Genomic DNA, 70,857 nt, shown 5'->3' on the forward strand with positions numbered 1-70,857 from the left:
TTTAGATAATCATCAATGGACTCTGCTGGCTTTCTTTTGACACTAGCCAGATCTTTCAGACTCACCTTGCACTCTCCCCTAAAGAACTGTTCATGGAAATTTTTTTCCAATTGGGCCCACGTATGGACTGACCTCGGGGCGAGGGTGGTGAACTAGGTGAACGCATTCTTAGTTAAAGAACTCGGGAAGTACTTCATTTTTAAATTTTCATTGATGGCTAGATCCCCTGCCTCGATTTGGTACCTGGCTATGTGTTCTACAGTGGACTCTCCTGAATCCCCAGAAAACTTAGTGAATTTGGGGACCTTCCAGCCTCGAGGAAGTTCTGATTCGAGAACTTCTTCTGTAAAGGCCGACACAAAATGGGGCCTATTCGCGAAACCTACGTTGAAGCCATGCTGGTTCAACAATTGTTCCACTACAGCAGCAACATTTTGTTGCCCCCCAACATTCTGGTGTCGAATTCTTTCCAGTACGCCATCAGCGTGCTCTTCCCTGTTTACCATATACACATTTTGCAATGGTGGCTGCACTGCCTCGTTTCCCCTAAACCAAGGGTTTGCCCCCATCTCTTGGTGTTGTGGCGCCTGATAGCGCACAGGGGCAGGGACATGGTTAGGCAATGGGATTTGGTTAACCCCTGGTGCTGGCTGAATTTCGACTGGTGCTCCCAGGGCTGTAGCCAGTCGATCCATCTGACGTGCCAAATGCTGATTATTGGCATTATTATTTTAGAGCACAGGGTTAATTAGTTCACCTATCTGTCGAGATAGCATGTTAACCATTTCATGGTTACTATCATCTACTTGCTGCCTAATGGCTTGAAGTGAACCAGTGTTCATACCTGTAGACAAATAAATCTGTGAACTGGACCCAGGGATAGGGCCAGGAGGGCTGACTTGACTCCCTAAGTTCAACATTGTTCCATTTGCCCCAAAGGGGGGTATGCTAAATGGAGGAACATTCTCGGGGAATGTCGAATATGTGCCCTGTATGCCTTGCATTACAGACATAGGCATACCATAAGGCATGTCTCCTCTCGTAATAGTTGGAACAATTTGTGCCTGCACTGATGTAGATACAGGCATTTCTGCAACAGCAGAGATTGCTACGTTCTGGGTTGGCATAGGGGTGCTAGGTCCCATCCCAGTAGACACTTCTTCATTATTATTACCACTACTTCCCCCGGGGCTGCCCTGATTGCCCACGTTTGACCCTTGGGGGGAAGTTCTTCCTCGATTGCTTGTCATACTTATAGTCTTACCACTTCTCAGGTGCATATAAATCACAATCAAGGCAAGTAACAACTACCAAGTAGCATGCAATAAACCAAACACACAAAACGCTTCTGTAAAACTTAGTTTTCACAAAAACGGTCCCACTGGGCGTGCCAATTTGTTTACGCTGATTTTTGGTAAACAAATATCCTCTTAGTTCGACTAAAGGAAGTTTAGATTCAGGGACCTTTTGAGAAAACGCTTTGCCAAAGTGTTGTGTGCGTGTGAGTGTTTTTCGACAACAACGAATCGGTTTAAATAGAACTGAATTTCATTAAGCACGGGTCAATTACAAAGAAGTCACATACATCAAAATAACACGAAAGCTACAAGAAATGTGGATTTCGACAGGAAAATGCATAAAGGAACTGGAAATTAACAAGCTTAAATACAAGAAAACTAAAGTGTTGGTTCTGCAACATACTCCTCCATCATCACGTTTTGCTCCTTGAGTCTCATTGATGCGGACATTTAGAGCTTTTTGGTGAATTTTCAGAGTTTGAGTTGGGAACCCCTTTTTCTGCTGCTGCTTTTCCTATTTATAGTGCTGCTTCTTCCTCCACGTTCTTGGCGGTTTTTTCTTCAATGCATGATGGCTTCGTCGGTTTGAATTTTGGCGCCTTACCCCACGTTTAGCCGGTGGATTTGTGCACGTGACTTTGATTGGTTTGCTTGCGACGTGGGTAGCCTTGAGTCGTGGGTAACCACCGCTGTTTGTGGCATCGTGGGTACGCACACGTGCTGATAATTGCCCACCTTTGGTAACTGCCTCTTTCGTCGCGTTTGCCGGTTTGTCGAATTTTCCTTTACTCCCCTGACTTTGGGGGGAGTGTTGCCTGATGGGCTTCGAGCTCCGTCGCGGTTCTTCCTGTCGAGGAAGCATCCTTCTAACACCGGTGTCGATAATTGTAGCATTAGAAATCTTGGCTCAACAGGACCACTCCCATATTCGCATGACATCTACTACATTTTATTCTCCAGTTACTATTCATAAGAAACAACCAATGAGCTTCTGCCACCTGGCTTTCTTTCATTTATCTTCTCCTTTTTTTCCCAAAACTTAAGCCTTTCACCCACTCTTGGATACGACGTCGTTCCCCACCCAACCTGTCTTCATCCCTTTCTCAAATCAACCCTAGCTGGCGATGGCGTGTTGCTCTTCCTCTCTACCCACTCTGCTCCTCTCTCAAATCAACCCTAACTGGCAATGGCGTGTTGCCTTACCCTCGCTACCCTCTCTCCCCTTGCTTGGATTTCCTTCTATTTTCCTTAGTCGGAACCCTAGATTTCTTCCCATGTTGAACTTCGTTTTTACCCACTATTGACCAATCTATCACGTCGTTTTTTCATATTGATCTGATGATTCATTTATCTTCGCCGTCGTCTACTGTTCCTTCGTCATGCTTTCTCCTCAGTTGGACAAGTCTTGGGTTTGAATGCATCTTCAAAGGTTGATCTGTGTTCAAATGGTCAGTATCAATCCAATTCTCAATTAATTTTCGTACTACTTTTACACTTTTGTATTCTGATTACCTACATGTGCTACTGGTATGGTTTTGTCAGTGTAGTTGATAATTTTTGCTATAAATACCCCTTACTGTGAACTTCCAATCACCACATTTCCCCTCTCAGTCTGTTTGAAAAAATCTTCTTTATTTGCATTGATTTCACCGATCTCTCTGTTTTCATTGCACCATGTCTGGACACATGAGTTCTATTCGAAGTTTATACCCTGGTAGAGTAGCCTGGAAGATTAAATCAAGGGTTATTAGGAAGTAAGAGATGTCCCCTACTACTGAACCTTCCAAGCCATATCCAGGGAAGGTTTACAAAATCACATATTTTGCTTTTGTCACAACACTGGAAGTTTCAGAGCTTCTTCACATGAGTTTAAGATCCTTTTCACTAGAAGAAGGCATATGTTGAGAAGTATACTAAGCAATTAAGGTTATCCATGTTGAAGATTGTGCTATAGACATCATCTCTTAAGTGTATTTTGTATTAATCTATTATTATGTCTATTTGTAAGTCGTTTTGATGTATGAATTGGTATATGTTACTGTGCTCCTAACACACACACACATATATATATATATATATATATATATATATATCATATGGCTTTCATGCTCCTTCATCATCATCTTTTGTGATTCATTACTCTTTCAGCTTTGGATTTAGGTGATAGAAATGAGCTCCTGTTATTATAAGTTGTAAGTTATGTTCTTCCTGTTGGTTTAAATAGCTGGATTTAGAAATCTGCTCTCAAATGTTGGGTGTCATATGCATGCTCAGTGTTTAAGAGGGGTGGGCTTCACTGCCTATTCTTCTTTTGAATTGTTTCTAATTTTTCACTGCATTTGATCTTTTATTGGCTACTTAGTTAAGCGATTATCTCCTTCATTTTCCCCTTTTATTAAGTTATTTCTTTTTTAGACTGTTAAATATGTTGTGAAGTATGTTTCTTATTCCATATTAAGATGTTGGGGATTTATTCACTTATCTCTTATCAGTATCTAATCTGACTTTGGTTTAAGATTTTCTGCCACTACTGTTATTAATTTTTCTTCTTTTGCAACTTAATAGGCAGTAAAAAAGGTGAATGAACACGAGAGATTAAAAGCAATGCGCTGTGATGTTATCCATGAAGCTTGTGAACGCATGTAGTATGCTTTGGCTGTTAAGGATTATGGAAATGCTCTGGATGCTTGTGCTGTTTTTTTATGCTGATAGACATACTAATGAGTTGGTATATTTATTGTCTTTTTAGGAAGCAAACAGCAATGCAGGTCATTTTTGCCAAGTTAGGGATCAAAATGATTTATCTTATTTGGGCTCTCTTTCAAGAGAGTGTTAAATTCAGATAGTATATTACTATTATGAGGGAAGGAAGCTGCACAGCTTTGATTCGCGGGTGCTGTCCTCTGGTTTTTATCATGGCTTGATATTTTGTGGTGATGTGTGCTGTAGAGTTTTTTTTCGACTAGGATCGTGGTAACACAAGGAGTATATACTGCAAACTGAACCTAGGCTTCTTAATCCGTTTTGTCTCCTTTTCTTTTTCTGCTTTTCTTTTGTTCTATTATGTTTTTGTTCAAGTACTGTATCTTTGTCATCTCTATTTTTTTTTTCAAATTTAAGTAAAATTCTATCATAAGGAAGAGTTGGCCAATGCATGTATCTTCATTTTTCAGTAAAAAGGAGCAAAAGTTTCATGGGTTTAACCTGGTTTGTGGTGGCTGTTATGTGGGAAGGGTAAAACAAAAGCTAGGGTTCCAGCTAAGAGAACTCCTCACCACGACACCTAAACCTGGTCATTTAGAAAGGTTCATGTTGGAACATTTTGTCATGCATTTTGTCAAAAACAACTGATTGTCGAAGCAGATGTCGTGGCATCTGATTTCGTGAAGCTAGGACATCAGTCCTTTGCTGAAGTTTAATTTTGTGGGCCCTTTGAAGATTTACTGAAGATATGTTTTTGAGTTACTTGAGGAGCAAGTAGCCATTCCAGAAGGGTTTTAATTGTTGGGTTGTTATTTGTTGAAACAATCTTTGATAAAAGATTTGTTTCTATCTTTACTTGGGAAAAACGCAACAAGATCTTTGGAGATTCTGTTTTGATTTGATTATTGTTGCAATCTGTTACTTCAGCCCAAGCAAACCCTAGTGCCTACCTGCTGCTGCTGAAGTCTATAAAAAGGATGAAGACCTAAAGCTTGAACACCACTGAAGCTAATAGAGAGAGATCAAGTATTTTAGGGTTGTTCATTGTTCTTTATCCTTGTTTCTTGTGAACAAACTTTGCTCCCTGATTCTATAAAGCAAAGTTGTGTTCTGTGTTCTTTAATTCTTCAAACTCTGATTGTTGATTGTCTGTTACCAATCACTGTGGCAGTGATTGAGAGAAAGGGAGAGGGGCTCTCATACTTAGGTTGAGATACTAAGTAGAAATACACTTGGGTAGATTAGGAAGTGAACTATGAACCGTGGTGTTCATGAGTGTCTGTAACTCCTGAATCTTGAGATAGTGGATTTCCTTTCTTTGGGTGCAAACCCTCCAGACGTAGGTGAAGTTTCACCGAACTGGGTTACCAATCTTCTGTGTTCTACTTTATTATTTTTCTGGTTTTGTTACTGTTAGTCAGTTGTCGAACCGGTTGTCCCAGCATCGTGTTCGACATCTGTCCTGTGCGAGAACTGTTTTTACAGTTCAGAGCACAAGAGAAACTGCAACCAGATGACAACCAGAGGTATGTCTGTATCTTTTCATCAATTTTGTGTCGATATCTTCTCTTCCTTTGGAAGAAGAAACATAGTGCTCCATAATCTTCTTGCATATTTAGTTACACATCTATCAAAATATGAACTTTTTTAATGATATAACTGATATCTCACTAATATTTTCTTATATATTGAACATGAGATCTTGAAAGTTGAAAATCATCACAAATATTTTAGTCCAATCTATCTTTTTAAACCAACATGTTCCCAAGTTATTATGTAAAACATAAAATTTCTAAACCACCGGCCTACATAAGTAAATCATAGTTTATCTATATTGTTGTTGGCTTGGTTTTTTCTATTATGTAGAACAGAACTTTATGGGTGACTTTTGCTAAGGACTAACAATATCTAAACCTTATGTTTGCTAATTACAGGTATTAGATCAGATTCATGATGCTTTCAAGGAAGGGAGTTCATTCCGCAGCAGTTCATTGGCAGAAGAAATTGCCACGTTGAACTTTGGAGTTAATAAACTTGAATCTGAATGTCAGGTGAAATGAAATTAGGCTAAGTCTTTGGAAAAGACTGAAACTGTTTTATTCGCTGTTCAGTGATAAAGATTCTCATTTTTGGGCTTTGTGTTTTAGGTGATATGTATTTTTACCCAACTTAGTGAATCATAACTATTTCATTGGGGTGGAAACAATGCTTAAAAAACTAGCTTGAATGAACATGATACAATTTTGGAAAGAGTTGTTACCAACACTTTGTTTTTGGATATAGTCTTGGTCGTTGGTGAACTATGCTAACATGGATCTTAAGTTAGGCAGTGTATCTTAAGTTTGGTGAACTATGCTTAGATGGATTTTTTCCAATGCTTTATATCCATGCTTATGCTCATTGTTTTTTAGGTTTGCAGACACGATGAATGCTTTTATTTTTTATGACATATAAGCTAAAAATATAGTATGACTTGAATCTAATGCCTGCTTTTGTTTATCTGGAATCAGTAGGGCAGTAAGCTATAATTATGGAGTTTGTAGTTGAAGGGTTGTTGATGTGAAACCAAGGTTGTGTTACTTGGACATCTCATTGTCGTTGACATTTATTCTTATAATCATACAATTTATGATTCATTCTTATAAACAAAACTTGGCAGGTAACGATTTAAGGTGAGGGTCATAGATGAGACTTACTCAACAACCTTTGTGATATTTTGAGAAGGTTTACTATTTTCGTTTCTGTTTCTTTTCTCAGGCTGTCTACTGTCCACTTCCCTTTGGTAATTGTCTTTGCTAACAGATTTTGGGGTTTTAAAATTGGGGAAAACTCCTTCAAAGTCCATGCCCAAATGTATGCTGTGTTTTGCCTAATATTGTTAGATTTTAAATTTGGAACAGTTATTTTGAAATATAGACTGACAAATTATTTTACTCTCCTCTGTGAAATTTAGTACCTTTTGGCATGAACGTTATCAGAATGATTGCTTGCTCAAGTTGCTAGACCATGTGATGTTGCATATTTAGATGGAGTTGTCTTCATAGCAAGGTGTTTTCTTCTATCAAGGGTAAGTCTCTTTTGTTAATCAATTGAAGTTTCATTTTCAATTTTGTCTTTCTATTACAGCACATCTGTTTGTACTTTACTTTCTTCTACCAAGGATAATTTGGAATAATTCTCTTATTCTCACTTTTTTCTGCTCTATGTTTGTGATTGAAGGAAGGTTGAAGAAAGATCTAGGTGCAATCAAATTTCAGTCCCAGTATTAGAAAAGAATGGTTGAAGTTAATGGAAGACTCGAGATTATTTGATTTTTTATTAGTATATTTGGTTTTTTTTTATTACTATTGGGCACCAGTTGTGGTTAAATGCCACTGCCACAGACCCCATTGTTCCTGAGAGTTATGAGGAGCAGATGATGCTATCTATGGCTGTCTCTTTAGATGATGGTTGAGCCATGTCAAGTGGACACATTGCTTCTTGGCAGTAGTTTTCGGTTGCTGGTTTTATCTTCTTAAATAGGTGAAACTTTCCTTGACTGTTTGACTAGCCAAGTTCTGAGTTGGGAGTCTAAGCAAAATTCACATGTGTGCAATTTATTCAAGGATCAAGTAGTGATTCTCTTCTCACACGAATTTATATATATTACTCATGTTTGATGTCAAAAAAGAAGTTATTATGGTGGGTAAGTTTTGATGAGTTACATGAATAGTTATGGCACACTTCTGATTTATTGTTCGAACATGTGCTGCAACTGATTCAAAATAAGATGTATGTGAAACTGGAAAGTTTGGTTTGTTTTCAGTTACTGTGATGTAAAGACACCATTTTTGGACTGTTTGAAATTTGAAATAACTAATTGCTTATTTATTGTTGTTCTTGAAGTTATGTTGCTTAATGGATGGAGGTATCTGAGTGGATGAATAAGAATGGTGTGTGCATATTTTCTCCTACTGAACATGCGGTGCACTTGGACCTCATTGGCAAGGTTCATGGGTTTTCTTCTGCAGAAAGCTATTTTAACAGCTTGAAGGAACAAGACAAAACTGAGAAGGCATATGGTGCTCTCTTGAATTGCTATGTTCGACAGTGCCTAATTGATAAGTCCCTCTCCCATTTTCAGAAAATTAAGGAGCTGGTCTACACGTGCTTTTGAACAAGACAATTAACTGGGTGTAGAAAATAATGTTGTTTCTGCTATGCTGTTTGGGGAAATGGTCAGATGTAGATAGTGGATGTATAATAGGATCAAAAGAGAGAAAAGGCAGGGGGTGGGGGTGTATTGAATTGGTCTTTAGCCATGGAGCTGTCATTTATGTTTTGCTCTATTATTTTCCTATATTCAGAAATTGTTGCTTCTGGGCTTTGAGTTAGCTAAGTAGCTTGGTTGCTTTTTCTGCTTTTCCTATTTTTATTTGGGTTTAGCACCCTTGTGCTCCTTATATGAATTGTTTGCCTTCCAAAAAAGAACTAGCTGATTATGGACAAGAGCAGCTAATGAGACCTATAGTTCCTAATCAATTAGAAGAAAGCAGAAGTTTAGTACTTGCAAAGTATTGCAACTTAATAATATATTCTTCTAGACTGAATAATTTGCATTATAGTGCAAATGCAAACATTCAAACTTATGTCTTTAAATGATAAGTTTGTTTGTTGGTCTTTTTTGTTTTTTGGCTCATTGTAAATTCTGCAATCTCTATTCAAAAACCATCTCCTATCAGCCATCCCTAATCGGCCCAATAACTTTTATTTCATATATTATATTTTTGTGTGACTTTACTTGTCATTTACATCCAATATTGTGCATAACATCAATCATATAGAGGGTGTAGCCATTACAAACTGGAAAACTATCCAATTAATCTCCACACCGAAAATGATATGCATAAACATCAATAGAAAATAATTACAATTAGTAACTACGTCATTATAGTATTCCATATATATCAATACTCATCTAAACTCAATCATAATAATTAATAGTTAATTTAAATGAAAATTCTCCGTGCGATGCACGGGTAAATGGGCTAAATACTAGTTGGATTGATTCCCAAGTCTATTTCTTTGTATTTCCCACTAGTCTCTAGGAAAACTTATCTTCTCTATTTTGTTTGTGGCAACTTTGTATTTCCCTCGTGGGCTCGGCCTTTGGGCCTTTTGTTCTTAATTCCAACTTTGATTGACCAAAAAAAAAAGCTTCTCTATCCCATCCATATTCATATGTGGGTACATGGGCGGATCCCGGGCCCGGCAAGCCTAGGCACTTGTTTGAACTCTGTGGCTAAAAAAATTGATTTGCGCCCCAGGGGCCCTTTTTGGGCAAAATAAAGGGCATCCTAAAAAAAAAAACAACCAAGAGAGTTGGCCCTAGTTTCAGAAGAAGTTTCAGTTGTCTCATATATTTCCCTAAATTTATGATTCAAAATTGAATTCTTTAATGACAAAGACCATGTGGCCAAACTCTGAAGCGTTGGCTAATTAATTTGTTGAAACTGTCAAATTCAAAATCTGTAGAAATTATTAAGTGAAATACCTTTGATAAATTTTACTCATTAAGTAAGGGTAAAATGTCATTTATAATAAATAGAAAATGTCATTAATGATAAAAAAAAAATAACTTTTAATTTATTTGATATGACATCAATGATTATATAACTCATGTGTTTATCTAATAATTAGTCTGAACAAATTGTTAAAAATATTTCTGGTGCATCACACGGGTAACGAGCTATATCCTTTTTTGAAATCAAATAACATTAAATCAAAGCAAATTCGGCACAGATGCCAATACATCATCCCTTAAAAGACTAGACAACCCCGGAGGCCCCTCCTCAATCCAAACAGAGTTTGGGTAAGAAGAGGCGTTCCTAGCAAGGTAGTCAGCACAAGAGTTTCCTTCCCTACGCACAAAGGTAAGATCAACATGATCAAAAAACACCACTAACTTATGACAATCCTTAATAATGGAAAATAAATAAGAGTTTCCAAATAAGAAAACAGAGAAATGAGAGTTGTATCTCAATTAAGCATCACGATCGAGGAAGACCAGATCCAAGTATAAAAGGAACTACAGTAGAACAAAGAAAACACACATTAGGCAATTCAAGAGTGCCTAGACTCTCCAAAATCTAAATTCAATCTCAATCAAAGCCTACCGTGCCATATATAATAAACTCTCTCACTAACAACTATCTTGCCACCCAGGCTGGTTCATCTTGTTCGTCACCATTTCAGGAGTGAACCCAGAAATTCTTTGAATAAAGCTATCATTATTCCCATTTTTAATTTCTTGCATTAATGTAACAACTTTTCATAGTAGACATCCTAGGACTATGAACCACAAAGCAGTTAAGTAGTACTCTCAAATTAGTTAAGTCACAAGTTACAAAATGAAACACAGTAAAATTCAATAAGCAAAATCGATTACGCACATAGTCAACTGAATTAGCAAACTTTGATTTCTTTTAACTAGTTTGTGCCTTCTGCTCCTCGTCTAGCTCCTCCGAGTCAGTGGCTCATCAACCGCGTCTACTGTTGTGGCTCTAAGCAGCTATCTTCCTGCACTGATTGTAACTGTGGACATGGTTTGGGCCCTACAATGTTCCACCTTGCACTACTCAATTTTTTAGTGTAAGGAGTGGGCTGGACCCATCTTTTGAAGAGTGTTTTTTAAGACATGAATATACAACCCTTAACAATGGGAAAGATCATTCAAAAGCTCCCTTGCATTTGACAAAAAAAAAAGCCTCCTTGCAAAATATGTGATAGATTAGTCTTTTTCTTATATGCATAACAACAAATAGAACCAAAGGAAAAACACAACACAAAACAAATATCTCCTACTGTCTAACCGTCATAATGTCCAGAGAGTCCGCCATAAGCAAATGCTCCATGTTAGGAAGGGGTCCTGGATTAGGAGGAAGTCAAAAAACTACAAAATTATTGGGTGTGTAAAAAGTAATTTTAAAATGTGCAAAAAGCAATATACATTTTTTATGTGTTTTTTTTTGAATAAATATCAATTTAAGTCCAAATAACTTCTCATGATGTAGCTCTCTTAAAGTGAGAGAATCATTTTACAGGGTAAAACAAGACATTGCATTTACTAATAGTGATTACTTATTTTGAAAAGTTAATAAAACAACTCGATCAACGGTTGTGATTATTTACCTTACACTATAAAATGATTCTCTTATTTTAGAAAGAGACAGACCAAACTTCACATATTTATGATGAGTTCTAGTCAAGTTTTGTATGTACTTCTATGTTGGGTTCCTAGTGCATATATGATTTAGCGTTAAAGTCAGTTCAAATGTGCTTTCACATATCCCAATCAAATTTAACGAAATGCATGTTTTGTAGGTCGCCTGGATTTGAAACAAAGATAATACATAATTAATATTTATGAATATCTTTTATAGTTGAAAATAAAATATATTTTTACATTTTGACTGACAATAAATATTTGACTCAAAGACCAACAAAAGAAATATTTAATAAAACAGTTTAATGAATATGTACTTACCCTTATAATCAATTATAATATGTTATATTGGAGGGATAATAAATTTTATTTTAAATTTTAATTAAAATAAAAATATATTTTCTAACATGCGGTATTCAATTAAATAATTAACTAAATAAAATTTACAATAACAATTCACACACACTTAATCCTTAATAAAATAAAATATCTAAGAAGATTCTGAGGATAAGATTGTAAGAATACTATTGGAGTTTGATAGTTATCCAACAAAGTATCAAACCAGGGTCCCGCCCACAACATTAAAGAGAAGCCAACTTAACAACCCTTGTTCAGTCTCGGCAAGTAGTAGGTGGTGGCCTATCTATAAGGGAGATAATTTATTTGATACACATCAACACATGGATTCTACTCATATCAAATATCTAATAGGGAGAAATAAATACAAATAGATAAAAAGAATAAAGACGACTTGCACGCCAATTCCACTCTCATCAACTGAGATGTAAATAGAAAAGAGTTAGTGTGAATATATCAAGATCTATAACTCTAGAAGTGAAATGTAGTCGATAAAAATTCATTCATCAGACTTCAATTCAACCTTCACCTAATAGAAATAAAGAAATAGAAGTAAGTGATATAAGGATTGATGTGATAGAAAAATAAAAAAAGAAAATAAGTGAAAATGAGATCAAAATTTAATAAATATGATTTTTTTTTTGCTTCATCGGAAAATAATATGAATTTACTTTAGATGTAATAAATCCAAATACATAGTTTATTGTCAATTTTCCCTATTTTATTAATAAAATTATGTCATACATGTTTTTTTAAGTGATATGTCATAATTTTATCGGTGGAACATGGAATGGAAAGGACCCAAAGACTAAAAGATTTTAATTTGAGATATGACGACCGGTGATGTGATAATAAATTAAATAATACAAGCAAAGAAGAAAATGTTGGTACGTGAGGGAAAAGAAAATGGTCTGAACTTTGAAGTTGTATATATAACCATACTTCCAATATTTAACTTCAATAGCTAGACATACATCTATAGTTATTTCCTTTTCTTGAGAAGACTGATTCAGAATCAAAATGTTGGCCATTTTCCACAAAGCTTTTGCTCATCCACCGGAAGAGCTGAACAGTCCTGCATCTCACAATAATGGCTCCAACAAGCCAAAGCCTCCACAGGAAACTCTCAACCAATTCATTTCCAATCATCTTCATAACTCTTGCACCATGAGCTTTGGCCATGCCGCTGTTCTGGCCTATGTTCGCCCTGATCACCCTTCCTCTCTTCATCAAAGGTAATTAATTTTATTTAATATTTTCCTGCTCATGATTTTATATGATCTATGAAGAAAATTCAATTTTTGTTTTTGTTTTTGCCTGCTCATCATGATTGTTTTGTAGGTTGTTTTGTGGGGTTGATGACATATACTGCATCTTCTTGGGGAGCTTGAACAATCTGTCTGTGCTCAATAAGCAATATGGTTTGACAAAGTGTACTGATGAGGCCATGTTTGTGATTGAAGCTTATAGGACTCTCCGTGACCGTGGTCCATACCCTGCAGATCAAGTTGTCAAGGATCTTGATGGAAGCTTTGCCTTTGTTGTCTATGACAGCAAAGTTGGCACTGTCTTTGCAGCACTGGTAGGCTAATAGCATGTTTAGATCAACTTATTTTTATTAATCAATTTTGCCATTTTGGCATTCAGAACTCATTTCCAAACATGTTCGGTGTTTTAAAAAAAGGTGTTTGTTGTGATACCTTAAGCCAGATTAAGGCGTGGTACCCAGAATGAAATAAATTAATAGAAAAATAAGGCAATTTGAACTGAAAAGAAAATGATGGATGAAGATTTGCAAGTTTCAACATAGGTGAGGCATGGAGAAAGAAGATCCTGGCAAGAAAGGATCTTAAATGATCTCTCAAAGTTGAAAGTTAAACTTAAAACCCTAATTTTTCAAATCGTGCATTGAACAGTATAAACAAACTTAAATACAATATGTTATTAGTTCATTGAGTCATTGAACTTAAATTCTTAAAAATTGCAACAATAAATCTTCCATTTTTTTTTAAGAAAATAACAAAATTATAACTTAAAGTACTATACGAGATACCATACCCGAAAAAAAATATGGGTACCACATAATTCACCTTTAAAAAACTATTCTTCAACACAACTTGGTTTCTTTAAAGATGTTGATCTTGTTTTGCAGGGTTCTGATGGTGGAGTGAAATTGTATTGGGGAATTGCAGCTGATGGATCTGTGGTGATCTCTGATGATCTAAAAGTCATAAAAGAGGGATGTGCCAAATCCTTTGCTCCCTTTCCAACAGGTAAAGTTTGAACCACCTTGGTCCATTATCTATAAAAGTCTTGATTCATGTACATTTTAATAATAACAACACTCAATATACACTATTTTTTTCTCATTTTCTTTCAGTCACATCACATACATACATATGACATTTGTTATTTTTCTCTCTTCTGTTCCTATATTTAAGTGTATATAAAATAAAGTGATACACGAATCTTCATTGTATATATCTTGAAAATTAACTAGTATGAGTCCGTGACATGTGGTGTTTTGATGAATGCAGGGTGTATTTTTCACAGTGAAGGAGGTCTGGTGAGCTTTGAGCATCCAATGCACAAGTTGAAGGCAATGCCAAGGATAGACAGTGAAGGGGCCATGTGTGGGGCCAACTTCAAAGTTGATAAGTATGCAAGAGTTAACAGCATTCCTCGAGTGGGAAGTCAATCCAATTGGATGGAGTGGGACCAGCATTAGCTTTAAAATGTAAATAAAAACAAAGCAAAGCATGGTCTGGTTCATGTACAATAAAAATGAATGTCATCCTTGACCCTTTCCTAGATTCCCTACCTTCTTCTAGCTGTTTTATTTTTAGCCTACTTGTGTTTTTTTCCTGTTTCCTTCTGAGTAATACAGTATGCTGAAGTGTTTTTCCACACATGGTGTCATTTTAATTGCTGGCTGGTTTATTAGTGACTGATAGACATTCTGAATTTAAGAGAAGTTAAAAGGAAGAAATATCTTAGAGAGACCAAAACCCGATATGGACTATATGGATTATTTTATAGGGGAAGACATATTTAAACTAATTTTTATCATTATTGTGTCAATTGTAAGTTATCTTAAATTTCTTAAGTTAAAATTTTATTTATATCTCATTTTAGGATGAAGAGATAGACACAGTCACACAAAGTTATAATTGACGCTGTCAATTCCCTTGAAGGTATCCTCCAGAGTAAATGATAAATTTGGTTCCTAAAAGAAGCACTTGCTGACAAGTTGATCCTTGGATGATCAAAATAGCTCTCGTAGTCCATGAAAGTAGTATATATCAATCAAATTAGTCACTAACATTTTAAAACTTAAGAACCATTATCGGAGAGAGTGAGTTGGCACCTTAAGTGTCACTTAGGCAATTTTTTAACCGTCAATTTAGTACCTTAATTTTTTAGGTAAACCAATTTAGTACCTTAGTTGAAAAGTCAATATGATCTTTTTAATTTTTCTATCGCTTTGGTTCCTGCTTCGTCTCTCCTTCTCCCACCTCCTCTCTCCTTCTCCCCCTCTTCACCGCCACTTTTCTCCCACCTCTCTCTTCCTCCCACCTCCCTCCTCCACCATTCCACCATCCACCCCACCACCATGAGCAAGCTCAAAGATATAAATTTGGAAATTTAACCAAAAAGACAAAAACATTTACGTAATTGATTCACGATAGTTATGTGCAAACTAAAATGAAAATTTAAAATCCCTAACTTACATCAAGAACCATAAGTTTCATAAATTATCAAAATCGGATGAAAAGCTAATTCACGAATCTACCGATTTTAGGGATGAAGGATCACATAAAATCAAATTCGTAGAAATCATTTTTTCCTTCCCGAAACAATGGTGGAAACAAGTGTGGTGTGAACGACGAGGTTAAGGAACGAAATGACTACGTGAGCCATTTTGATCAAGGAAGAACCATCAACAATTGTCACTTTCAGGAACCAAATCGATCATTTACCCGTATCGTCATGCATGACATTTGGCACTAGTCAACACTTATTTTGAGAGAGAAAATTAAAATGAACTCTTAAAATAAATGAATTAGGATGATGAAAGTGGCTCTAGACTCTCAAACTCGACACTGTACCTTTGGTCAGGGATGGCCGATCGCTTCTTTCCGAACGAGATGCCTCCCTTCATGGCAGAGACCACACCTCAACAAGCTCTTCCCTCCCAAACACCGCTATCAGACTCCCTCACCACCCTCCTTTCTCTTCCTCACCAAACACTCGCCGCAAAGTTCCAGTCTGCAGCATTACACTTGAAACAATCGGTACACAAAAACGCCACCCCACTTCATTTTTTTTGATTTTTTTGTTCTTAATGGGTATTTAGATTCGTGGGTTTCTTTCAGTTTGCGCTCTTTGATTATGGGTAGGATCAAGTTAGTAGCTTTAGCTTTGGTGCCATCAAGTGTTTGTTCTTTGTTTTGTAATTGTTGTTTTGTTCAGGTGGTGAGGGAGACTTGGGGGTCCAGTGGGAATCGTGTGAAGGATTATACTCTTTACACGGGGGCTCTTGGGACAGCATTCTTGGTTTTCAAGGCCTATCTAGTAACCAAGAATGAGAGTGATCTTAACTTGTGCTCAGAGATTGTTAAGGCTTGTGATTCTGCTTCAGCATGTTCTAGGTACTCTCTCTCTCTCTCATGCATCTAATGCTATCATGAGCTAGCCCCTTAAAGGGTTGGATTAAAAAATGCTCAATCTGAATGGTGGAATGGAGCTCAATAATGTTGATAATGTTACTTGGGTTATAGCTTACCTATTAGTTAAAATCTGTTGTTGTCTGGTTATGTACTTGGGATATTTCAACTTGTGTGTGTGCCTTGGGGGTTAAGTTAGCGAATTTACTTGAACCAGAGTTTAAAAATATTATTGAAATAAGTTGATTGCAATTCTATTTGCTAATGTATGAGTTGCAAATAATGTTGCTTGGATATGAGCTTAGCCTTGGGGTGGACTTTGGGAATTTACTTGAATCGGATTTTTGAAATAGTGTTTGGAAATTGGAATAACCTAAACTGAAGAGTAACGGTTTCATACCTATTGGGGAAATAAATTGATTTTGGTTCTATTTGCCAATGTATGAGTTGCAGCCGTGTGACGTTCATCTGTGGGCGTGCTGGTGTATGTGCTCTTGGTGCTGTCGTAGCTAAGCATAATGGTGATGAAAGGCTACTTAACTATTACCTAAGACAATTCAAAAAGGTATTTTGTTGTTTTAATTTTTGACCATTGTGATACTTCCAATTTATACACGAAATCCAGTTGTTGAAATGCTTTTCATATTTTGTGCTTTTGATTTGAGAACAGATTGAGCTACCTCGTGATTTGCCTTATGAGCTATTGTATGGCAGAGCAGGTTACTTATGGGCATGCTCATTCTTAAACAAGCATATTGGTGAACACACAGTGCCTACTCCTCAAATGGTAATGCATATATAATATATTCTTCATGAGTTATGGCATTTTTGAATTTTGATATAAAATATATTTTAACAAAATCATTCATGAAAATGAGTTTTTAACTGTCATAGAGATCGGTTGTGGATGAAGTTCTTGCAGCTGGTAGACAATTGGCTCACAAGGGAAGATGTCCTTTGATGTATGAATGGCATGGGAAGAAATACTGGGGTGCTGCCCATGGTCTTGCAGGAATTATGAATGTTCTGATGGACATGGAACTCAAGCCAGATGAGGTGGAAGATGTTAAGGTCACACTACGGTACATGATTAAGAATCGGTTCCCTAGTGGAAATTATCCCTCTAGTGAAGGAAATGAATCTGACCGTCTTGTGCATTGGTGTCATGGTGCTCCTGGACTCACTCTTACGCTTGTAAAAGCTGCTGAGGTATTCTTTTCCTTAGTTACCAAACATCCCGTTGAGTCTAATGATATGAGTGAAATGATAAATTGATAATAGGGATAAATATTTTGTAGTCCCTTTAATACAAAGGGTGAATCTAAATTGGTCTCTCAAAATAATTTCATACCTTTTGGTCCCTTAATTTTTTTTTTATTTGAAATAAGTGACGTCACAATGCTTACATGACTTAATTTTTACCCAGTCACCCGCACCGCTGCCTTCTCCTGGCTCATAATTTATGCAACAATTCTTGAGCATAGTTGTCAAAGACTCAATGTTCTTATCTCATGACTGGTTTTTTTACCATGATCATCAGGTTTTTGGGGATAAGGAATTTATACAAGCAGCTGCAGATGCAGGAGAAGTAGTGTGGAAGAGGGGTCTGCTTAAGAAAGTTGGAATCTGTCATGGCATTAGTGGGAACACCTATGTCTTTCTCTCCCTGTACAGATTGACCGGAAAGGTGGAGTACTTGTACATGGCTAAAGCATTTGGTTGCTTTCTACTTGATAGAGCACAGAAATTGATCTCAGAAAGAAAGATGCATGGAGGAGATCGCCCGTTTTCCTTATTTGAAGGTCTTGGAGGAATGGCATATATCTTTCTAGACATGATTGATCCTCAACTGGCAAGGTTCCCAGGCTATGAACTTTGAGTCTCTTGATGGATGATGACAATAAACCTTTGCATATAAAAAGCCACTTCCCTGATGATAGAACTAAACAAAATATTGTTGGGGTTGACAAGGATATGTTTAAGGTTCTGGAAAATTTTGTAAATATGAGAAAATCTGTAACTCTTGAATGTGCCTGAGTTGCAGTTTGAGACATTTGAGAAAACAGTGATGTATGAAATCCAGCGCTTACTGCTATATCATGTCACTTTGTAAGATGGGTAGTGTATTATAAAGTACTCATTCCTAATCCCTGTATTTTGCTTACACCATATATCAGGAGCCACTCAAATGACTATTAATGAAAAGTCCAAGAATTGTTTTAGATACTAGTCCAAGGTAAGCAATGAAAAACATCAAACACATCAATTTTAGCAACTATGCACAGTTAATTCAGAAAGTAGCACTAAGCCACATGGTTGAATGATTTTATTGTCTCTTAATTCCCAAAAGTCATCAACTCCTACATAAGACAAAAAAGAAGTTCCTAGCTAGCAAAACAACATCAACACATGATAGGATTTTTCACTCTTCTGAGACATCATTTTCCTCCATGGCAAGGCCGCTTAAGCGTCAAATGGATGTTGGAGGCTCCCACTTTAGGCCAAACCAACTAGTTTCTCACTAACCTCCCACACCTTGCGAGCCTTCTCGGGATCGCTGGCCTCCTGAGACAACTGGTTTTCAAATGAAGCAGAGGTTTTATTCCAGCTCCAGTAAACACCAGATTTTGTGAGACTTGGATCACTCACAACCTACATTGAAAACAATCATACATGAGCAACAATTCATGTTCTTTTAGTCATTATCTTCGTACATTACCTGTGCAAGTCTCTTTCCTGCTTCATCTTCTGAGACATAGCCTTTGGTAATGTACTTCTGGAATGGAGGGAACAGGGTTCTGAACAAGGGAATGTGCTCTCTAAACAAGCCTGTTGTGGCAATGCAACCTGGGTAAAGAGACGCGAATGTGATTCCGGTTTCCTCGTGGTATCGCTTGTGGAACTCTTGCATCGTGAGCATGTTACAGACTTTGCTGTCCTTGTATGCCTTGGCCCCATCAAAGTCTCCACCATCTATCATGGCTGAACTGTTTAGCCCGTTCAAGCCACCCGCAAGTCCCCTCAAGTCACCAAGGTTAGCCTTGGGAGGTACATTCCCAGCCAATGTGTTTGTGTTTCCTGTTTAATCTACACAATCAGCACAAAAATGTGCAACCAAATAATGGGTAGTGAGACATTGATTAGTTTTTGTGGCATATTACTGAGATACTCGTCGGCAGATATTGATGAAAATGTTCATAAAATTTGTGACATGTTACCACATCTGCATCAATATCTCACTAGTAACGTCACAAAATATTATCAATATTTGCATCAGTATCTCAGTAATATGTCATAAAATTGCTGAGATATTGATGCAGCTATGATCTCAGTTATACGTCACAAAATCTCATCAGTACTTGCACCAGTATCTCAGTAATATGTCATAAAATTGCTGAGATATTGATGCAGCTATGATCTCAGTTATACGTCACAAAATCTCATCAGTACTTGCACCAGTATCTCAGTAATATATCACAAAATCTCATCAATATCTAATTAACTGCGATCCGTAATAATGAAACAGACCTGTGATTGAGCCGACAATGATCATGCGCCTACCCGGGTAATCAGATTTGTTCAAGTCTTCAAGCAACAGGCGTGAGAGGAGGAAATGCCCTAGATGGTTAGTCCCAACACTGAGTTCAAAGCCATCAGCAGTGAATGTAGGTTCCTTAGCAGTTGGCAAGTAAACAGCAGCATTGCAAACAAGCACATCCAGAGGCATTTCTGATCGCCTGAAGTTATCTACAAATTGGCGAACGCTGTCGAGAGAGGAGAGGTCTAAGTGCATAATGCTGTAGTTTTCCTTAGCTATTCCAGCAGATTTTGCAGCTCTTGCAGCTTTGAGGAAATCCCTGCAGGCCATTATCACATGCCATTTTCCTGTCTCAGCCAAAGCCTTGGCAGTGGCAAGGCCCAATCCAGAGGATGCCCCAGTAATCACAACACAACCCTTCCTCAATGTTTTCTTGGCTTCAGGTGCAGACGAATTAACCGCCGGAGAAGCTGTAGCAGCAGTCTCAGCCCTCACAGCACCAAATTTTTGTTTGAATTCTCTCTGATACAGAGGGGGTCAAGCACAAATTAGACAATGAACCCAAAAACTAAGTTCAATTCTACGGTCGACCATGTTAAAAACTAGTTTATCCATGAACCACATTGTTATTTACAATATGCTTCTTATGTGCTAAAATTAATTTGCAGAAAAACTCTTTTAACTTGTGAATCAAATTTATTTTTCCATAGTTGACTAATCCAAAGAATAAATATCAATAACCCATTTTCATTCAACAAGAATAATAACATATAGTTTTTTAAAATCTATATGGATAATCACTTATCACAAGCTAACAGATTCTTAATCCTAGTGGTCCAAAAGAAGAGAATTGGGAAATACTAGTCTTTTGACCATGCACTAGCATTTTACATAAGAAACCTTAACAAATGTGAAGTTTCCAGACTCAAAATCCCCTCATAAAAAAATCAAGTCAATTATCTTAACAAATTTAGAGACAAGTGGAAACAGCTAAATGGTGAATTGAGAAGAACAGAGCAAAATTTTTTGTTGGGATTACCTTGCACCTCAATGCAGAAGAGCTGAAATCAGCTTTGAGAGGTTCTGATAATGAAAGGCCAAAAAGGGTAGAGTCCTTGAGAGACTTTCCCTGCAAAATCAAAAGACAATTACTAAGAATTCAATTCAATTCATTAACTCTTTGGAAAAGCATATCAGAGGAAGAAGAAGAAGCTTAGCAAACCTCTTTGAGCATGGAAAGAGAAGCAGGAACCAAAGAAGCAGCTTGAAGAGCCATTGGAACTTCGGAAAAGAAAGACACGAAGTGGTTTCTGGATTTGGAAATTACAATGTACCTCTTAGGCAGCAAAGTTGAAGTGGTGTTACAAAAGTGGTGATGAACTCATAAATGTGGATCAGAAGTGAGTACATGTAAGTGAATTTATATAAGTGAAGTGTTTGTTTTGATTTTGAGAGGATAAGATAATTAGCAGCATGTGCATATGCCACGTCTTTGAAGCCAACCAATGGGGTATTGAATTTTGGATTTCATAATAACAAGGAGATATTTTGGTCTTGCCAATAGAAGTCACGCCATTTCCCTGACCTATGGGCTGTGAATATCAGAGATGAAAGGGATTGAGAGAGTGGAGATAACTTTTTATATAGAAGATAAAATTAAGCCCTTTTTTTGTCAGGTTCTTGGATGGGGCATGGGGGAATTAGGGGTAGTTTTTTTTTATTCTCAAAAGAAGATACTAGAAAGTTTGGAACCATCCATCCCTATGTGCAAGTTGCAGATATAACAAAGGGCCTAATTATGTTATCTTAGCCAATAGGCTTTTGTTTCTGGTCCAAGCCCAAGCAGCTCAAGGGAGTTCAGCAAGTTCCCAGATTGGGCCTACTCATATACAATGGGTTAATCTGTTGTAGGCTTTTGGCCCATGAAGTTGTAGTACAACCAATGCCATACATGATTATGCTATAACAGGGGCACAACACTGTTAAAGTTGATCATATTATGGGATTTGACTTCCCTAAAGTGAGTTACTTTCAAGGATGAAGTAAGTTGTCACAAGTGTTAATCATTAATCATTAATTTTTCAGTCAATGGTTATTTGGCTTACTTTGTCTTCCAAGGTAATTCATCCATTTTAGAGGAGTAATCCATCCATTTTAGAGGAGCCAAGTTCATGATCAAAATTAATGAACAAGAGTAGAGAAAAGGGATTTAACGGTTATACAACATAGGCTCAATTTGAAATAACTTATATGAGTTTATCTTATAATATAAATGTTAAATACAACATCTTATGCACATGTTTGGGAGGCTTATATTAATAGCTTATGACATACTTATAAGTTATTTTGAGTTTATTTTCACAAGTTATTCAGATAAACTTATGAATAAGCTTATTTTGATCCATAACATATTTCCAACTTACTGCAATAATTTTCTCAAATTAACTTATGAATAAGCACTTATACAATAAATGCTTATTCCTATAAGCACATTTTAGTCTTCAACATTTCACCACTTAATAAAACACGCAACTAGGGGATTTTTTTTTAATCTGATGGCGTTGAAGTCGTTGAAGATATGGCCTTTGTGACACCAACACTTGCATCCATGCTATTCATTCAAATGGCTTGGACATGATATTTAAATTCCATGACAATACACAAAGACAAGTGTAAAAGAATCATTTCTAATTTCAATAAACCTTTCCCATGCTCACGTTACTCTACATTTCCTGATTACATCCATCGGTTTCTAAATTACTGGTGTACCTTCTTTTTATCTTTTTTCCTTTTTTCCCTTTTGTGTTTGACAATGTTTCCCCACCTTTTCCCCACAGTGCATGAATGGAATGGTAGCCTAACTTATCCAACAAGCACAAGAATAAGGAAAGAAATGGAACCCCGCTAATATTACAAATCTCACCCACTTTTCTGTACAGGTTTTCGCCAACTAATGGAGAAGATGAACTCTGCTGCCTTCTGAGCTGAAATCTTCAACTCATTCTCTGCCATAAATATAGGCAATGCATATGCATATTCCATTGCCTCTTATATTCGAAGTGGTAATCCAAAATTCTGAAAAGTTCTGATTTCGCCTCGAAGGCCAGCAGTTACAATCACCATACCCCACGCTGACATTTTTTGACTTACCCCGTTAGAGAAATCCACGCTGACACGAGGGCTTCGATTTCTCGCAGCTAGAACAAGTTTTTCTTCAGGCCATGTTGCAGAAATTCTATCGAAAAAGTAACTGTTCGTCGCGCTTGCGATGGTTGCGTGGCGTGGACTATTATGGTAACCTGAAGCAGATCGTGAACCCTCGGTACCGAAGTTTTCCTCTACAGGGGTAGGAGGATGATTGGTTGATACAACTTCGTCAGCATTGCTATCGAGCTCAGGCTGTTCTGCTGAGAATGTATCATGCATGTCCCATGCATCACCCATTCCAGGCCAGGGAATGGCCACCGACACATCTTTACAGTGAAAATGTTCGTATGAGCTTGTGACAGTGACGCCTTTACTCCTGTTAGGCCTGCAATCAGCTTCATTTTTCCAGATGTATACATGGGAATCCTCACTCGCTGCGACGATGTATTTACCATTAGCTGTGAGGGAGGCTGAAATCTGGCTAGTTGCATTTCGAAAGCCTGCACAAAATTTGCATCAGTTTCATCAGCAAGAAAATATACTGAAACCTGTTTCCATTTGAGCAAAGTTGCAGAGCTAACAAGACCACATCTTTATTTTTATTCGTCCACATAAATTTACAATATATCTTTTTTTCAGCATTAGGAGAACACTCCCCACACTCCGATAAAACATGGAAAAAAGTAGTGAGGATTGCTTTGACCAAATAAACTTGCTATATTATCTTTTAACTAAATTACTTGATATATAATTAGTATTACATACCTTTAAACTTGTGAACCAGATCAACACCATCAACAACCCGAATTCGTGAATCAGCAGATGTGATAAGTACTTCTGACGAACTTCCTGGGGCAAACTGTTCATAAAATTCAATAAGGAAGACAAGCATAAGCATTGTGACTTAGTCAAAGCAAATCATTTATGGTCAATTGGTCAAATACCCTCCTTTTAGATGGGCACACATAAATATAAAATAGAACTGGAGTAAATCCTTATATTACCTGGAAACCGGTAATTTTTTTGTGATGGGATTTCTTCTTCTTGTTCTGCAGATTGATCTGGCTTTTCAGTTGCAATTTATTTTCTGAACAAAATATAAAAACATTATGATAATCAGTGACCCCACAATCATCAGAATGGATTGTAGATGGATAAACACAGTTATTAGGGGAAAAAGACTAGAACAGTACCGGACGTATCATATAAGTGGCAGCTACCCTTGTATGAACCAACTAGTGCACCCTGCATCGCAAATTTAACTGAGTTTACACTTAAAAATCGAACTTCAAGTGTTGAATTCAAAGCACATTAATCTTGTACCAACCTGACCATCAGGTGTATAACAAGCAGCAGTGACCATCTCATGCAGATCAATCCAATCAACAACTTGTCGATCAGGAATGCTCCAAATGCGAACCTTAGCATCTAAAGATCCACTAATGAAGTAGCTATCATCAACAGGATTAAACTGGATGCAAGTTACTGTGCCAGAAAAAAAGTAGATTGAAGCAAAGGGTATAATTAGCAAAGAACTAAAAGGGACTTCATTCTAAAGTTAACCATCCTATTGGATATAAAAAAAGTCTTGTATAATTATTCCTATGTGCAGCAAAGACAAGTATTTTCATAAAACGGTTCCTGCGTTCCATAATGCCCATCCTCAAAGATGGGCTAGATTGGAGGAACATGATTGATATGGAATCTGATTCAATTTTTAGTTGGGAAGAGGCAGAATAAATAAATTTTAATAACATAAAAGAATGGGTGCTCTGCCATTTAGTCATATTTAACAAAAGAATATTTTGTGTCCAAAGCAGTGGCCTATATATGATTTAGTGCATGTTTAGAAATCTTTCTACAATTGATTCTAAAGCCAAAATCAATTCTAGGGAGAAGCTTGTGTGTGCTAGAATTGATTTTTTTGTTGTTGTTGATAGGAGTGTGCTAGAATTGGTTATGATAAAATAGAAGTTGATCCAAACATGCTACGAGATTAAGAGAGAGCAAAGATGTTATAGTTGCATTTACTCACCATAGTCACTGTGTGAAAATATTTTCAAACAAGTCTTGCTAGACAAATGCCACAGCCGCACTGTTTTGTCCATTGAAGATGAAAGCAAGTGCTGTACAAAAAAGGGACTAAAAATATTACAAAGGATGCTTCAAAATAAAAACACATGCACTGCTTTAATCACATAGTTTTAAATATCACGCAAAGACATTAATCAATAAAATTTTGGATGAATAAAAAGGCCCCCCTCCCCTCAGAAAGAAAAAAAAAAACCCTCCCAAAGCTTTTCAAAGTGATCTGAGCTTGCAAAAATATGGATAATGACAATTCATTCTTCATATTTAGTCACTCTGAAGCGTGCTCAATAAAGCCCACCAGCGTTGCCCTATTTATAAGGAATGTATATAGTAGAGATGTTAAAATATGCTTAGGCATGCTTCTACTCCTATGCAGACAATAGGGAAAGTTTAGTAAACTAAAAAATCAGTTCAAAAACTATCTATTTTTTCAGGTTTAGCAAGCACTGCTAAAATTTACATAGGGAATAATGATAAATTGACCTGAAAGTAAGCTGATAACAAGATAATCTCTCAACCTTTCATCATAAAGACATCAACAAGTCATCTAATTAGTGCTCCTAACTCCTAAGTAAAAACTAAAAACAAGCATCCTAACTCCTAATAAGTTACAGACCTGAAAACATTATGTCTGCCTTTCAAGTAGTAAACTTTAGTTCCCTTTTCCTTAGAGCCCAGCAAAACTATCTCTTTATCAACGTTCACTATAGTAATTGCTGGAAAAATTGGAAATAACCATAGAGTATTTAACCATAAATTGGATATAACCATAAATCTTAAAACATACTGCCATCCTGTTGTCTGTATGTTAACTCCTTAAACTCATCATTTTTTTAATGTCTTCCTTCCAAGAAGGAAGGAAGGCCTAGAATAACAAATTAACTCTGTAGGAAAAATAAACAATTTTAGGCCTATCACAAAAAATTCATAAACACAAATTTGGATCAGACAGGGAGTAGGAAAAAAGAAAAGATCCAGAAACCTTCACACTCAAACAGATTTTTTTTACTAGTTCCTATAACACATTTTAAGACTACAATAACTCAACCTTAAAGTAACCAAAACCAGCAACAGCCTAGTAGCTTGTCCACTTTGCATAAATATTTTCCACAACATAATAACCAGAAAACAATAAACAAAATAGTCCCAGGCTCCCAGCATCACCCTGAAATAACATTAGTCGTAGCGTAGACTACAAATGAGAAATGGATATTCTTAACACGAAATATATTTTACTGCAATTCGAAACCAATGTTTTTTCTTTGTGCCTATTCAGCCACCCGAAAACTATCTCGTTCCAACCAATTATATCATGAATATTGCATTAGTTGCTATAGAAACAAAGTAGAAAAACTTACTCAAACTGCTCAGTAAAACCACATTCATCCATCATTTAGTAGGAACTACCCGTAACAACAACTTATATCCAACATAAGATCAGCTGGTGCCAACTTTATAAATATACCAGGGATTGATCACACCGGACGGAATAACAGCACAAGAAGACCCATTTAAAAGAGAGAATCTAACCTGAGACTTGGACCAAGACAGATCAAGCACATCATGGAGATGGCCCTGAAAGGAGCAAATGGGTTTTTCAGTGAGTCCAAACACGTTCTCCGGAACAACCAACTGGTCCAAGCTCATTGACTTTCTACTAACTGATGACCTCCCCTTCCTCTTCCTCTCAGGGTTGATGTCCAACCCAGGAGACAGCAGGGCCGCAGCCGGCTCCGGCGACCCGTTGACAAGAAACAGCATATTGACACTCACATCCTCCGGTTTCTCCATGAGCAGCAGCTCCCCTTTCCTCTCAGATTCCACAACCTGCCAAACATGGATCACACAATCCTCACCAGCACTAGCAAGGTACTTCCCATCCAAACTGAACTTGATGCTCCAAATGGATCCAGTGTGAGCCTGAATCTCTTGGCTCTTGTACAATGCAGTTACCTCCTTACATGATTTCCCATACTGCCTCACCCTCAACCTCTCCGGTCCATGAAATGTACCATCCTGGCTGTCATCCGTGGCGGAGCTCGACCTCCTCCCGCCTTTCTCCGACGACGTATCCCTCTCATCGCTGCTCCTCCTCTCCTTATGCCCCGCCATCGAGCTCGCAACGCTCTTAATACTCTTCAACCAACCCCCTCCTTTCTTCTTCACCTTACTCCCATTACCATGACCGCCACCATTACCATGACCATGACCACTACCACTTCCACCACCATTAGAACTCCCTCCACCGGAATCAACACCGTCCTTATTCTCCTCCACATTCTGCCGCCGCATCAACTCCTGCACGATCGGCGAGTGCCCCACCGTCATCTCAAACTCCTCCATAGTAAGCTGCCTCCCAGTCCCAACCTCCTTCACCTCATCCAACACCCCATCCTCCGTCACCTCCTTCACCACAAACTCCTTCCCGTTGTCAAGATCTCTTATCGTACAAGCCCGCTCCCACCCTTTCTCCGCCGCATCACCAGAATCCGACGACGACCGACTCCTCCGGCAATTCTTCCCGGACGGCGGCTTCCCCGGGGAGCCACCACCACCGCCGCCGCCGTTCCCCCTGATACCATTATTCACAGAGGAGGATGAGGTAGCAGAATGAAAAGAAGAAGAAGAAGAAGAAGAAGAAGACAGGTTGTTGATATTGTTGGCGGTGGCGCCACCGTCGGATTTGGATCGGAAGATGGAATTGAGGTTGGAGCGGCGGGAGAGGGAAGGGTCGGAGGAGAGGCCCATGTTTTGGAGGAGGCGGGAGCGGCGTTCTTCGACGGAGGAGGGTTGAGAGATCCATACGTCGTAACTGTTGAGGGCGAAATTGTAATTACAATTGGTGGCGGTGGCGGTGGCGGTGGTGGTGTTATCTTGTTCTTCGTTATCAGAGTTGGAGTTGGAGCAAGAGCAAGAGGAAGAAAGAGAGAGCAAGCGGTCGTGGGATTCGTAGAAGCACTCAGTTTCTTCTTCGCCGTCGTCCCCAACGGTGGCTCTGCTCATGGTTCACGGCGGTGGTCGGGAATAGCGGGCATTCCCATTTGAATGAAAATGCCCCTCCTCCGATCTCCGATTCCACAGGATTGAGATTTTCTTTTCTTTTGGTTTTCTTTCTTTTGATTTTCTTTTGGTTTTCTTCTTCCCTCTCACTCAGATCTCTGATTAGAGAGTGAGAGAGAGAGAGAGAGAGAGAGAGAGAGAGAGAGGGAAAGTGGAGAGAAGTCTCTGTTTGGTTGGAATGGAGAGAATGAAGGAAGGAAAAGAAAAGAAATGGGTTGGATTTGGGGAATGGAGGAATGAATGAAGAAGGTGTTGTGGGATTGGGGTTTGGACAGGGAGCAATGTATGTGTGTCTGTCTTCTGTATAGAGAGAGTGAGTTTGAGAGAGAAACAAAGAACAAGAGCAAAGAGAAGGAGAGAGACTTTCTTTTTCTAATTTCTTTTATTTTCTTTTTTCTAATTTCTTTTTCTCTCAAGACTTTGGGTATGAGTTTGAGTCATGAGTTGTTGTGTGTAACTACTTGTTGTTTATAAACTAAAGCGACAAAAAATAGATTTATTTTTATTTTTATTGATAAATAAATATAAAAAACACTATCTTTTTATTTTATTTTTTATATTTCTTTAATAGTTTTTATATAATAAAAAAATAATAGTCAATAAATGATATGTTTTCACGGTTTCGGATAATCTTTAAAAATGAGATTTATTGTATGTGAGACACGTATCCAAAAGACAATCACGTTCTCGGTCGGTCCAATCGGAAATTGGTCTGGTGATCTGTTTCGTATGTTGGAAATTTTTTGACAAATTCCATACCTAATCCATAAACGACGATGAATACCGAGTTCAACGGGTCAAATTTAATTTTATATTATTTTTAATCTAGAAAATATGATTTTTTATACATCGAAAAAAGACCAACCAAAAAGAAACTAAAAGATACCTAGGGGGAGGATACTCTACTGATCTCACTCCCAAAACTTAATCATGGTAACCCTTCGCAACCTATATTATTTACTATTATCAGATAAATATTTAAGATAAACAAACTATAATAATTTGAAATTTTATTAGTCTAATATTTTTTGATTTAATGCGTATTGCTATTTATATTAAAATGATATTATATTAGAAATATAGAAATATTATTTAATCACTAACTGTTGAATCGCAACTCGAACATCAAACGTTAAACCTACACCTTAATTAGTTTAATGATCGGTGCGGTTTTATGAACATTATTAAACTCATCATTTATTATAAAAAGTTTGTACATTTTTTTTTATACTTTTCTCGGTTAATTTTTTTGTGTTTAATTTGTCTAGAAAATAAATAAGTAAAACTTTTATCAAAGTTTATGAACAATTAAATACGGGATTTCAGACAATAATGATAGTGGTTTATTATAAATGTTTATGAACGTGGACAATAGGCTTAATTTCTTTTTTTTGCAATAGAAAATTGTCCGACAAAAGGGAAACGAAATTTCATTCGGGGATTTCTGGATCTAGATGCTCTAAACACAAAACAACTTGTGTTCTGCTATCCAACTTCTTAAATAAATAAATAAAATTCTCAAATCATGCCATAAGATTGGATTGTCCTAGTTACTTAAAAAATTAATGAATAATATCACTATATAATTATCTAGGTGTAAATACATAATTACTAATTTGGTTGTTAATAAAGGAGTAACATGAACCGCACCAGTTTCAACATGAGTACTATTTCTATTTGTTTCAATGTGGAGTAATTAAACACACAATTAAACATTGAGCTATGACTTTCCACAATTCACAGTAACAACACTAAAGATCTCCAACCAACAAAAGTTTTCGTGTTTCTCAAATTGTCTCTTAAATAGTAGTATGTCTCTCAAAGCGTGTTGCAGTTTAGTGAGGCATTATTATTATGTCTTGGATTAGCACTCAACAATATACTTTGTTTAACTCGACACACTCTATTACACTCATTGTGATTGATTTTTGTTTTAAAAAATTAATCTAATTTTTAAGAAGGATGAGAAGTGTGTTGAGTTTTCAAATATAAACTAATCACAATAAACATGTTGAAGTGTGTCTTTAAAAAAATATATTGTGACACTCCTTTTCTAACGATTTACTGCTACCATCACAACAAAGTCATTTAAGATAGTGACTTTAGGGACATCTGATTATGCTAACTGGGGACAAATTAAAAGATAAAGGTGTGTCATTATGCGATAAACACTGTAACTTTGAAAAGTGGTGACTTCTGCCTTCACCTGAATCATGAACAGGTAGGGATCACTAAACTTTCTTTATCACAAATTAAGGTCATGTACTATATTTCTTTAAATAAAACCTGTCTTTCCTTTAACCTTTTGCTCATTATTCTAATGTTGGGCATGATTAGAACTCGTACCCCATGTGAATTAATTACATATCATCAATTTTCTTTGAGTGACAACCCAAATTGTAAACACTGGTTATTTATGATGTTATTTTGGTTGTTTTGATTCTGAGGTTGAATTAATTATGAGATGTGTTTCCTCTGTTAATATCTCAACTACCTCAATAAGGGAGATCATCTCTCATCTGACTTGTTCATTCTATGTGATGAGGTATTTTTTTGCTTTTGTTCAGAAACTCATTTTAAATATCTCTCCAGATGGGTTAAGATTCTTCGCTCTACTCCTGTTATATCTCATTTGTTGTTTGCAAATGATAGTATAATTTTTGAAAGAGCTAATGTGAAGGAGGCTGAATGTATAAAGGGCATTCTAACCTCCTCAGAACGAGCTTCAAGCGATTAATCTTGGCGAACTATGTTTTTTGTTAGCCAAAATGTGCCTCATTATTGTTTTCATGAGCTTAAACACCTATTGGGTGTAAAACGATGTTGAAAGTTTTGACAAATATTTGAGGCTTCCTACCATCATAGGTAAGTTGAAGTCTCAAATTTTTAATTTTTTAAGCAAAGAGTTTGGAAGAAGCTAAAGGGATGGAAATAGAAGTCTTTGTCTCGAGAAGGAAATGAGGTTCTTCTTAAGGCGGTGGCTCGAATGATCCCTATCTATGTTATTTCAAGTTCTGTCGTTCTTGATGAATTCTATGGCCAAATTGAGAGCATGATAAGCAAGTTTTTTTTGGGAGGGGATGTTTCCGAAGGAGTTGGCATTGGGTTACGTGGGAGAAACTTTGTAGCCCCAAGAGGAAGAGGTCTTGGTTTTCATGACTTCAAATCTTTTAACTTTGCTCTTGTGGCTAAGAACTAGTGGATGATTTGTATTATTCGTAAGTCTTTACTTGCCTGGGTTTTCATGGCAATCTACTTTCCCATTTGTGACTTGTTCGATGCTAAAAAAGGTTAGAAGTCAAGTTATATATGCTTGATCTAGTATTTTGAAATCTAGTTGACTTTTTTAACGAGGGGGTTCGTGGAGGATTGGTGTTGGTTTGCGGGTTAATATCTTGAGAGATATGTGGCGTCCTCATGGCCCACCTATTAACTTACGACATGATCTTGTGGACGAACTACGCCTTGTAAAGAATGTTAATATTTTCAGTCCTCATGGTAGGTGAGGTATACCTCTTTGGCAATTGTTTTTGCCGATCTACAGGTTCTCATATTTTGGGTGTGCCACTACCTTACTATCGTGGTGAAGTTGTTTTCTTCTGGCCTGATTCAATGGATTAGAGCTACTCCACTAGTTCTAGTAATTCGTTCATCTATATGCATCTGATGTCTTCGAGTGCGTCCTCATCTTCTAATATTTTGCTGCATGCAGCCTCTTGGAGGCAACTTTGGAAGTCTTCATTTCTTCCTCGGTATAAGGAGATTACGTGCCACCTTGTCATGATTTTTTTTTCCAGTTCAAGGGACCTTACATATGAGAGGGATGAACCTTGATCCTTGTTGTCCTCTTTGCAGTTCTGACAATGAGACCATCGAGCATATTATTCCTTTGTACTGTGTTGTTAGGGGAGTATGGTTTGCTTCATCTTTGGGTTTAGCCTTTGATTCTCATTGTCATGTCACTGATTTCATGTTGCGGCATGTGCCTAGAGTTGATGATGCAGAGTTGGAGTCGTTTTTTACGTTGTTGCGTGTTATTTGGGAGGCTCGTAACACTTTGTTTTTTTACGGTGTACCTTTTCTTGTGATATGGTGCTGTTGCGGGATGATTTCATTTGCTCATTGCCTCGCACTCTAGGTTCTGGTCCTCTTTTTTCCTCGATCACAGGTTCAGCTTGGCGTCGTCCTTCCCCGAGATGTATTAAAATAAATTTTAATGTCTTTGTTGGGGATGCTTATGTTGCGAAACTAGGCATGATTGCTTGTGATTATGACGAACAGGTCTTGGCATCCGCTTCTTCATTTCCAATAATCTAGGTTTAGTCATCGAGGTTGGCGGGGCCCATAGCTTGCGTTGGGCTATGCTTCTTGTGGTGGATCTTGGATTCAATCTGTTTGTTTTGAGACATATTGCTTGCAACTTTTTTAGAGATGAAGATAACCCACTGGGGTTCTTCCTTTTTAGCTTTGCTTACTTCGAGTTATTATTTTCTTCTTGTTTTGATCATGTTGACCTTTTATTTATTTGTGTGAGTGGTAACTGTGCTGTAGATTTTCTAGCTATAAGAGCATCTACATCCATCATACTCACTAAAATATCTACACTTCATTTTTTACAATTCCCCATAAGCCACATCATCTACAACATTTTACTAACTTTTTACTTCAACCCAACAACTCTTAAAAGTTTCTATAGTGGATCTCACCATCAACTTCACATTTATATATTTTATTATTTATATCCATTTTAATTAATTACATTTGCAACTTAAATATGATGGAGGTAGATGCTCTTAATGGTAAGTGCTTGTAATAAATACAAGCTCACTTTTCAAGTCTAGTGTGGAGTATCTATTCTCACATACTCATCTTTGTCATGTTGGAATTGAATATGTACTCCAATGGTAATAGATACTCATATGAGTATCTATTTAACATTAGATACTACCATTGAAGATGCTCTAAACACCTCCACTTTTACCAATTCAGTTTGGGTGGAAAATGTTCCTTCAAATCTCTTGACTTATGTGTGCTCTCATGTTTTGGTCTCTAAGCCGGTTTTTCGTCTTAATTTTATTGAATTGTCCTTGGGAAATTTTGTGCAAGATAAATTGTACCTGATCTTTCATTGGTATGAATGAAAATGTTCAAATAAATATATAGTAATTGATCTTTCAATCATTGTGCTTAATATATATTAGAAAAATCAAGGTCGGCTTAGCTTCCCTGTATATAAAACTTTAAACATATTGACAGCTGCAGAGAACGTTTAGAAGACAGAGTAATCAGAACTATTGTATAACAGTTTAGGAAAAGTTTTACTTAATGACTTACATAAAATAGAAAATTGTGAGCAAATGCATATGAAAATTAGGATGTAGATATCATTTGTCACTGATGTTTCATTTTCTATTTCAACCAATGGAATTATGTTATATGATCAATTAAGAAACATGTGGATATCACACTTTAAACCTTATACAGATGACTTTTAATTGACAATACACAATATCATGAATGAGACAAGGAATGAGACACAACAGAAAGAATTCTGAAAAATATCTATGTTTAAGTAGCTTTAATTTATTGATTTTTTTTTTGTTTCCTTTTAACTAATTTAGAGTAAAAACTCGGTTTTTTCCCACTTTGACAGATTATTTATACACTGCTTTAAAAATAAATTTTATTAAAAAATGCGAATTTTGGATTCTTCCACGTAAAAATATACTTTTAAAGAATTAAATTGATAAAAAATATATATTAAGAAATACTCTTATTTTTATTAGTAAAACGGTTGAAGTTAGAGAAAATTCTTCATATTTCAAGATTAAGACAAACTACGAATCTTGGGTATCATCAATTTCAGACATATGTAGTGCAATTAACATGAGCGAAAGTGACTCCCCTAGACAACAAATACGAAGATATTATTGAATGAGATCAAGTAAATTTCATTCGTAAGCAGACAAATATTAAAACAAGCTATCTCATTCCAGTTTTTTATTCTATAAATTAAGTCCAACTACATATCCGATGCACACTGATGTGCCAAATTTGATATTCATCCAACTATTCTATCGAGTAGTGTGAAAAATAAAGACATAAAGAGTTATTTATATGTTAAAACAAAGAGTAATTTATAAGAGTTATTTTATATATTTTTTTTGAAACCCTTATAAGAGTTAAATATGAGGAATTAGTTTTAATTTTATTTATTGACATGGTTTCTAATTTGATCCTTAAAAAATTGCTTTGAGATGGTTTGCAATTCCTCATTATAAAAGTTGCAAGTGTAGAAATATTTTTTCAGAGATCATGAATTTGAGTTAGACATGCAGAATCATGTTAAATTTATGGATTCTAATTTGCTTTTTGTGTTCTAGTGTAGGTATGTTTCTAGTGTGAATATTTCCTCTTCTACTTCCCAACACTTACATATATATGTGCTTTGCATGATTTTTAATTAATTCTTGCCTTAGTTGCATTGTTTGTCACTCATCTATCGTAATTATGCAGTTTGGGTCCATATTATTTAAATGAACGATATTGGGGTCCTAATATTTTTTGACCTTGGAAAATAAGGTACATCCATCAATTTTCTTCCCAATTACTGACATAAATTGTTCATGTCTCAAATTTTAATTGAATTTGACCCATGTGTCATGTATTAGTTCCACGTAAGCATTAATTTTTTCTTGGCTTAATAGCTCTTTTGGTCCCTCACTTATCACGATTTTGCACTTTTAGTCCCTCCAAAAAAAATTAGCAAAATTAGTCTCTCATGTTTACACACTTTTGTTGTTTTAGTCGCAAATAGGGATAACTTTTACAAAATAATTAAGCAATGTGGAGGACCAAAAGTGCTAATTTTTTTTATTAGGGACCAAAAGTTCAAAATCGTGATAAGTGAGGGCCAAAAGAGCTATTAAGCCTTTTTTCTTTTAGGAACAATTGCTATATCATCATCTTCTTCTTATTCAACTCTCATCTGCCAATGAGTATCTCGGTGGAGCAAGCTGCATAGTTTAATCATTGAATACATGTTTTTAATTTTTCAATGAGTATCGCGCATCATCATTATAAGCTTTGAATTTGGTTATAAAACTTGGTTGCTTAGTTAATGTGATTTCCTTATTCACAGAGATTGAGGAAAACCACAGGGACACAATAAGGAGGGTTGGAATATGTTTATGGAATTTAATCGAGATTGACTGAATCTTCATGGCTTCTACTGATTGCTTAAGAGAAAATACATTGTCTGTTGAAGCAAATGGCAGACAGTAGAATTGATTAGAAGGGTAGTGGACAATGCACACACATATTCTATCTTGGTTCACCCTAACGTAAAGGGTTATGTCCAATCCTTGGAATCCACCTAGCTTTTCATTAAAATATCCAAGTATCAAGGACTTCTCCTTACAAGGTTTTTTTTACCATGCCTCTTCAGGCACTCACAAGTACTCTTAGAACTTTTCCTTACATGTATTATTGTACAAGCCTCATAAGGCTTTCCAAAGACTTTTCCTGGGTTATATGAAGTTCAGTTCATACATACTAAAGAGATGCAAAAATCTTCTACAATTGCATTTGTATCTAAGAGTTGTGTAGGATAGAGTTGACCAATTCAAAGTGCTATGATCAATCCTAGTATAAATGACTTGATCAACTTGTCATATAGACATGAAAGTATTTTGATCATAGTCACTATCTACTTTTTATCTCTAAGGCTTAGAGCTTGTATCTTTTAACTTGAGCCTTGTCTTTCTTCTTTTTCACTCGTGCTTTTTCTTAGTGGTCTTCAAATACATATTCTCATTGACATGGAACCTCTACTTCCGAGAGCTGTGAAAAAATTACATGTTTTTTATATTGATAGTAAATTCGAGCTCATGTACTCTCATATGGCTTGTGTACTATCTCATGGCTTGTGTGCTCTCCCCCTCATCATGTGCACTAAATGTGTCTCTCTGCTTGTATGCACTCTCATCCTCTGCTTTTCTCTTCATATTTATATTGTGTCTTCCAAAAGTGACCATTATAGAGCTTGACCTACCGATGACTATCTTTCAGATGGTCTTCTTGTAGACGTCAGAAAGTATGGAAAGAGTCATTCTAACCAATAGTACTATAGGAACATTTGATTTAGCTAGTGTCCGTAAGATGAAGAATCAATGGTTCATATGTGAGCTTTCAACATGTCTTCATAGTCCATGAGACCCGTGAATTATAGTTTTATCAATTCTTTCAATTCAAGAGTAGTCGGTATTGTGTTGTGCATTAAATGCTTCTTTATCGTTGATGCAGCTGTCAGATATGACCTTTCTTCTTTACGAAAAGAGCATGCTTCGTAGTTTTCTAAGAGTTGACAACTTTGTTCTTGCGTTTGATTGTTGTACTCTTGTCGGATTTTGGCAAGTCACGTGCAGACAAATTGAGCTCTCTGTTTCTCTTTCCTTTGTCACAATTTAGCGGACGATTTAACTCATTTAAGTTTCTATCACTTTGTAAGACGAAAGCTTTGTGTGCTGATCCTTTCTTCTCAAGGGAAGCGGACTTGATTAGCAGAATTCTCTCTGATGTGACTTGTTCTAGCTTCTGGTAGATTGTGAGCATGACTCATGCATTGGTCAGACGACGAAATTTGTGGATAGTGTAGAAGATAGACGATGAAGCTCTAGAGTCATGGTCAATGGATTAGTAAACATTGTTTTCTCGGACGATTGAGATAGATATTTCTTCATTGCATACTTGTGTGGACTATACCAAGAGATGATGATGCTCGATTAGGATGATTCCTTTGTTTTGTTCACCTTAGTTGATTTCTCTTCAGGGTTTCTTGCTCTTTACTTAGACACTTGCATTTCTCATTCCTCATGCTGATCTTTAGTAGTTGTTTTCTCGTTTTATTAATCATTGAAACATTTCTTCACTTTATGCAGAGAACTTTTTTGACCTAACAACAAAGACAAAAAATATAGAAGTGAGAGTGACTAAGCGGGCAAGCTAAAAAACTGAATTCAAAGAGTATAACGATGATGCATGCGACTTCGTGATGCATAAAAAACATTTATATATATTTTCAATGATCAAAACTATTCAATTCCATCTACAACTGAAAAATAAAGAAGAGTTATGCTTGATAATTATCAATCCCAACATAAATATGGTGTTGTTGCATGCAATAATAATCATACGCAATAACAATCATAAGAAAAAACTGACAACAACAATTATAATATTATATTTATTATTTAATTATTTTATTACAATTATTACTTTTTTTTGTCCATCACATGAGCCAACCCTTTTATAATTTTTTGCAGCTCTAACTTTTTAAAACCTATCAACCATTTTTCAATCTTCAAATCGTTTCTCAAGAGAGTAGAGCAAATTTCTTCTACTTGTCTCCCTTGACCCTTGCTATTTGTATCCTTTTGATGGTCAGCTCGAAATATATCGAAGACATATTCTTTTCAGCTGTCTACCTCTTTGGATTTGGATCCCTTCATGTGTTAATCTTACATGACCATGTCATGTGTAAGATATGCACCTTTAATTACTTTTTAAATTAAATCTAATTGTCAGTATTATTTCCCGCTCAATTTTAATTTTCTGTCTCCATATATTCATTAAGGGCCCATATTTCATTAAAATAAAATTAAAGGCACAGATATTCACACAACATGGTCATGTGAGGATTAACACATGAGGGGATCCAAATCCCTACCTCTTTAGCTTTTGGGGGGTCTCAAGGCAGAGAAAATGTAAGGATTCCCTCTTAGGAGTCCTGCAGCCATGATATCCACCCAGGGATCCTTAGCCGCTTCATTCGCAACCTCATTATCAATGATGGAGATTATTTGGTGTCCTTCCCCTGGCTTGTTTGATTGCTTCATCTATTTCTCCTTGACGAAGGATTCAATACGCGAAGCCTTAGCCGCGAGTTGGGCCAAGTCATTGCTTTCTTGAGCAATCAACTTGTTATTTAACTGAGGATGCATTTTCTTTTGGCTATGTTAGCATACTTAGCTTTAGAGAACTGTCCCCGACAACAGTTCCTAAGCTTCTGTAACCTTTCCACGTAATTGGTAACCAATTCATCATCCCTTTGTCTTATGGACATTATATCGGCTACCTGAAACATTAGGGTATGACCTATAAAACCTATAATGGGAACTCCTCTCATCTGCCCTGTTTTGTACGGAATTAGGAGGCAAGGAGGAGTGTCAGTTGAAGGTTTCCCCTGTAAGAGATAACGGGAACAGCTGCAGCTTGTTGAACTCATTTTAACTTGCCTCCCAACATTGCAGTGATTTGACCTACATGCTCCATTGTGAACTTGTCATCTTCGCATTGTGAAGGTGGTGAAGTCAGGAAACTTGAATCCTCTCAGAAAAAGTATTGTCTGGTCTACCCATTCAGAGTACGACTTCTAATCGACGGATTTGTTGATTGTCCATAACTGAATGTCAAAATGTCGTGTGATTGCATCATCAATCTCCTCCTAAATTTTTATTTTTTTACAAAATGTCTTAAATTTTTATTTTTGATTAGTTACCTCAATATGGGAAGAACAAATTTAATCATCTCTATCTAGCAACATGATATATAGGTATCAATATATATAAAGCCCTAATGCCATAGGATACGTTGTTATGGCAAGCACGATTTATAGTACTCTGATAGCTGAATGTTAACAGCAGTACATATAATGTTAAAAACAAAAAATAAAAGATTACACATTACTATTATTATGGCAGGCACAATTTATAGTATCCAATAACTGAATGCTAAGAGCAACATGATCTTTTGGAAAAAAAGACAATACATTATTATTATGCAGGTTTTCAAGCCAATTGATATACGTCATTAAAGTTTATTAACTATATTGTTTATAACTTAATTTGTCTATAAGCTAAGACGACTTGGGCTAGTAGAAAATTGCAAATTGCATTAATTAATAAAATACTTTACAGATCATCATAACATGGAGACACATAATGAGCAATCAAGGCGTAACAGGTGCAGAATACATGTACACATGGGGAGATATTCTTAGAGCTGAGGAGGGATGGCTTCTGCTGACATTTATTCTCTCCACCTCCTTCCTTCTTCCCCTTTTCTAATTCTTTGCTTCGTCATTATGCTTCTATTCGATCTATACTTTTATTTCACCACCTGTATGTATAGGGATTTTTTTTCTTTTCTTACAAGTTTGCAATTAAATTGTCAAGAAGAATCTTCCTCAATTCCTCTGTTCAAAAACTGCAAAAGAACAAAATTAAACACAGCCAGATAGCCATAAGATGTACTTGTCAAGAATAAATAAAAATCATATATGTTAAAAATTTGGACTAGTTAAATATATGAGTGAATAATTTGAGATATTTTTATGAATAGAATTCAATTAAAAAAATAGATTAATTTATATGCACTAACAACAACAAAAAGTTTTAAACTTTCAATTAATTATGTTTAAAAAATATTTCACATTATCATTTAATTTTATGTTGATAAAAAAACATTATCATTTAATTTTATAAAGTAATTTAGTTACTTATTCTAAGTCTAACAAAAAATTGTAATTTAGTTAAAATAAATTAAATAACCATTTTAATTCCCTTAAATATTTTCAACCGATAATGTAAAACTTCTTTATAGTGTTAATGCATATACCTCATTTTCTTACAAAATAAGTCATGAAGTACATCATTAAGCATCATGTGAACCACTAAACAATTAGTGACTACGCTGTGTCACCCACTTTCATGAAGATTAACTTTGAAGTTTGTAACGGATTTTGCTTAAAAATAATTTGGATGAAAAATTCACAAGAAATTCTAGCAAAATTTGCAAGAAAAAATGGCAGAAAATCAACTTTGTGGCGGCGTACAAAGAAACCGCCACAAAGTATATGCCGGATTTATTTTTTGTTTGGTTGGCTAAGATGACATGTATTACTGTTTAGTGGTACACGAAATATAAATGTATCATTAAGAATGTAAAACTATGATCACTCATTACACAAATAATAAAAGAGTTGATTTTCACATTAAATTGGCCATCCTTTGATTCCACATGACATAATAACACGCTAAATTACAACTCAATAGCAGATGGAAGCATGTTGAAGACTGAAGAGAGAGAAAAGCCTGTGTTGTTTTTTTATTTGTTTTCCTCCTTGCAAATGAAAGCACTGTCCAAAAGCATTCTGTCCATGGTAAATGGTTAGAAAGGAAGAAAAGAAAGGCATGGAATATTATTGTCCTAATTATAGTGGTATTCCTTGCATATGTCATGCAATGATTGACTTCATCTTGTAGCTTGTGGTCAAACTAAACCTTGCATAGCTCACACGCTATGTACAATTTTGTATCATATTCAGCTTCTGCATTTTCCCCTTCTTTATGGCAGAAGCACTTTTTTATTCAAGGAAAAATTAAAATGGTAGCACATATATATACTCATTTTACCACTTTATTTTTAACGTTTTCTTATTGATTTGTTAAAATTCATGTGAAGTTTACTATGAATACGAATCTAACTTATGTAGTGGGACTCACATTAGTTTTAACCTCAGAAAAAACAATGTTAAAACCGTGCTAATAAAACTCTATTTATCCAAAATAAAAATATAGTTCACTACCTTCAACAAAACACAGAGCATATATAAATTACAAATAAGGTTTATATCCTCAAGTCACACTATCAATTCCATTTTTCTTAATGGAATTAGACCTTTATCTTGAGCAAATAACATAAAAGACAAACTTTTAATTTATATGTTTGGAGGAAGAGTACTAAACCGTGGATTTTACTTCTGCATGGTGCTTTCAGAAAACAAATTTTGCTTGCTTTTCTTGTCATATAAACTGCCCTCACTCTCACTTTCACTCATATATAGTTAATTGTAATAGGTTTCAAAGGCAAGAGCTTTAATATCTATATAATTAGGGCGTGATTGCTCATATGACTTATATAGGACGTGTTTGGTTTGCAGAAAACACCCGGGTCCCTCAACAAAATCATGATAAATCAAAAGTTTCCTAGTACTGTAGCTTTGGTGTTAAGTGCATGTTGACGTACTTGATTCTTCTGTAGACAGCACCTAAGCTAAATACACTGATTATAATTTTTTTTACTTAAATAGTTGAATTCGATCTTATACAAGTTATTCAATCTCATCTGCATGAAAACTAATTTGTAAACTGTTCATGAAGTATTCTCATTCGACAGGTATGTTCATCTCTTTTCTTATGAACCATTTCTTATCTCTCTACCTTTTCCACATTTTACCCACCTATAATTTTTGTATTTTATAATGCCAATTTGATTTGTCTCCAATGGAAAACAGGTTTGTACTAAATAAATAAACAACTCTTCAATCATTTTCAAACATGCATATATTTTTAATTTTAACTTGCAGACATGGGAGGAGCTAACATTTCTTTCTCAACGAAAGTATCTTTTAGACAGACTCATGGACCAAATGTAGGTGCTAGGCTATTAAATTTCATCATATAGAAAGCAGTTCTTAATATCTAAGGGGACCAAGAAGAACACTAGGTAGAATTTAAAATCTCCCATTCCTAGTTAAGGGGGGAAGGACCAGGGAGTTAGAGTTCACAGGACAGAAGTTGGGGTGGAGGTAGAGGTACGTAGGGGTTCACTCTTTTTTGTTTGGGACCAAAGTACCCCCAACTAACAACAATGACTAATTTCTCACTGCGAGTTTTCGTGCTTAGCGGTAAATGACTGACCACGAAATGTGTTTTATTCACATGGATGAAGATAAACTTTTGACATCATGGTTAATAGACTAGGAGAAATAGAATTTGAGAGGCATAACTCTATCCCAAAAGTTAGCCTAGAGATAAAAGCAGACCAAGAAGAAAACTAGGTAGAATTTAAAATCTCCAATTCCTAGTTGAAGGGGAAGGACCAGCTGGGAGTACTTGAGAGTTCAGAGGACAGAAGTTGGGGTGGAGGTGGAGGTAGGAGTTCATTCACTCTTATGTTTGGGACCAAAAAGTATCCACAACTTATAGCAATGCTAATTGATATGATTCATCGTGAGTTCTTGTACTAAGCACTTAAGCAGTCAATGTCCAAACACAAAAATGTGCTAAATTTCCATAAACACGCGAGGATCGAACTTCCTATCTCATAATTTAGGAACAAGGTGAATAATTAGGATTTGAAATGTTTAATTCTACCTCAAAAGCTAGTTTAGAAGTGAAGATTACCTTCTCATATAAGACCTATTTTTTTTTCCGTATCTCTAACTAATGTTTGACTTCTCAACGTGAACAGCCACCATGCATCCACGTCATACCTCGTTGGTTGGGGTTCATAATATTTAAAACGTGGTTTTACTTATGTTTCAGTTTGCCACACCGTTGATGACACACTATAATAATTAAGATGTTGTTGTCTTAATTTTGTTACTCTTTTCTGGAGCTGAATTAATGACTCTTTCTAAAAAAAGCAAAATCTTGAACTAGAGAGAGCAATGAAGTAGCTAGTCATGTTTGTTTTGCAGCAAATGTTTTGAAATAGAGAGCACAGGGAAGGTGTTGGTGGTGGTGGCAGGAGAAGATTAAAAACCGTTGCAGAGTGGTGTGTGGGGAACAACAACAACAACACTTAGTTACTGTTCTCCCCACTCTCCCACATGGTTATTGTCCAGCTCAAGCCCCATTTAACTGAAGGCGACACCAATATTTGCTTCTTTCAAAAATGCCTTTCGTTTGGGACCGTTCTATTAATGTCTTTCCCACTCTTCTCTAATTTCTCATTCAAATGCCAGAGTTTGAGTTTAATTTCCAGCGCATGTATTTTATTAGAGGTTGGTGGAATTGTGGTCCAAACAAACAACAAGCATAAATATTGGCCAATATCTACTACGAGTCTTAGGGATTTCTTATACTATAGGTAAGTACAATCCTAAATTTCTTGCTATCTTGCCTTTGAGATTGAGATCATAATAATAAATTAAAACATAAGATCAGTAATACTCTTTTTTCCCAGGAAATGTGTGGTGCCTGAATCATTAGTGGGTATTAAAATTTTATCTTCACATGTGAAATCTAGCTGCACCTAAGTGATATATATATATCGAGAAAAGAGTATTATAAGAAATGTCATATATGATGTCATGTGATAAGAAATAAGAGATATAGAGAAAAATATAGTGTTTGAAAAGTGTATGTTTTGTTGGTGGTTCACAAATCATAACTTTTTCGACTAGGAGCCTTGAAAATGTTAATTGGAGAAACTTGAATGTGTGGTGTTTTTCTGATCTCAGGAAAAACTTTTCAGTGGATTTGGAGACAAGAAGAGGGTAGTTCAAGAGTTGTAACAGTTGATATACTTAACTACATTCATATTTGTTTGACTGTACTTTTTTCTACACCTAATAGAGTTTCACTTGTAATTGTATATGTGCTTCTGCTGATTGGAAAAGGCCAAGCTGATTCTGCTGTAACTCTATTTATGCACATCTTGCTCTTAATTAAGATTTTAGGCATATTGTATACTTTTGATCTCCTAATATATATGGATTGTCTGTGATTTTATCCCCCTTATGTGGATAGTTGTCTTTGTATGCCTTTCTGAGTTGGCTCCATAATATTTATCCCTTTATTTTTATTTTTGGAGTCCTTTAATTTTTTGTTTGCAACAACCGTAAATGTCGCAAAGTGGTGCTTCGTTTCCTTGTGTGTGTTCATGTTTATACTGACGGTGCATTACTATTAAATTTTTAAAAGATTTCAACCTACAAGGGATCAAAGAAGAACTTGTACTATTTTTCAATATACCAAAAAAGAAGAACTTGTGCCGCTGATCTTTCTTGATGGCATTTGTTGTAGGGAGTCCGATGTAGCCTGTAGGTGTGAAATTACTCAAAGTCCAAGCCTAATGCTTTAGGTGATGGACCAAATTTATCAACTTGCATTTAAAGTGAGAAAGTCAATTTGAAGAATAACATCAATATTTGAGAAAATTTATTATATTTTTCACTTCTCTCTTCTATTCCTAATTTTATTTTCTTTTTAGTTATACTAATTACTGAAATTTTATTCATCAATAATTAAATTCTACTTACATCTAAAGAGATAAAAATATAAGCGAGAAAAAGAGACATATGATAAGTGATTCAATATAAAAATATAAAGTACATAAAAGGAGAAAATCACTGAAAATAATGACTACCAGTGTTCGGGCTGTCCTAATGACTACCAGACCCATCATTGTCATGATAAGCCTAGATGATTCATGACTAAATGAACTTAGTGTTCGTCAACCAAGACGATAAGACAAACATCTAACTCGTTGAATTAGTTACCCAAGGTAAAGCTATATATGATAGAGTTAGCGATTCAATGACGGCTAAAGTAAAACTACCATATGAGAAGTTAAACATCTTCACTGTTACTTATACTGAACTCTATAAATATACGTTTGATCATTGCATATCTCAAACATTGCTCATTTGTTTAGATATTATTTTCTAAATTTTAAGTTGACTTGATTGTCAAATTGTCTTTTAGAGATGCATCTCCAATTATGGATACATAAGGCGTCACCGCAGTACTCTTAACCTTTGTCATTGATGTGCACCACCGCATTTCATGAAGAGGTATTCCTCTCTTAATTCATGGAAAGAAAAACTATTATTGCTATGATTCATAAAGAAAAGAAAACAAGACTTTTATGTGTTTGGTTTGATATAAAAGAGAGGGGAGCGAAAACTGTTATTGTGGGGCACGTTTGCAATTTTCGACTCTCAATTAGAAAGAGGGGGTAAATTTAACACCTCAACCAATAAATTTCCCACCCCACCTAAAAATTTAAACCCTAAAATATCCTATGTTCAAAAAATAAGTTTTCCGGGATTTAGTTTTTGCGGGTTTTAGAACCCGGAAGCCATAAAATAAGTTCAGAGAATTAGTTCCTGAAAACTTTTAATGTTGTAATTTTGAGATTTCTAGGTTTTAGAACCCGGAATAAACGTTTAAGGCGTTTCCGAAATTACAATTCCCGGAATGAAACAGGACAAGAATTATCGGATTTGTAAGCCCGGAAGATGCTATTTTTAGGGGTATTTTGGACAATCCCACTTTAAAGTGGGGTGTTAAATTGGTGGATGGGGTACCAAATTTAACACCTTAGAAAAAAAATGGTGGAAAGAGTGGTTGTCTCACAAAATTACCAACTTAGACCATTTTTATTATTTCTGTCATAAAATAATAAATAATTCTATAAAGTTAAAAAATAATTAAATAACAATTGAGAAGACCATGTGTTGTTTCATTCAAAAGATCTTCATTAATATTTTATTAAAAGAATATTAATATCTTTCAATAATAGTTTTAAATAAATTTAAATATCATTTTTTATTAGTTACTACATTTTCTTTATATTTAGGGATATATATATGTCATTTCATAACAATTCACTTTTCTTTTCTCTCATTTTTCTTTCCACTGTTATTAATACTAAACAACCTAAAAATTATCTTCCTTTCTTTTCTTTCCCTTTCTTTCCTTTCTTTTCTTTCCCTTTCTTTCATTCCTCATACCAAACAAAGCCTTAACCTTCGATCACGTGTTGCAGGCCAGTGCGAGTGGCTTACCCTACCCATATGAAGAAATAACTCTTGTTTATGTTAATTATAGAAAATTTCCCCAACAACCAAACGGTTGCGAAAAGACCAAAAGAAAAATATATTACTAGCTAGTCAAATGGAAGTCACTCCCAAAGGTTATTATCCTATCTTAACATGTCTTGAACGGTGAGCCCTATATCCAATCATGCAATTTAGCTATATATGTGTTTTTCTCTTATCCTTTTGGTCATAAAGAACTGTGAAAAAGTGACCTCATAGTCAGTGTCTAGCACAAAATGACATTTTTGACCTATATGAGCATTACAACTCATTCTTGTGAAGTATTATTTCAAGTTTTTAGATGAAGGAGCAAAGAAAAAAGAGAGGGTGCTTGGTGACAGTGAAGACTTCATGAGGAAAGGTGGGAAAAGATGCATTACATTATAGAATCAGAAGGGTAAAGACATGGTTTGTGAAAATTTATCTAAGATTGTAATATAGGCAAACTTAAATGAAATTCAAAGTGTCTTTCAAGCAATTATGAGATGCTTGGCAGTTTTGGTCAGATTGTCAGGTGAGTTAATCATGTTTTTTGGCCTAGCCATTTATTTAGACATCATTTGGTTGAGGCACATGGACATGGTACAGGTATTGAGCTATAATAACATAGTTTGCTCATGTGCAGGGCAATTGGCAATGATCTGTTAATTGTTGAGTGTAGTGTAATATATGGATTTGGAAAATTTGGACTAGTTTAGAGAGGTTCCTAGGTGGCCAAGTAGATAGCCTAAGGAAGGAAAATAATAAATTTACTTGTACACCTAGTTGGTTGAAGAATTATAATGATATTTAACACCGAAAATGAAAGCAGAGTCCTGGTTTAACTTTATTTTTTTATTGTGGCATTGGCCATTGAGGGAGGAGAGGCTCCAATTCTCATTTGGTCAGTGTATATAGTCATAAAATAGTTATTTCATAAGTTGGGAAATATGTTATCAAATGCAATTTACCTCAGGTGATTGTCATTTACTTTTTGTTTTTGTTGCCAATGCTTGGTTCAACCAACATTTCCGACACATGGAGATTTGAAACTGTAATTGTACTTTTGCTCATTGGACAGAATTAGAGAGGAGATATTTAATTGAGGAAATGAGAATAGATGTGAGAGATTTTAATTTTTTTTAATAAATTACACTCTACTACTTTTCACTTTACTCATATGAAATTAAAAAATTAAACTCAATCTTGGAGGTACTTTACTTCTGCCTACTATTACTTTTCTCATCCCGCTAATCCTAGTGCTTTCACCTATTAGTTATGATCCCCCGTAATGTGGATACAAATTGATCAAAACTATCCCTTCTCTTTCCTTAAGGGGACAAAGCTATTGAGGAACCAAGTGTGGGCTTCACGGGTGTGGCGCACTCATGATAGAGGCAAGCAAGAACGATGAGCTACCCGCTCTAAAATTTACTCTCAATCTCACGATTCTCACCTCTATTAACTTTTGTGATAGAATATCAGTGATGGATTTACGATGAAAAAATCTCTTTCTAAAATATGTTATTAATTTCATTCATGGAGCAAGTTTCTGATACAAAATCTGTAAAATATTCTGATATTCCACCACAAAAGTGAAATAATGTGGGTTAAATGCAGATTTTAAAGAAGAATTGAGTTTAATAGTATAACCAAAGTTGAAGATAATGGATTATAATTTACTTTAATTTTTGTCATATTTGATAAAAAAGAAAAGATAAAAGGGGAAGAGATGATATTTTATTTTTCGCTTGGTTCCTATGATAATGAATGGGCTTTAAAATATATTTATTTTTATTGCTGTTATTTTCAAAATATAATTATAAGTTTCAAATATTAGGAAAATCATTTCCACATCTACAAATTTGAGTTGAAAGAGGTTCTATCCCCTCCATTTTGCCCACCAACTTTCTAAAATCTGAACTAAATAAAATAAATTAAAAAATCTCTCTCTTCCATTTTATTTTAATTAATTTTATCTTTTTATATCTTTTATATTTTCTTATCACATCACCTATCATAGCTCCCATTCTTCTCTCTTTTCTTCCTTTATCCCTTTTGATGGAGGTGCAACTGAAGTGTTAATAAACATTTATTCGTCTGATCTTATGCAACTAAACATTATGCAAGAGTAATGAAAACATGAATTTTGTGGGTTGTTTCGTTTGCCCATAAAATAAATGAAAACATGTTTGGTTGTGTTGGTTCAAATAACAAATTGTTTTGCCCGAGTTATCGTGCAAATGCTTCACCCAGTCAATCATAAGAGCACATCTTAAGGATCACCAAGTGAACACGCTTAAGGTCCCGAGCTATCACGCGGTCTTAATCCGGCCAAGAAGTGTTTATCTCCAAGTCCGTAGTTCTTAGAGACCATTCCCCAAGTACCTTGATCGACATCAAAGGTCACTTGTAACCGACGGGAGCCCCTAATGATCCAAAGAACAATAACTCACAGCAAAATAGTCATTGGTAACTCTCAAAGTAATGAGACCACTTATTGCTACACTAAAATACGTACCTAATAAAAGTACATAATGATAAAACCTCTAGCAACCCAAGAGATAGGGGAAGATGTATAAGAAGACAAAGAAAGGTAGAGAAAAATCATCTTCATCAATGAGAAGATATTAGAGGTCTTACACACCAATCAGTTTCATCAATGAGAAGTTATTAGAGCTCTTGCAGCAATCAGTTTCATCTTCTCAAGGCTCGGAATGCTTTGGCATCAATGGTATTGAATGTGTCATAATATGTCTAGTTAAGAGGATATTTCGTCCAACATTCGCATACTGAACGTAAGGCCCATGACAGAGGATGTTCCAACGGAAGCTAGGCCCAATAAAGCTGTCAACAAGCTAGAGAGATTTTCCGGTTTTATTCTTTATTAATAAAAAATGGATGTAATGTTTAGATATCGGGTAAATGGTCACATTGGTCCTCAAAAGTGTCCACCGACTTCACATTCATCTCTGAAAGAATTTTATCCATCATGCGGTCCCCCAAAGTGTTAAACGTCCGTCACTTTAGTCTTTCCGTTAAAAAAAGTATGACGGACGTTAACAATTTCCTTTTTTTTAAAGCTGAAAAATCATTAAATTAAATTAAAATAACAAATGAACTAAATATCTAATTAATTAAAACAGAAAAAAAAACTAAACTTGATGAGAATCACCAACATCATTCTCTGTCTTCTTTTTCTCATCTTCTTCATCATCTTCACCAATCCTTCCATCATAATCAAACCCCACCACAAACCCCATTCTCCACCCCCACCGAAATGCAGTTCTCGCCATCCTGATGAGACTTTCAAACCCACGGATTTGAATCTAGATTTACAAACCCACATAAAAGCTTCAATCTTTCCCTTTTTTGGTTTGAAGCTTCAATCCAGATTTCCAATCCAATAAAATCTTTTACTGTGCACACGAACCTAGGTCAGAGTGGGTGAAGGGGATGATGACTCGATCTGGGTGAAGGGAATGGAGGGGGATTTCTGTGGGGAGTTGGGGGTGGAGGTGGACCTGGGTTCGGTCTGGGTTTTTGGGTATGGCTAGGTTGCGGTGGCGGAGGATTTCAGTTGTTGGAGGTTTTGAGTTGGTGTTGTTTTTTGGTTGTTGGTTTGAAGGTAGTGCTTGCTGGGTGGCTTCAGGTTTGTGGCAGAGATTATGGGTTGAAGTGGTTTTATGAAGGGGAAGGTTGTGATTGGGTGAAGGGTTTGGTTGAGGCTTTGTGCCAGGGATCAATTTCTCCTGAGGAAGAAGCGATGGTGGTGATTGATGGTTCATGGAAGGTGAGGTTGGTTGTTGTTTGGCGGTTCAATGACAGGGGAAGTGGGAATGGTTGCTCTGGATCAAGTGAGGACGATAGAGAAGATGCGAGAAAGAGAAAGCAGATCTGGTAACGTGAGCAGATCTAGTTCACAGTTTCAGTAGGAAGCACAAGAGGAGGAGCAAATCGCAACAAAGGAGAGGAAAACAGAGTAATTTCTCAAATATGATACCCATTTTCGTTTTTTGAATGCTCACTTCAGAAAGTTGCAAACTTTGCTCTAATCTTGTGTAATTTGTTTTGAGTTGCAGGGTGGTTTCATTGGGTCAAGTTGAGTTCGAAGCTTTTTCTCATCCATCATAATCATTCCGTTCCTGGGTTTTTATTTTGTTAAACAAACAAATCATGTTGTGAAAGTGTTACCATGGATGAATATGTTGTTGAAGAGATAGTGTTTGTTGTTTTGCCTCAGAGATTGGGACCAGATGTTCAAGAAGAAGGAGATGATGAAGAAAATGAGAAGAAGGAGAGATTTTGTGTTTTTGATTTGTAATTGAGTTTTTTTAATTAATCAATTTTTTAGTTAATTTGTTTTTTTTAATTTAAACTAATGATTTCCACCTAGGTAAAAAAAATATAAAAACGGAAATTGTTAACGTCCGTTATACTTTTTTTAACAGAAGGACCAATTTGACTGGCATTAGCCACTTTGGGGGACCGCGGGATGGATAAAATTCATTCAGGGACGAATATGAAGTCGGTGGACACTTTGAAGGACCAAAGTGACCATTTACCCTAACATAAAACCACACTCATTATTTTGAATGGATCGGTTGTTCAAATATTTTATCTCAAAATGAGTGCTAGTATTTGTTAGCACTAATACTAACCAGTATCCTTATTGAAACTCCTAAGGGTATTCATGGGCTGGGCTCTTTTCATCTTGCGTTGATACAGCTGGTCATGGCACAAGGAAGCTAGTTCTTCCCTTCGATGAGATTTAACTAATCAAATTGGCCCATTCTGTTTCTTCCAGTTTAATCTCCGAAAATATTCCTAATGAATGTATTTTGACTTAAACTGGGAGGACTGATTCTAGTTGAAGTGCGCACTGAGGTACGATATCCGTGCAAGGCGGAAGGGAGCATGCCATGCCAATCTCTCTAGGCACACCATTTTGGACTTTCGATTATGTGGCTGCTTTGATCCTCATGGCACATGCTTCGTACACTCAAAACAAAGTCTAGCAGTTATTGGGGTGTATTAAATCTTAGGGGAAATCAATATGGCTCTTATACCATACCCCTATGGATTGGAAGCTCCATCAAGCAATAAAATCCACTTCTCTTGCTCCCCTGAGTAGTCCCATTTTATCTTCATCTGGAAAGTCATGCTGAATTGACTTATAATTATCCACAGGCTGGTGGGCTTTATCTGCAAGGGTGCTGCTACCTTTGATTGCCTTTTGAGTAACATAGATGATATCATATTTAGACCAAAATATTTTCCATTGAGCAATCCTCCTGATGAGGACAAACTTTTAATTAATATACTTGATTGAGGAACAACAAGTGATCAAACATATCATTCTCTTGATCGGCTTAGAGAAGGAGATTTAGGTTTAAATTACCTTTTTGTTTGGCAGTCAGGCCACATAGGCATAAAATGTACACGCTCAAAACACTTTCCCTGCAACTATCATCACCATCGACTAATAAAAACATTATCAAAATTGACCCTGATACATACTGAAAGGAAGAACTAGATTTTACAAATGTGCAGATAACAATACAAATCAAGTGTCCAACGAATGCAAGAAAGTTATTTTCTTATTGATATGTATTATATATCACAAGGAACCCCAAAAATGTAAGAAGTAATGAATCAATCACCTGTAGAAAACCACAACAGGTAACAACAACAAAAATTACTAAGGTATAACGTATTCATTCTAGCAAAGTAGCTAAACTGTAAATACAAGATATTCAACTGAATCCAGGGAATGGAAAAAGCAAATGTGCTGCAGAATCCAGAATCTAGATATAGTCACTTCTCAGACAGTAGTAAGGTTGGTTGGCAGTGAAATTCTTAACTGACAATCTCATTTGTAGGCTCCCATGCCGACACCGGTCTCACCACCAAGGTATGGTTGGAAGCTTTCCCTGGCACTTGAGTAGTTGATATAGTAGAATTCAGAAATTATGGCAGTGAAGAAAACAAAAGCAGCACCAGCAGCGAAAACTCCCTTCCTAACTGTCTCGCAAGAAGGGGGATTGTCCTTCACAAAGAGGGTCCTGTACTTGGTGTGATAGGCGTTTTCCACTGATCCAGCCAACAAGCACACCTCAGCTATGACGAAAAACACCCTGGAAAGGAAGATGCAAAACAAGTGTTGCAAGTTCAATACAACAAAAAAAAAACCAAGTAAGCACCGGAAATTGAACAAGGTTGTATCAGCTTTGCAAGATAAAAAAATGTTACTTGTCAGTGAAGAATGAAAAATTGGTAACATACCAGCAGATTATGAAAAGGATAACTGCACAGGCCCTAGAACCTCCGGGTTTGAGAGGCTTCCCGCAGCAGAAGCATCGACTTGCCACCATTATGAGGATTTGACTAACCATGAGGAACAGAAATGCTCCCACACCATAGCCAGTTGCGATATCAGAATTATAGACACAGTAATTATAATTCGCTTCACTGTCCAGAACAATTTTAGCCTGAAAATGAATACAGATAAATATTCAGTGAAGTAGGAGATCAAAAGTCAAAACTAATTGCATCCTGAACATAAAAAGTCACTTCATAAGTCACAAGGGGTGTGTTAGTACTAAGGGGATTGGATAATATACAAGAGGTTACGGGTTCAAAGCTCATAAATGTAACAAGAAGAAAAAAAAAAGGCAATTTATCAATTCAGCATGAAGAATTATGATTATAAATCTCCTAATCTAGTAGTTGGATTACCATCAAAATCAAATCTTCATAAGCACTTAAGGAAAAATTTCTTTGGAAATTGCTAAAAAAATTCACTTCAACCATGAGTTACATGGATCAGGATTGAAAATGTCATGACTTTCAGTTCTAAAGCAACCAAAAGTTGCCATTAGTGAAACACCTTGCTTCAAAAATTCAAAATGGGGCAAAGTAAATGAACAAGTACATATCTGAGACAGATTAAACACATCTTGCACCTTTGAACCAAAACAAATTGAATTTCCTTCATAGAATTCTGAATCATGCTATTAGCCTAAATTTGATAACTTTCCAAGCTAAAATCTTATCTTATTTTATCCCTCACACATTGGAATATAACAGATCTAATGTTTCACTACAGAGATAACACTTCTCCTTTGTAAATTGAACAGTAATATAACTAATATTCACATCACAATGAGTATTATAGAAAGAACACATTTTTCAACAAGAAACAGATAGATATGCCAAATGGGTATGCTAATATAAGGTTAAATTGGGAGTTCAACAAATAAACAAGATGCACAGTTCATTGAAGCATTTATGCAAATACATGATAAACACAAATACAACATTGAATTGAATTCCCAAGTTTTATCACAGATTCCTATTTTTGCTTCAGAGAAACTAAGAACAGTGAGATAATTGGGGTGAAAATTAAGGGAAACTGTGAATTGAATTGAAATGTGAATACTACAACTACTTACAGTGCTTCTTCTCTGTTCAGCAGCAACTGCTAATCCAAAAGCGATCAAGTCAAAAACGAAGACAATGATGAGAACCAGCTTGGAAGCCATGGAAGAAGAGAAGAAGAGAAGGTAGTGAAGATCTCTCTCTCTCTCTCTCTCTCTCTCTCTCTGCAATGTGTTGTTTGGTGTTCTCTTCACTGCATGTTGCTACTATAAGCTGGATGCGTGAGAATGCAAGACAGGTAATAATAATAATAAATTGCCAAAAATAATATTATTTTAAATATTTTGTGATAAAATAAATAGAAATAGAAAACGACATGGTACCAAGTTGATTACATTTGAAAATAGGTATTTTACCTGCAAATACATGGATTACTTACCTAACTAACTAACTAACCTCTATGGGGTTGGTTTTCTTTTCTTTTTCTTCTGAGGTAAAATAAACAAAAAAGGAGAAAGAAAAATGAGGCCCCATACCATTATCACAACTATGGTGTGAGGTGATCAATCAAAATTTGGTCATGGTTTCTTCTACAAGTTTTTCTAAGAAAATTAAGAAATGAAAATTGAAATTATTTTTTACTGAATTAGTTTCCAAGCTACATGATTAAAATAATTTCTCTACAAATTGCATGATTAGTGTATAGTGTTTATCAATTTTAAATTTTAGTCAATACTTTTAATGTAAGAAACATTCTTAAGTTGACACAACTAGACACAGGTTTTGAGTTTAACTCTTACATCTCTATAGATTAAGGATTCGAACTTCCCTGGTCTAGTAAAATCTTAATCTGTGGGTGGTGGTATGCCAATTTAAAACATAAGGCACATTTTAGTAACATAAATTTAATTGCTGAATTCCAGAATTAAATTATATTGTTCCTTTTATTTCAATTCTAGAATATTCTCTTCATTAGGATTATTAGGCCACCTCTAAGGCCAATCCTAATTAGCCCAAGCTTAACTCTAGAATGTGGATGTTAGTATAAATTTGTATCCCCTTTTTATTATGAAAACAATAAGAAAATTGAAGCATTTTATCTTCTTAGCTTTCTTTCTTGATAGGAATTAGCTTCCTATCAGTGGACAACTCTCCTTAAGGAATCTTATGGAAATTTATTGACGCTCATACATATGATACGAGTGAGCCTCTACCAATTTCTCCCGCATGTCACCTGATGCTATGCTTGATAGTATGTAGTTGCTTCCTCTTTGTTATACATTTTTTTTTTTAAAATGAAATATTTTTAATTTATTCCGGTTGTGACATGTAACATCTAAGTCAAGTATCTCACTTTTTCATTACTAATTTCATACATCTTTATTTCTTGTACATTTTCATTTTTAGGGACGTTATGCTCCTTAAATTGGATTTGGTGGGATAGTCGGTGGGAAGTTGTTGAAGTATTGAAGAAAGGGTTAGTTTGGTAATTTAACTAGTATGCGTGAATTTGAACAGCTGGTGCAGTTGTCGGTGAGATTTACTTAGCAGTGAAGGGAGGACACGGGTTCTTCAGAATGTGATGCTTCTTTTGCAACGCAAAGTGAATCCACCACCTTCTTTTATTTTCCTCCTCTTTCAAATTTCTATATTCCTTCAATGAGAATAAGAAACAGATCATACTACATATGGAAGAACCTTGCTTTGATTTACAGCCATCATGTTTTTGTTGTCTGTCTCTCTGTTAGGTTGACTTGCTAAGTTTTTATTTAATAGATTTAGCCTTTTAGATCTTGATTATAGTTTTTTTTCCCCAATGTATAGCATCCACTAACTACAGGACTAACTTCTCCAAGACCCGAAGATTATGTTAAGTGGATAAGTCTTTTACAATAAATCATTCTTCATACGTATCACCCAGGGATCGAACGCTAAATTAAATTCTTAAATAGCTTAACTATCTATTAAATGTGTTTTATCTAGTTGTTATCTTAATGAGAGTTTAGCTATGGTGAAATGGTTATCCTAATTCTTTTTTCTTTCATAAAACAATTGATTTCTACATGAACCAATTTCTCTACAAGAAGCTTATCAAGGTTGAGCTAATTTTGCTATAAAAAAAGTGTAGGACACAAATTAAATAAGACTAATAGGGTTGAAGGAAGAGGTTGTACAACCCAAGCCAAAGGACACACACAGCCCATGTTGAGGTGGCACTTATGACGCTACATAAGTTGTTTGTTCCTGTTTTTTTTTTGGTCGAAGTTGTTTGTTCTATATTGACCCAAAAACAAAAGTTGTTTGTTCTATTGTTTTTTCTTCTCGTGAGTTTTCTAAGTTTTGATTGGTAAATATATTTCTGCATAAAAGCATTGTTGTTTGAGACTAAATTGGATATAGAAATGTGGTCGTCTATGTCTTTATTGTGTTTACACTTTACAGTATTACAAGTTTATCTTCATGCTTGGTTGGAAATAAATGCATGGTTTTGAAGCAACTCTCAAGCTGAAGCAATCTTATGCTGATAAAACTGTTATATAAGACGTTTACATCTAACAGCCATTATATAAGACAACATAGTTGCCACTCCTGTGAGGGACTTTTGTGAAGGCCACCGTTATTAATTAGTTATGCTGATAGACTAATCATAGCATGAACCTCAATTAACTAGCATCTAAAATCAAGCCATGAGATAATGTCATTATGTACAACAAAAACTCTATCATCAGGTTCCCCTTCCAAAATGCCATGAACCTTATCATGGCTAGACGCTTTCTCATGTAGGGTTTGTCACCTTATCCTCTGCTCCATGAGGAATCAATAATGGAGTTGAGACCTTCTGTCACTAATGTTCAAAGCATATTATATACTACAAAAGTTTATGCTTTATAAATTGTTATCATGAAAACATGAATTAGGAATTTTCAGGATCTAACAAATTCTCCTCATTTCCAAAACAATACAAAAAACAAGTAGATGGAGAATTGCAAAAGTGCCCCTCAATCCGACCGCCTTGAAGCTTCATCTTCAATGTACTTCAACTTTGAATGAGAAAATTATTCACATGGTAAAAGGAAACAACATGAAATTATATGGAAGCAATACACAACCAAACATTAAATCTTATATGATTTACAATACAAGGAAATACGTCTTTTGGCTTCAAAAGCCCTTGTCTATAGTTCTAACATGGAAAATATATTACCTGTGCTATACAATCCTTGCTTCTGATACACCATATTCAGATAATTTACATCACAACCTGTAGTATGAAATCCAATCCCCAATCTCTTGGCTTTATTATTGTGCATGCAAGGTGGAAACTATCTACAATCATCCACGTGACTGCCACAGCATCACGTGAATGTGCTTAAAACAACAATCAATTCAGTGTGCCAAACCCTTTCTGTTGAGCTAAAGAATGGACAAAGTAAATTTTTGTTGAAATATTGAATAACCAAAACCATGGATGAAGCTTCTCAGAACACTTTGAGAAGATTATTGTGAAGCCATTTGCAAAAAATCAAAATCCACCATTGTGCTTCAGCTCCTTCTTCCAAAGAAGAGAAGCTTACGAAATCCTTTGGCTGCTTTCAAAGAATCCTCATCATTGTTCCATTTCTTCCTGGAGTGGATTGATTCTGACATCACTTGGTTACTAGGTCTAGGTGGAGGGGTAGAAATTTGTATCTCAGAGACTTTAGGTGGAACAGCATTGCTTTCATCAATTTTCTGATTAACCACTGAATTCACAGCAGAAACTGTAAGGGTTTTGCTAGCTATTGCAGCAGGTGTAGGATTTATGACCCCTTCAGTATTATGTTGAGGTTTGTTATCACCAGGAAGTGAAGATAACTTGTTCAATACTCCTTCACCTCTAGACTGATTTTCTCCCAATGCATGACCATGATTTGGCTCAGATGAATCCATGTGAAGCTGGCCAACATTTTCAAAATATCTTGCATGTTTCTCTGTCACACCAAGATTTTTGTTATTTGGTTCAACAGATTGCACAGCAACAGAAGTCAATGGCAATACTACTGAAGCTTCCATTTCAGTTTTAGCCTTGCCATTAGTGACAGAAATTTCAGTTTTAGCCTTAGCATTTGTTGTAGAAAGAACTGGCCCCTTTGTTTTCTTTGCATCTTCTTTATGATTTGAAGTTTTGACTTCTTTTGGGCCCTGTTTCTTCTTTTCTGTACCAGAAGTCTTCTGCAAAGGTACCCCTTTTCCACTTGCCTTCACGGGAGGTTTCTTGGTTGGACCTGATTTAGCTACGGTTGGTGTAACCTTTTGCTGACTTACTCGGGCGGTTGCGAGGCGATCAATGGTGGAACTCCTGAGGACTGGTTTGCGCACTTTCTTAATGTCCTCACTGGATGGATGAATCTTAGGGTTCTCTTTCTTTGCAGAAGTCTTAGTTTGTGATCCAGTCTTCTTAGCGGCACTTCGTTCCGCAATTCTTTTCTGCCGCTGAATCAGTAATTCCTCCTTTCTCTTTCTAGTTTCTTCTTCCTATTAACAAAATTGGGCAGTAGAGGTGAACAAAAGAATGGGATGCTCAAATTACTTGTGAAGTTTCAACTAAAAGCCAAACAAAATACGAAGAAAAAGTTCCATATATATATTCGGTGCTACGGAAAGTGTTGCTTTTTTTTTTCTGAGTCATGCAATGAAAGAACTTCTCATGTGTACTTGGCAGAAAGAAAGTGTTGGTTTTATTTGCCATACAATCATAATCTCCAAGACACAGGAAAAGATGAAGTGGTGAACATGAAACTTCTACTTCATGGAAATATACAGGTAGCAGTTAAAATCAAGAAATATCAAAGCAATTGAAAACTCATGACCCAGTTAGAATTATCAAAATCACTTGCAGTTTGATTTGAAATGTGAGGCACAAGTGAACTCACTTAAGGTGATAAATTCCAAAATCTACCATCTTTAAACCAAAATCTCAACATCAAGATTCATGTGAGGACAGATAATGTTCATTACATAATTAAGCGATTTTGCTCCTAATTTTCATTTTCAGCCCACAACTTCCTTAGTTGAGTATAAGATAGAGTCTTCAGCATATTTGGCAAATCGGCTTAACAATTGATAAAACAAACACTGCAAATGGGATGTGCAAAATAATTATAGGTTAAAGTTTTAACAATTCTTATAACTTTGTGAGCTGTTTAGGCTAAGAAAACTTTTTTCTACCTTCTATACCAAACTAACCAACATTTGGTTGGTCCCATATCTAACAAAAAAAATTAAGCATTTCCAGAAGTGAAGTAATGTTTAAAATATGCCTCTTTCTTTCACTTGATCCTTCAAGAAAATTGCTAAATCATAACAGTTATTAATTTACCTTAACAGTTTTGCTCTTCGTAACTGTAGTTCTGCTTCCAGGTGATACTTTGCTTCTTGACATGATATCGGATTTGGTTTTCCCAAGGGAAGCATTTTGAGCCTTAGACTTTGCATCTTTACTTGAAACTTTCCCAGTTCGCACTCCAGGAGTTTTCGTACCAGCTCCCTTAGGATTAGATAGACTATTTTTATCATTTCCAATGTCAGAAAGCTTTTTATTTTCTTTATTTGAAGAAATGTTATTTTCAAGATCCATTTCCATGGTCCACGGTGCTGCAGTCCGCTCTACAGCTGAATCACGTTCGAGAACCATGAAGAGATCATCTGGCTCGTGGGAATTTAAGGTTCCAGTCTTATTGTGTGAACCTTCTTGCTTGCTGTTTGTGAGTTCAGTAGCACCAACAATGTCTGAAACCATACTTATGTCAGCTGCTGATTGAGAATGGAATTGATCTTCCGATGATCGTGATTGAATCATGAAAGAGTCATCGCCCAAAATATCTTTCTTGTTTTTCCCTACACCATTAAAAGTTCTAAAGTCACGGTATCGATCTTCATTTGTTGGTTTATCAGATTGATTGACAATGAGCCAGTCCTCTTCTTTCTGACATTTAGTGAGGGAAGTTTCTAGGCCAGGCACAGTTGAATCAGAGTAGCCACTTAATTCTTCATTTCTCCGAGAAAACAACAACTCCTCATCTGTGCTAATTTTTTTCTTGATAGATGAAGCTGCATCCTTCCCTTCCTTAAAGTATTCAACCCGATTCCGGCCCTTGCTGTCCAATTCTCTCCCAGCAACAACAAAGGAATCATCCTCAAAATTCTTGTTCACAATATATTCCTCCTGAAACTTAATAGGCTGTTTTTCCGTATCAGGGGTAGAATCATCATCTCTCAAAAGGAGATTCTGGAAAGCATCCCAGTTGTTATTGCCTTTTATGCCATTGGAATCAGCATCATCTGAACCAATTAGTTTGTCAGGATGCTTTGCGCTATGTTGTTTTTTATGGTGACGGGAACTTGACTTGTGTCTTCTCTCCAGTGACACTACAGCTTCCTCTACCTGGTTTTTCAGGGAATCTCCATTGATAAATTCTTCCTCATTGGACAAACTCCCCTCTGTGACACTACCTTTTTCACCATCTCCATTAGAGGTTATATAGTTTATATTGCGTATAACTACTTTCCTCGAAGACTTCTTTCCGTGCTTCTTTTTGTGAAGATTCTCTGTTGAAGAACTCTTTCTGCTTGGCCTTGAATGGTCATCTGAATCGCTCTCATCACTAGAGTTAGAGGATGCAGTTGATCCGTTTTCATCAGAGTGCTCCAGTACTTGAGAATGTTTCTTCTTCTTCTTCTTCTTATAGGATGATTTATGAGAATCCATTTCTCGGTCAAAATGCGAGCCTTCTCCATTTGGAGGCCATTGAACATTCCCTGGATAATATGCAGGGGGAACTGGCATTCCAGGATACAGGTATGGGGGCATTTGTTGAAATGCATGACCCTGAAAATTGTGAATGAACTGTGGATGATGGTTTTGCCAGGACATTGGTATTTGAGCCCTTCCATCTGTTGATGGTGTTTGACCTGATGTTAGCAAAAGCTACAATCTGTAAATTTTCAAAATCAATATACAACAAACTTTTGGATCTGTGTAAAATATTTAAGTTGTTCAACAGATTTTGTTTTGTAAAATTAGTCACACATACATTTTGGTTGAAAATCGTAGTAATGATTTATTTTGTCTAATCAAGTGCGAGGCAATCATAATCCCACAACTGACAGGGAGTTCATGAATTAATTCTAGACTTCCTCAGAAGCACTATATATTCATTTTGTTTAACAGTGAAGAAAAGAGACTAACAGTCGTTCCATTACCATAATAGTTTAGTATCAGACACGACTATGGCTAATGACAAGTGGTTTCGAAATAAAAGATATTTGTTTTGTCTAGTTTTTGGAACTCTAGCACTCAGTAGGGGCAAGGATCAAGATACTGAATCAACTTAGACACTTAGTAAGTAAAGAAGGATACCTTGGCCAATGTCCAAACTTGCATGGCTCGGGGTCGACTCAGAAATTGAGCCATCACCATTAAGTTTATTGCTTGGATCATCTTCACCGTCGAGTATGATTCCGGATGTCCTCAGGTAAGGCAATTCGGGATGAGAAAACGCCTGCATGGCTGCTATCTCATCTATCCAGCGCTTGTCTTCATTCTTTTGTTTGCAGAGCTCTAAGAAATTTACACATGCTTGCCTGCATAAGACAGAAAATTACATTAAATAGTAAAACACAGAAAGCAAGTTTTAAAAGAGTGAAGATTTCAGCTACACTGCAATGCAGAATCTTTCTTACCGTAACCCTCTAGCGAGGAATCATCATAATATATTCAATGAGTCTGTTAAGCAGTTAAGTCGAAATGCAAAAAAAGATCTTCAAAAGAATAATATCAGTTAATTTAAGTTTTTTTCTTAAAAAAATATTTATGTTAAAACAATTATCAATATTGACAAAGTACTGTTTGTCCAGATGATAGTGCACCTACACTTTAACTAGACTTCATTACAGACTTCTGAAGTCTAAACTGTAAATGGAAACTGACAGGATTCCCCCTTAGGAAATATTAAAATTATCTTCTTTTTTCCTAGCTATTTGCCAAACAAAACCTATATTGAGAAACACATACGATATATTTAGCAAATTATTTATTGTAATTTATCTTCCTTGAATTAGATATTGGCAAGTCACATGTCATATCTCAAAAGGAAAAGAGCAATCTAAATAATATGTCAGGTACAAAACAATGAGTAAAATGAAAAACAGGCACTTAAAAGTGGATAAGATGTCATTATGATGCCCAACCCTATACATAAGTGTAGCTCCAACTAAACCAGGCAATTAATAGTTGATAATGTTATGCAAATCAATTTAGGTAACATGTGAAGCTCCAACTGATGCAGGCAATTGATAGTTGATAAGGTGTCATTATGATCCATGTGATTTTTTTAGTAAGCTTGCAGACCTTAAACGTGAAGCTCCAAAAGCATCAGCAAAACATATGAGATCATCCAGAGATTCTGGGTAATATCCCGCAACTAAAGCGCGGGCATAGGCCATTGCTTGTTCTTTGCAAAGCATAGCTTTACGATTATCCAGAACACGCTGAAGGCGAACCCTGTTAATTGAACATAGATGAAGAATTATTGCATAAGATTATAGTTGCTTCCTTAAAAGTTAAAATATGAGTTACCAAATAAGGAAAAGAACCAACTACATCATCACCTAGAGTTTTCTTCATATCCTTCTTGATTGGTTCCACTCAATTCATCTTTCAGCTAAAATGCACAAGGTGATAAGAGGGTCAAAATCCTGCCAAAACCAAGCTAAACACTAGCAAGAGTTATATCTACATACCTTGGAAGTAGTTGACCTTTTGATACGCCCATCAGCTGATGACACATTTCCTGTTAATCACAAGTCAAAATATGAACTCCCTTGATATCACGCATCAAAGAGAACAAACATAGCCTTCACCTTGTTATCTTTTTTCTGATCCTATGTCAAATGGAACTCAAAAAAAGACTAGAAGAAAGAGAAAAAGAAACTATAGTTACTTATAAGGGCTAGTGCCCATCGGTTCAACAAAGATAATTCTTTTCTATAGAAGATTATGATCTGTGAAGACCCTACTTGCTAATATTTACCCTCACAAGGATTTTTTTTGTGATATCTATTGCACAGTTAGCATGGTGATATGAGTTTGTTAGTTCGAACATCATTCAAAGTTAGGTTGTATATCAACACAAACAAAAAGAAGCCCACAAAATAAAATTTTAAAAATTAACGAAAATTCATGCCAAACATCCAAGTACTTGGGTACCCTTACAATCAAATTATAGCATATTTGGATCAGGCCTCTCGTGTATCAGAATCAATTCTGACACCCAGAAGCTACTCATAGTAGCTTTTCCACCGAATTGATTTTATCTCAAGAATTTGGAATCAATTGTAGAAACAGTTCCAAACAAGCACTTAACCATATATGAAGCCAAATATAACATGTCACTTTATTTCATAGCAGTGTCATCAGTAGTTTCTCCCACTATACACATATCTCAAAGTAAAAAATGACCTTTTTTTTTGGACAAAAAAAAAGCATGTGATATCAAAAAATAACGACTGAGAAGAAGCTGGATTTTCTGGGATATGCAGGATAAAGCACCAATGTGATTAAGATTTTCCATCCATACCTTCTGTCTCTGCCACTAAATTTCCCTTCTCACTCGACTGAATCGAATCTTCAATCTGCACTATCTCCTTTTCTATTGTCACAAACCTCTCTAGCACTTCTGGGGTGCTCACAAATCTAACAAACCTACAGAAAATGAACCAAATACAGCATTATTATATATGATAATCTGCAGTTCTGCACACTGAAGTTACAAACTTTGCAATTAACTAATCCTTGGTCTGAATCTAATCCAAAATTCACATTTTTCTGCATTCAAAACACTTGTAATCCAATTTATCAAAAATCCAAAACTATTCAAAACCAAAACACAAAATCAGAAGGAAGGAACAGAACCAAAAAAGAAAAAATACCTTAAAAGGGTAGCTTTGGTGAACCAGGGAGCATGTGCAACAGGTGGATGCAGAGTGATGGAATAGCCACCTTTGGAAATCTGATCCTTAGCACTCTTGAGGTGAGAAAGAAACGGTTCTAAGATCCCAGAAGCTAGTCTCTCATTCACTCCACCAGCAACAATGATCAAGTCACATCTTCAGCAAAAAAAACAGAAACACAAAGTCAAAACCTTTTCATCTTGTTAAAACATTTTCATGAGTCAGTGATCAGTGAAATTGCAGTACCTGGTTCTGGTTGGGGTGAGTTGAAAAAGGGCATGATCAAGACGAGAATTTGGCTCCATAGCTGAAGCTAGCTGGAGGATCCAAAAGAGAGTCAAATGAGATTGAAAAGTTTGGATCCTGAAGCCCCTCCTTCAATTCACATCACATGCAATGTAGAAAGAGAGAGAGGTTGAGGAAATGGGAAGAGTGAGAAGAATGTGAGTTTTGTTTATTGGAGTTGTGTATGTGGGGTCAACAGAACATGCTGTTTCTTTCTTCTCTCTCTGTTTTCTAGAAAGTGAAAATGTGGAGGTAAGGGATGAAGAAAAGAAGAGACAGTGTTGAGTAGTGTGGTTGGGAAGTCCATTTTGCTTGCTTTCTGTGTTGTTAACTTGTCATCCAAGAGAGGGAGAGGGAGAGTGAGAGTGAGAGCAGAGAGTGTAATGAATTCAATTGTGAGTTGCTTTTTTAGGTTGTCGGTGTCAATCACAGGTGAGTGAATGAGCAGCAAAGGAAGGAATAATTATAACAGTTGTTGCTGTCACTTGGGCACTTGTCACTGCCAACCATGAAGGAAAAACAATTATGTTTTTCTCACATATATTTTGCAGAAAAAGTTACAAAAAGTAATAATGTGTTTGTTCACATATAAAACACACACTTATCTGTGAGATATAAGAAGATAAAAGATATAAATGAGAGATATGATAGGAATTGGACCGAGTGAGACCCTTGCCATAATAGGGTTCTCGCCCATGTAACTTTGTGGTCGGTTCGCACCGCCAGGTTTAGGCATTAGGCGCGGGTGAACCGGGGGCTACGCGTAAAGGGTTGGATAGCCACTTCCTTAGGGCGAGAGTACTGTTGTAAGGGCTATTGGGCCGAAACTTATGAGACCCAATAGCCCAGTTAGGTTATTTTCTGGGGTTTCCACATACCCCCTATAAAAGGGGACGTTTGTACCAGGAAAAAAATATTTTTTGACATTACATAGGCAGCTATACTATTACAAGACCTTACCTCCACTAGGATTTTGGGTCTATCACTGTCATTATTGTTTTTGTACCGGAGCAATTGGTGCTGTTGGTGGAAATCTATAAAATGAATCCCATATCACGTGTTTGCTTGTGTTTTTCTTGAGATTTGGTGAGATTTTGGAGTGATGGAGACGCGTCAGAAGCAACGCAGAGTTTCGCAGGTGCGACGACGTGTTTCACCGCCACGACGTCAGATCCAGCAAGATCTGGTAGCAGACGTGCAACCGGTGCAACGAGGTCCAATTCAAGTATATATGGGTCACCCCCATCTCCACCTTCTCCGCCTCGTTCATCTCCTCCTCCTCCTCCTCCTCCTCGGCCACCACCTTTGGTGGTGACTCAGGAGGACTGTGCGAAGATGATGAACAATATTGATGATATTCAGCGTCACAACGAGCATCTCTTTTTGCCTGTTTTTCCATTGCACTCCTATTTTTCCCATTTTTGACATGTTATTAAAAATACATCATAAAAATGAGTTATGTAAATGTAATGCAATAACAAAGTACAAAATCATATGAAAACATGGCAATAATCATATCCTAGGCAGATATGAGGGTCTAGATCTATCAAGTTTCATTTGTTAGCAGTTTTTTCCGATTTTTCTTTCTCATTGGCCGCTAGAGACTCCTATTATTTGCATATGGGTTGCAACGAGGCTTAAGCAATACCTGATATGGGTGTTTTTATTTTTTGTCAAAAATATGGGTGTTGAATGGGATACGAGGTTTCACATAAAGGCTTCACGGAGGGGTTTCATGGCGGCCTAAAGAGAGATTCAGAGGGGCGGCAGTGAGGAGGGAGGCGCAATAGTGAGGAGTGAGGCAGAATGAGGTTTCAAAGAGAGCAACGTGAGTGAGACCAATGGAGTTTTGCCCCTAAGTATTTCATTTATCATTAGACCGGCACAAATACATATTTTAAGTTAGCTTCACGCTAGCCGACCCTAAACTTGAGCGTCAAATATTGACTGTTGGCATTAGCGTGAGCTTGACCGATACAAACTTATATTTTACATTTCTTTTAGCGTCGACCAAACTCAGTTAAACAACAAAGATAGTCCGCGAGGGTTAGATCAAGTGATAAGAGTTAGGGGACATGAAGATTGGTGGGATGAAGGATGAAGGGTTCAGGGTTTGAACCCTCAAGAGGGATTAATTTACTAATATTACTAACGACTAACATTTGGCTAAAAAGAAGAAGTTAAACGGCAAGGACAAATTTTAAACCATATAAAATATTTCTTTAGATGTCCACTAATTATAAGTGTTGGTGTGTCTAGGTCGACCCAAGTCTCATAGCTAATATCGCACTTTCTTATAAGAAAGTACTATGTGAAAGAAGAAAAATATATAATTTAAAATATAAATGCTAAATCCTATTTAATTATTGTGTTTTTCCTATGAACTAAATCTAACAAACTGAAATAAATCCAACAAACTTATAAAAAAAACATTAAAAAGTATAAATGGATATGAAGTCATTGTTAAATGTTATAGAGTGAGTTATGATATATATATACACCTTTCTACTCATTTTTCACCTTCATTTTCTATTTTTTCTTTTTTCTCTATCAATTAAATCATCTATCACATCTTAACTTTCTCTCTCCCTTCTTCCTATATCTTTTTTCCTCCACCTCTCCACACCTAAAAAATGAGGTGTATAGATATAATTGAGTTATAATATATACACATCTCTCTACTCATTTTCCACCTACATTTTCTATTATATAAACCGTTGCTATCTGTTTGGTTTGGTTTGCAATTATGGTTTGGGTCAATAAGTTAGAACGAGCTTGTCATAATTCTTTTGGTACAAACAAATGTACATCGATATCTCCAAAACAAAGGAGACCAGCAAATAGGAGTATGAAAATCAAAGCTCACCAATTGCGATGACAAAACAAGTTAGAAGGAAGATTGTTGTATTGTTGCACCTTTCATAAAGGACTTTCCAGGTGAGGAAAGGAGGGAGAGGAAAAGTTTCAAAACGACAATCTACAAATTGTTTAAACAAAGAAAAATTATACCGGTAAACTTTTTCTTCAGCTAATTTAATTATACATTTCTTCAATAGATAAGAACCATTGTTCTACTTCTAGCAACTTTTTTACGTTTTAACTTTTAACATTTCAAAACACCAAATTTGAATTCAAATTAGGACTAAATTTTACAAGACTTTGTAGAGAATTAAATTCTACCTATTTTATAAGGGTCATTTTATAAATAGTGAAAGACAAGGACATTGGCATTCGTGGGGCTATGTAATGGTGGTTTTTTTGAACAATATGTAATGGTGGTTGGACCTGGATATCATTGGTATATGGAAAATAAAGGTAACGAAATTTGCAATCATGGCCATGGTCATGTTAGTAATCCATAACTTTTCGGCTTATTGTCGGTTGAAATTTGGTTTTCAACACAAATACAATGCTTATCGGATTGCTTAACAATGTAGTCACAGTTAGTAGCCCTAATTATTATTTTTTGATTATAAATTTGTTATTAGTTCTATTTTAGGAAATATCATATTAATTCACTCTATCCAATAATTGAGCAGGTGTGTATCATAAGGGATTTGCCTTTTCTATTGATTATTTTAATTTGAATCAAAAATAAATTTTGAATGAAGTCCTCAAGTGGTGAATTGAAAAAGAAATTTTTTTATTAGTTCTCCGTACACTCCCTTTTTATAAAGAGAATGAATCTTTTTATCAACAGATCATTCAAAAATGGGCCAAACCGTGGTATATATTTACTAGCCAGAACATAATGTAGGCCATCAATCATGTCCAACTTCCTAACTTCAAATATTATTGATACGTTTTCCATCCAAGCCCAATATTGGGGCTCAAAATATACAACCCAAGAGCGTACCCGAGACTGCACAACAATAATAGGCACTAGGCAGATTTAGAGTCTAAATTTAGTGTCAGGCACGCACAATTCTAAGACCATATACAATGGATAGTTTAATTGGGTGTTAAAAATTGTTAAATTTTGTTTATAGGGTTTAGTCGTTGTTGAAGTTTGTTGAAAGGGATGAGAGAGAAGAAAATTGTTGAACTTTTTCAACAAAATTTAACAGCCTGCGGTGTGCCACGTGGCGCGAGGCCAGTGGCCACCGCAGGCACGTGCAGCACACGCGCCTTGTCAGCAGGAAAGAGAAAGCCTTTTTTTTTCTTTGCCACGTGTCAGCTTCTGATTCGTGGCTCCGAATTTCTTTTACCCTTATCTTTTGAACTCAATTATTTCATCAAAAAAAATTATACCAAAATTCATGATTTTTTTTTTTTGGTTATTGGGAGGGACTAAGCCCAGAAACTACAAACGAAACTGTCTCGAGTAAGAAACACCCGTAACATCAAAGAACAACAAGTTTTTTTCTCTATAAATAGAGACTTGGTTCGTTTGATTTGGACACAGAAAAAAACCAAGTTTTTCACCCTCTTATTATCTCTCTAACCATCTTGCATTTATTTTGAAAGTCTATATTTTTTGAAAAAAAAAAAATTATAGTCTATATTTTAAAAAAAATTAAATTGTTAAGTGTTTGTTGTTTTAATTTAATTTAAATCGATAATTGTAATTTTATGTAATTATAAAAACAAAAATATAAAATTAAATAAAAATGTGAAATAAAAAAGTGGTGGGGTAGGGTGAGTGGTGAGTGGTGGGGTAGGGTGTTGAGAGTTAAGTAAAACCATTGGAGTGGGTAATTATTGAGAGAGTGTTGAATTGGAGAGAGAAGATGATGTGGAGTGTTGGGAAGAGAAAAAGTGGAGTAGAAAAGGGGTAAACAAAACATTTTTTGTTTAACCATTGTATATGGTCTAACGCTGAACTTGGCTTGTTAGAGTCAGCTTAGCCAACATAAATTTCAAAAGAAAGTTGTTTAAATGTATCTTTGACTTTAAACTCATGACAAGTCGCGTCAACTTTTAACTGTTAGTGTCGTCCCCACATGTGAACATTAAAATACAGACCAACTTAGCGTTAGTGAAAGATAACTCTAATGTGCTAGAGTACATACCAGAGTTTTGAAGAAACTTTTAATTTTTCACTTACTTAGCACCTAGGAAAGTACCTAGGTGTCTCCTTTTACATGGAAGAACTACATAGGATACTTATAGTTATCTGCTTGACATATTTTAACAAAGTTTAAGCACTTAGAGAGCTAATTGTTTGTCCCTTGCAGGTAGAACTACATTAGTGAATGTTGTGATTGTAGCCTTGCCTACTTACACTATGTAGACCCCCTGTTGCTTGAAGGGGTGTGTAACGAGTTGGAGAAAATGCAGAGAGTTTTGGTTATCATTCCATTGCTTGGGAAAAGTTCTGTAATTCCATGAGTGAGGGGAATGACTTTTAAACATATGTTTGAGCGGGAAAAATTTATTATGATCATCTAAAAATTTGTGCATAGTTACACCAAACCATTTTGACCCACTATATCAGGTTTTAAAAAAAAAATTAAAATAGATATTTTCTTAATTAAATATTTATCTTTAATTAATTTCAAAAAAAAAATGTATCCTTAATCTTAATCTGTTCCTCTTCTCTCTCAATCTTCATCTCTTCTCTCCACCTAACACCACCACCAGATCTGTACAGGAACCAAAATGCTTCAAACGAAGCACACAACTCAATCATAGAAAAAAAAAAAACACCATTTTCCCCAACCTTGAATTCCATTTCCTTCAAGATCCGAGACTCTCAAGTTCCAAATTGACGGAAATCAAACCCCCAAAAATTGATACCAACAGCAGGAGTATTGAATCAACACTGTTAAAGTGAGGAAGGAGACTGGGGAAAGAAAAAGCTCTCGTCTCCACCATCTCTGCAAAGCCCATCCTTTCCTGCTCATCTACCTGCATCGAAACCTTCTTTTATCAAAAGAACCCAGATCACAAAAATCGCTCGGTGACGGCGACGAACCCAGATTCCGAGAGCGTTGATGATGACGGCGACGAACCCAAATCGAGGTTTGTTGCTTCCTCTTCTCATAGATCTGGGTTGCTTCCTCTTCTGGGTTGTCATTTTGGTGTTTTCTTGAGGTTGGTGGTGGTTGTTCTGACAGTGACGAACTCAGATCAAGGTTGGTTGCTCCCTTTTCTCGTCGATCGGTTGCAGGCGGCGCGGTAACAAGCGTGAGGAAAGGAAGGAGCTTGGGGAATGGTAACAGCTCTGGTGTCATTGGAGAAGATCAAAAGTGTCTATGTGAGATCCCTGTCGAGTGTAAATTTGAAATTTTTTAATATACCCACATGTTTTTCTGTATATATATCCACTCTTGCTTTGAATTGAAACCACAAAGCATCTTCCTTTGCGAGAATTTTGGTGTAGCAGAACAACAAACTGTAATGCGTATGTGTTGTTTCTTCCAAATTTCCTTACTTTTTCTTTTTTGGCATCTGGGTTTTGTTAATTTGTGTGTTGTTTGCTTCTTGCAATCTTTGATGAAAACCTTCTGGAGTGATGTGGGAAGATGATGGGTTGAGGAAGGAGGAGGATAATTTATTCACTAATTAACCTAATCATTCATTAACTAATTTACTAATATATATATGTTTTTTGATTTTTTTTTAAAAACCTGCTAAACCGGCTACTGCAGGTCAAAAATAGCAATGTGTAACCTTACACAAGTTTTTAGATGATCATAATAAATTCCTCCATGTTTGACCTTAACAAAGCCCTCATCATGAGGTGTTATTAATTAGCTAGTTTGGGCCTTTGAGCCCGCCCTGTAACCAAAAAACTGCTATATGGGTTTTAAGCATCTGGACTTTGGTGTAAGATAGTTTGGGAATCTAGATCCATCTCGGTCCAGTTTTAATACTCACCGTTCTTTATAGGGTTGTTGTCAAGAGATTGATAAATAAAACTTATTTGTTGTTAAAAAAAGGGAGTTTTGTTTTGACAGATGAAAAAAAAAGGGAGTTAATTAATGAAGAATTCTTCATTGTATATAGTATATACCAGTATAACTTAAAACACTTGATAGCGGCCACCTGGGTGCAGAGGTTTGTTTGATTTCAGGAAATTCTATTGTAGGTAATATAGAAAACTAATATTTAGCTTAATCTACAAGATTCCATCAAAGAACTTGCTTGAAGCTCGTGAGAATTAAAGGCAGATTTGCCTACCAAATTGTACACGAAATTAGTGTGAAGTAAACACATACTATCATAGGAAAGAAAGCTAGTGCAGTCTTACAAACAAGTATCACATCAATCCTCAGTCTAGTTTACATAATTAACTAGAAACAGCCTAATATATACTCTAATTGCTTACTACTAAAGTTAAGCAGTTATAACATATATCATAGGAATGAAAGCTAGTGCAGTCTTACAAACAAGCTAAGTTTCACATCAATCCTCAGTCTACTTTACATATATAATTAACTAGAAACAACCCAATACTACTAATTAATTAACATATACTCTAATTGCTTACTACTAATTAAAGTTAAGCAGTTCTGAGGAACTATAGTATCTAAATAAAAGAA

At 35.9% G+C, this 70,857-nt stretch overlaps 6 protein-coding genes across 7 annotated transcripts; 2 read left to right on the plus strand and 4 right to left on the minus strand.

Annotated features, from left to right (window-relative positions):
- Positions 1-12,512: 12,512 nt before the first annotated feature.
- Positions 12,513-14,469, plus strand: LOC130748844 (stem-specific protein TSJT1-like). The gene is made up of 4 exons (XM_057602088.1): positions 12,513-12,797; positions 12,904-13,144; positions 13,715-13,835; positions 14,100-14,469. The coding sequence occupies exons 1-4, from the start codon at positions 12,583-12,585 to the stop codon at positions 14,288-14,290; spliced, it is 768 nt and encodes a 255-aa protein (XP_057458071.1). The 5' UTR covers positions 12,513-12,582; the 3' UTR covers positions 14,291-14,469.
- Positions 14,470-15,630: 1,161 nt separating this feature from the next.
- Positions 15,631-18,376, plus strand: LOC130743144 (lanC-like protein GCR2). The gene is made up of 6 exons (XM_057595265.1): positions 15,631-15,857; positions 16,036-16,214; positions 16,683-16,794; positions 16,900-17,016; positions 17,124-17,438; positions 17,770-18,376. Exons 1-6 carry the CDS (start codon positions 15,684-15,686, stop codon positions 18,106-18,108), a joined length of 1,236 nt encoding a protein of 411 aa, XP_057451248.1. The 5' UTR covers positions 15,631-15,683; the 3' UTR covers positions 18,109-18,376.
- A 142-nt stretch (positions 18,377-18,518) lies between these two features.
- LOC130743145 (protochlorophyllide reductase, chloroplastic) lies at positions 18,519-21,168 on the minus strand. The gene is made up of 5 exons (XM_057595266.1): positions 20,990-21,168; positions 20,807-20,896; positions 19,758-20,289; positions 18,949-19,307; positions 18,519-18,881 (listed from the first exon to the last, which is right to left on the minus strand). The coding sequence occupies exons 1-5, from the start codon at positions 21,041-21,043 to the stop codon at positions 18,726-18,728; spliced, it is 1,191 nt and encodes a 396-aa protein (XP_057451249.1). The 5' UTR covers positions 21,044-21,168; the 3' UTR covers positions 18,519-18,725.
- Positions 21,169-22,381: 1,213 nt separating this feature from the next.
- LOC130743078 (uncharacterized) lies at positions 22,382-28,439 on the minus strand. Its single transcript, XM_057595190.1, has 7 exons — positions 26,536-28,439; positions 24,950-25,040; positions 24,242-24,399; positions 24,108-24,159; positions 23,919-24,001; positions 23,680-23,773; positions 22,382-23,414 (listed from the first exon to the last, which is right to left on the minus strand). Exons 1-7 carry the CDS (start codon positions 28,006-28,008, stop codon positions 22,816-22,818), a joined length of 2,550 nt encoding a protein of 849 aa, XP_057451173.1. The 5' UTR covers positions 28,009-28,439; the 3' UTR covers positions 22,382-22,815.
- Positions 28,440-51,297: 22,858 nt separating this feature from the next.
- On the minus strand, positions 51,298-53,365 carry LOC130748156 (uncharacterized). Its single transcript, XM_057601317.1, has 3 exons — positions 53,170-53,365; positions 52,001-52,206; positions 51,298-51,852 (listed from the first exon to the last, which is right to left on the minus strand). The coding sequence occupies exons 1-3, from the start codon at positions 53,257-53,259 to the stop codon at positions 51,588-51,590; spliced, it is 561 nt and encodes a 186-aa protein (XP_057457300.1). The 5' UTR covers positions 53,260-53,365; the 3' UTR covers positions 51,298-51,587.
- Positions 53,366-56,199: 2,834 nt separating this feature from the next.
- On the minus strand, positions 56,200-63,792 carry LOC130742899 (COP1-interacting protein 7). 2 transcript variants are annotated; one of them, XM_057594997.1, is made up of 9 exons: positions 63,332-63,792; positions 63,065-63,241; positions 62,713-62,837; positions 61,877-61,926; positions 61,745-61,797; positions 61,485-61,637; positions 60,495-60,718; positions 58,455-60,028; positions 56,200-57,610 (listed from the first exon to the last, which is right to left on the minus strand). In XM_057594997.1, the coding sequence occupies exons 1-9, from the start codon at positions 63,388-63,390 to the stop codon at positions 56,639-56,641; spliced, it is 3,387 nt and encodes a 1,128-aa protein (XP_057450980.1). In that variant the 5' UTR covers positions 63,391-63,792; the 3' UTR covers positions 56,200-56,638. The 2 variants fall into 2 exon arrangements, with proteins under 2 accessions (XP_057450980.1, XP_057450979.1); XM_057594996.1 differs by having other exon boundaries at positions 58,455-60,046.
- Between the last annotated feature and the right edge of the window lie 7,065 nt (positions 63,793-70,857).

This window comes from Lotus japonicus, chromosome 3, assembly GCF_012489685.1.
Source record: "Lotus japonicus ecotype B-129 chromosome 3, LjGifu_v1.2".
In the NCBI taxonomy this organism is placed as follows: domain Eukaryota; kingdom Viridiplantae; phylum Streptophyta; class Magnoliopsida; order Fabales; family Fabaceae; genus Lotus; species Lotus japonicus.

Coding starts and splice junctions, on each gene's coding strand:
- LOC130748844 (XM_057602088.1), top strand. CDS start 12,583: ATGTTGGCCATTTTCCACAAAGCTTTTGCTCATCCACCGGAAGAGCTG. Junction 12,798..12,903: donor CCTTCCTCTCTTCATCAAAG/GTAATTAATTTT, acceptor ATTGTTTTGTAG/GTTGTTTTGTGGGGTTGATG. Junction 13,836..14,099: donor CTTTGCTCCCTTTCCAACAG/GTAAAGTTTGAA, acceptor TGATGAATGCAG/GGTGTATTTTTCACAGTGAA.
- LOC130743144 (XM_057595265.1), top strand. CDS start 15,684: ATGGCCGATCGCTTCTTTCCGAACGAGATGCCTCCCTTCATGGCAGAG. Junction 16,215..16,682: donor TCTGCTTCAGCATGTTCTAG/GTACTCTCTCTC, acceptor TATGAGTTGCAG/CCGTGTGACGTTCATCTGTG. Junction 16,795..16,899: donor ACCTAAGACAATTCAAAAAG/GTATTTTGTTGT, acceptor ATTTGAGAACAG/ATTGAGCTACCTCGTGATTT.
- LOC130743145 (XM_057595266.1), bottom strand. CDS start 21,043: ATGGCTCTTCAAGCTGCTTCTTTGGTTCCTGCTTCTCTTTCCATGCTC. Junction 20,897..20,989: donor CTCTTTCCATGCTCAAAGAG/GTTTGCTAAGCT, acceptor TTGATTTTGCAG/GGAAAGTCTCTCAAGGACTC. Junction 20,290..20,806: donor CTTCTGCATTGAGGTGCAAG/GTAATCCCAACA, acceptor CCTCTGTATCAG/AGAGAATTCAAACAAAAATT.
- LOC130743078 (XM_057595190.1), bottom strand. CDS start 28,008: ATGAGCAGAGCCACCGTTGGGGACGACGGCGAAGAAGAAACTGAGTGC. Junction 25,041..26,535: donor TGTCTTGGTCCAAGTCTCAG/GTTAGATTCTCT, acceptor TTTTTTGTACAG/CACTTGCTTTCATCTTCAAT. Junction 24,400..24,949: donor ATTTTCACACAGTGACTATG/GTGAGTAAATGC, acceptor TTTCTGGCACAG/TAACTTGCATCCAGTTTAAT.
- LOC130748156 (XM_057601317.1), bottom strand. CDS start 53,259: ATGGCTTCCAAGCTGGTTCTCATCATTGTCTTCGTTTTTGACTTGATC. Junction 52,207..53,169: donor CTGAACAGAGAAGAAGCACT/GTAAGTAGTTGT, acceptor ATTCATTTTCAG/GCTAAAATTGTTCTGGACAG. Junction 51,853..52,000: donor ATCCTTTTCATAATCTGCTG/GTATGTTACCAA, acceptor CTTCCTTTCCAG/GGTGTTTTTCGTCATAGCTG.
- LOC130742899 (XM_057594996.1), bottom strand. CDS start 63,390: ATGGAGCCAAATTCTCGTCTTGATCATGCCCTTTTTCAACTCACCCCA. Junction 61,638..61,744: donor GGATATGAAGAAAACTCTAG/GTGATGATGTAG, acceptor TTCAATTAACAG/GGTTCGCCTTCAGCGTGTTC. Junction 60,719..61,484: donor TTTGGAGCTTCACGTTTAAG/GTCTGCAAGCTT, acceptor TGTCTTATGCAG/GCAAGCATGTGTAAATTTCT.